The sequence below is a fragment of the Protomyctophum parallelum genome, assembly GCF_964188405.1.
Source record: "Protomyctophum parallelum genome assembly, chromosome: 20".
NCBI classification, from domain to species: Eukaryota; Metazoa; Chordata; class Actinopteri; order Myctophiformes; family Myctophidae; genus Protomyctophum; species Protomyctophum parallelum.
The window spans coordinates 14,422,179-14,492,845 of record NC_139718.1 but is presented as its reverse complement, the minus strand read 5'-3'; the positions used below and the strand labels follow the sequence as shown (position 1 = coordinate 14,492,845).

Sequence of the window (70,667 nt, the reverse complement as noted above, 5' to 3'; positions counted from 1 at the left end):
GGTGTGGTCTTTGCCAAGACGGTGGATTGTGGCCCATGCCTTCCTGCTGTTATTTGTCATTTGTCATTATGGTGTTCTCTATATCTTTTCGTCCTGGGCATGACTTTAAACTGTTCCGTTTGAGAGGACCGGCGACCCTCGAATGTAAACAGCCACGAAAGGAAACGGTGTGTGTGAGGTGTTCTCTATCATTTCATTCCAGACTTCACTGTCTATCTCCTGTGTTTTCCATTCATCTTGAGCGTTACACAGTCGTCTGATGTGCGGGGGGAGGTGCCGGCTAGCGCATAAAGGCACGGACGGGACAGGTGTTTTCTTGACCCATCCCGTGATGATGCGACAGGTGTCATTTAGGGCTGTGTCGACCAATTTGGTGTGACGTGATCGGCTCCAGCTTGAGCAGGAATACTCTGCTGTAGAGAAAGACAGGGCCATGGCAGTTGCACGGATTGTTTGTGGGTCTGCGCCCCACTTGGGAGTTCACTAGTTTTCACAGGATGTTATTGTGGGTGTTGACCGTGGCTTTTGTGTTCTCCAGGTGTTTTTTTGAAGAAGAGTGTCCTGTCCAGTGTAACTCCAAGATACATGGGGTGGGTATGGTTGGAGAGTTTGTGACCATCCCAAGTGACGCTCAGTTCTTTTCTTGCGTCTCGGTTCCTCAGGTGGAAGCTGCATAGTTGGGTTTGTGTGTGTCTTTCTTTTTCTGTCTTTCTTTCTTAGGACGGAGATCAAGGTAGACGCCATAGGAAGGCTCAACACTAGCCGATGCCCCTAGAGATCCATCCCAAAGCTTCCCTCAGGGAGCACAGCAAGCCAGCTAGCCAGCAAGCCTGCCCAGTCAGCCAACGCAGCCAGTCAGCTCCGCCAGTCAGCCAGTGTAGAAAGTCAGGCTGCCAAGCCAGAGCATATCAGCCCTTGCAGTCAGCCATTGCAGCCATACCAGCCTTGCTCAGTCAGCTCAGCCAGGCCTCTCTTGAGGCCTGGCTCTCTGTCTGCCTGGCCCGGTCTGCCCTGCCCTGCCTTGCAGCAACAGAACCAGCCTTTCTGGAAAGCCAGCCAGCTCAGAATGCGAGCTGAGCAAGCCAGTGCAGCAGCAAGCCCAGACTAGGTTACCGCAGCCTTACTGTGCAGCCACAGCCACTCAGTCTAGACCAGCAGGAGCTGGCCAGGCTCCAACCCTTGCAGCGCAGCCTTAGGCCGGACAGTCCCCCTGCCTGCACTTTGTTGCCTTCCTGGCCTGTCTGCCTGCCTAGGCGCCTCGGTCTTCCTGTCTGTCTGCCTTGGCCTGCCAGTCTGAAACTGGTTTAGACTAACTGCGTGCTTGCCAGCTGCGCTGGCTTGCTGAGCTCGTATTCTGAGCTGGCTGGCTTGCCAGCAAGGCTGGTTCTGTTGCTGCAAGGCAGGGCGGGGCAGACCGGGCCAGGCAGACAGAGAGCCAGGCCTCGAGAGAGGCCTGGCTGAGCTGACTGAGCAAGGCTGGTATGGCTACAATGGTTGACTGCAAGGGCTGATGTGCGCTGGCTTGGCAGCCTGACTTTCTACACTGGCTGACTGGCGGAGCTGGCTGGCTGCGTTGGCTGACTGGGCGGGCTTGCTGGCTAGCTGGCTTGCTGGACTCCCTGAGGGAAGCTTTGGGATGGATCTCTAGGGGCATCGGCTTGTGTTGAGCCTTCCAACGGCGTCTACCTTGATCTTCGTCCTAAGAAAGAAAGACAGAAAAAGAAACACACACACAAACTCAACTATGCAGCTTCCACATGAGGAAGGCAGGCAGGCACGCAGGCAGGCACAAGCTGCCTGCGTGCTTGCTTCGCCCTCCAGTTGCTGCTCCAGTTATTTGTTTTCCCTCAAACCCATCCTCAATGTGTTGGGTGAGGTTGAGCTCTGTCCAGCACAGGACGGGACGGAAACCAGCTTGGTCTTTAGTCAGCTTGGTGTCTATGAGTGGTATGAGGCGTTGGAGTAGCAGCCTCTCTTGTAGGTGATGCAGAGGAGGGAAATGGGTCGGTAGCTCTTTGAGGATGATGGGTCTTTGCCAGGTTTGGGGATTGCAACCACTTTGGCTTTTCTCCAGACAGAAGGGATGGTTTTCTGTGCCATGCATGTGTTCAGCATCCCCACGAGCCAGGTCTTTGCGTTAGGTTCCAGGTGCTGTATAATTTCTGCCAGTATGTCATCAATCCCTGCTGCTTTTCCGGGTTTCAACTTTCCCATTGCAGTTTTGAGTTCTTCTAGGTCGAAGGGTTTGGTTTGAGGGCTGGCTGATTGTGGTTGGTCTGATACCACTGTGCGATGGTATTCTCCTGTGGGTCGTGGCGGTGTTGGTTACGACTGTTGGCCACCAGTTGTGATGCAACAGAGTTCGCTGTGACTGTTGTGAATTATGGGTGGCTCCCTGAGGTCCTTGATCGCCATTGGGTCCAACAGTGGTCATTGAAGCGTGCACACACATGCACACATGCACCTACACACACAGGGGCACATGCGTATGCACACCTGGACCTTTAAATGAACAACAACACAAAAACTAAGGCACTGGTGTCGGACTTCTGGTTTACCGGAACGGGGTTCAACTCCCTGCAGTGCCCTGCTCAATGTGTTGTATTTCATTCATTGGTCCATGGTCTCAGGTCATTGAGCGGCGCGCTATAGTGTGCGATTCTTCATCATTGTTGAGGATTTTTTAAAGGTGAAAATCAAGGAAAAGCAAAAGGCTATAGTCCATGGTCACGGACCGCATACTGGTCAAGGTCATTTATACTGGTGAAGATCATTTACTAGTCTTCTAAAGGTCATTTATACTGGTGAAGATCATTTACTAGTCTTCTAAAGGTCATTTATACTGGTCAAGGTCAATTACTAGTCTCATGAAGGTAATTTATACTGGTCACAGTCATATACTGGTCACGGTCATTTCTACTGGTGAAGGTCATTTATACTGGTCAAGGTCATTTGTACTTGTCAAGGTCATTTATACTGGTCAAGGTCATTTACTAGTCTTATTGAAGGTAATTTATACTGCTCAAGGTCATTGATATTGGTCAAGGTCATTAAGTGGCACGCTATAGTGCGCGATTCTTCATCATTGTTGAGGATTTGAAAAAAGGTTAAATTGCAGAAAAGCGAAAGGCTAAAGTCCATGGTCACGGAGGGCATACTATAGTATCTTGTTTTTCTTTTTTTTGGTGGTGTGCGGGCTCCATCCAATAACTACACCAGTTGTGTTGCAATAGAGTTTGCTGTGACCGTTGTGAATTATGGGTGGTGTGGTCTTTGCCAAGACGGTGGATTGTGGCCCATGCCTTCCTGCTGTTATTTGTCATGTTGGTGTTCTCTATATCTTTTCGTCCTGGGCATGACGTTAAACTGTTCCGTTCGAGAGGACCGGCGACCCTCGAATGTAAACAGGTGTTGGGACAGGGTCAGGTGTTGTCTTGATGCATCCTATGATGATGCCACAGGTGTCATTTAGGGCTGTGTCGACCAATTTGGTGTGACGGGATAGGCTTGTAGGTGATGCAGAGGAGGGAAATGGGTCGGTAGCTCTTTGGGGATAATGGGTCTTTGCCAGGTTTAGGGATTGCAACCACTTTGGCCTTTTTCCAGACAGAAGGGATGGTTTTCTGTGCTATGCATGTGTTCAGCATCCCCACAAGCCAGGTCTTTCCGTTAGGTCCCAGGTGCTGTATCATTTCTGCTAGTAGGTCATCAATCCCTGCTGCTTTTCCGGGTTTCAACTTTCCCATTGCAGTTTCACGTTCTTCTAGGTCGAAGGGTTTGGTTTGAAGGCTGGCTGATTGTGGTTGGTCTGATACCACTGTGCGATGGTATTCTCCTGTGGGTTGGTGGCGGTCTTGGTCACAACTGGTGGCCAACAGTTGTAACCAACACCGCCACCGACCCACATAGAATACCATCGCACAGTGGTATCAGACCAACCATAATCAGCCATCACTCAAACCAAACCCTTCGACCTAGAAGAACTTGAAACTGCAATGGGAAAGTTGAAACCCGGAAAAGCAGCAGGGATTGATGACCTACTGGCAGAAATGATACAGCACCTGGGACCTAACTCAAGGCCCTGGCTTGTGGGGATGCTGAACACATGCACAGCACAGAAAACCACCCCTTCTGTCTGGAAAAAGGCCAAAGTGGTTGCAATCCCTAAACCTGGCAAAGACCCATTATCCCCGAAGAGCTACCGACCCATTTCCCTCCTCTGCATCACGTCTTTCTTATACCTGTGGTGTGCGGGCTCCATCCAATACCTACACTAGTTGTGATGCAACAGAATTTGCTGTGACCGTTGTGAATTATGGGTGGTGTGGTCTTTGCCAAGACGGTGGATTGTGGCCCATGCCTTCCTGCTGTTATTTGTCATTTGTCATTATGGTGTTCTCTATATCTTTTCGTCCTGGGCATGACGTTAAACTGTTCCGTTTGAGAGGACCGGCGACCCTCGAATGTAAACAGCCACGAAAGGAAACTGTGTGTGTGAGGTGTTCTCTATCATTTCATTCCAGACTTCACTGTCTATCTCCTGTGTTTTCCATTCATCTTGAGCGTTACACAGTCGTCTGATGTGCGGGGGGAGGTGCCGGCTAGCGCATAAAGGCACGGACGGGACAGGTGTTTTCTTGACCCATCCCGTGATGATGCGACAGGTGTCATTTAGGGCTGTGTCGACCAATTTGGTGTGACGTGATCGGCTCCAGCTTGAGCAGGAATACTCTGCTGTAGAGAAAGACAGGGCCATGGCAGTTGCACGGATTGTTTGTGGGTCTGCGCCCCACTTGGGAGTTCACTAGTTTTCACAGGATGTTATTGTGGGTGTTGACCGTGGCTTTTGTGTTCTCCAGGTGTTTTTTTGAAGAAGAGTGTCCTGTCCAGTGTAACTCCAAGATACATGGGGTGGGTATGGTTGGAGAGTTTGTGACCATCCCAAGTGACGCTCAGTTCTTTTCTTGCGTCTCGGTTCCTCAGGTGGAAGCTGCATAGTTGGGTTTGTGTGTGTCTTTCTTTTTCTGTCTTTCTTTCTTAGGACGGAGATCAAGGTAGACGCCATAGGAAGGCTCAACACTAGCCGATGCCCCTAGAGATCCATCCCAAAGCTTCCCTCAGGGAGCACAGCAAGCCAGCTAGCCAGCAAGCCTGCCCAGTCAGCCAACGCAGCCAGTCAGCTCCGCCAGTCAGCCAGTGTAGAAAGTCAGGCTGCCAAGCCAGAGCATATCAGCCCTTGCAGTCAGCCATTGCAGCCATACCAGCCTTGCTCAGTAAGCTCAGCCAGTCCTCTCTTGAGGCCTGGCTCTCTGTCTGCCTGGCCCGGTCTGCCCTGCCCTGCCTTGCAGCAACAGAACCAGCCTTTCTGGAAAGCCAGCCAGCTCAGAATGCGAGCTGAGCAAGCCAGTGCAGCAGCAAGCCCAGACTAGGTTACCGCAGCCTTACTGTGCAGCCACAGCCACTCAGTCTAGACCAGCAGGAGCTGGCCAGGCTCCAACCCTTGCAGCGCAGCCGTAGGCCGGATAGTCCCCCTGCCTGCACTTTGTTGCCTTCCTGGCCTGTCTGCCTGCCTAGGCGCCTCGGTCTTCCTGTCTGTCTGCCTTGGCCTGCCAGTCTGAAACTGGTTTAGACTAACTGCGTGCTTGCCAGCTGCGCTGGCTTGCTGAGCTCGTATTCTGAGCTGGCTGGCTTGCCAGCAAGGCTGGTTCTGTTGCTGCAAGGCAGGGCGGGGCAGACCGGGCCAGGCAGACAGAGAGCCAGGCCTCGAGAGAGGCCTGGCTGAGCTGACTGAGCAAGGCTGGTATGGCTACAATGGTTGACTGCAAGGGCTGATGTGCGCTGGCTTGGCAGCCTGACTTTCTACACTGGCTGACTGGCGGAGCTGGCTGGCTGCGTTGGCTGACTGGGCGGGCTTGCTGGCTAGCTGGCTTGCTGGACTCCCTGAGGGAAGCTTTGGGATGGATCTCTAGGGGCATCGGCTTGTGTTGAGCCTTCCAACGGCGTCTACCTTGATCTTCGTCCTAAGAAAGAAAGACAGAAAAAGAAAGACACACACAAACTCAACTACGCAGCTTCCACATGAGGAAGGCAGGCAGGCACGCACGCAGGCAGGCAGGCACAAGCTGCCTGCGTGCTTGCTTCGCCCTCCAGTTGCTGCTCCAGTTATTTGTTTTCCCTCAAACCCATCCTCAATGTGTTGGGTGAGGTTGAGCTCTGTCCAGCACAGGAGCGGCCGGGACGGAAACCAGCTTGGTCTTTAGTCAGTTTGGTGTCTATGAGTGGCATGAGGCGTTGGAGTAGCAGCCTCTCTTGTAGGTGATGCAGAGGAGGGAAATGGGTCGGTAGCTCTTTGGGGATGATGGGTCTTTGCCAGGTTTAGGGATTGCAACCACTTTGGCCGTTCTCCAGACAGAAGGGATGGTTTTCTGTGCCATGCATGTATTCAGCATCCCTACGAGCCAGGTCTTTGCGTTAGGTTCCAGGTGCTGTATAATTTCTGCCAGTATGTCATCAATCCCTGCTGCTTTTCCGGGTTTCAACTTTCCCATTGCAGTTTCGAGTTCTTCTAGGTCGAAGGGTTTGGTTTGAGGGCTGGCTGATTGTGGTTGGTCTGATACCACTGTGCGATGGTATTCTCCTGTGGGTCGGTGGCGGTGTTGGTTACGACTGTTGGCCACCAGTTGTGATGCAACAGAGTTCGCTGTGACCGTTGTGAATTATGGGTGGCTCCCTGAGGTCCTTGATCCCCATGGGGTCCAACAGTGGTCATTGAAGCGTGCACAGACATGCACAAATGCACCTACACACGCACAGGCGCACATGCGTATGCACACCTGGACCTGTAAATGAACAACAACACAAAAACTAAGGCACTGGTGTCGGACTTCTGGTTTACCGGAACGGGGTTCAACTCCCTGCAGTGCCCTGCTCAATGTGTTATATTTACATGGTTCATTGGTCCATGGTCTCAGGTCATTGAGCGGCGCGCTATTGTGTGCGATTCTTCATCATTGTTGCCAAAAAAAGGTGAAAATCAAGGAAAAGCGAAAGGCTATAGTCCATGGTCACGGACCGCATACTGGTCAAGGTAATTCATACTGGTGAAGATCATTTACTAGTCTTATGAAGGTCATTTATACTGGTCAAGGTCATTTACTAGTCTCATGAAGGTAATTTATACTGGTCAGTCATATACTGGTCACGGTCATTTATACTGGTCAAGGTCATTTGTACTTGTCAAGGTCATTTATACTGGTCAAAGTCATTTACTAGTCTTATTGAAGGTCATTTATACTGCTCAAGGTTATTGATCAATATCAATGACCTTGATGACCCCAAGGTCATTAAGTGGCATGCTATAGTGCGCGATTCTTCATCATTGTTCACGATTTGAAAAAAGGTTAAATCGCGGAAAAGCGAAAGGCTATAGTCCATAGTCTCGGAGGGCATACAAAAATGTGTGGTGCTATACAGGCCGTTCTGGAAAATTTGGGACAGAGGTTCATCGTTGGCATCCAGGGAGTGTGTGTGCAAAATTTGGCATCGACCGGGTTAATGGTGCTGGAGATTAGCTGTTAACAAACTGACGGACACACACACACACACACACACACACTCACTCAGAGTGCAAAACATACTCTATCCCCATGGCTTTGGCCTGGTGCCATACCGTTATTAATTATTGCCTACAATGTCAATTGTGAAATTACTTTACCGTTGCAATGCAACATTTACATTTCAACGAATGGACCTCGTAAAACAAAACAAAAACCAAGGCACTGGTTGTGGTACTTCTGGTTTACCGGAATGGGGTTCAACTCCCTGCAGTGCTCTGCTCAATTTGTTGTATTTACATGGTTCATTTTTTTTTTCTGCTCATTGTGTTGCCTTTTCATAGATGATAACCCCCAGGTTCTTTAATGTGTTTGCACTCCCTACAGTTAGGTTACCAAGTCTATTTATTTATTATTTCTGTTCACTAGAACTAGAACCAATTACCAAAGTAGGCTTTCTAATGACACAACTCGCCTTTGTTTTTATGTGTAGCAAAAACGTTCTTTTTATTTACGCCAAAGAGTAGAGGCTGGTCTGCATTCATGCGAGCGGGGAAGTTTAGAGTAACATAGCTCTAAATGAAACGCATTAGAGCTATGGACCAGAGCTAGTAGTCATAGCACTTCATGGTATATGCATAGTTTATATAGTTTCATTATAGATATATTAAACAGAGAGGACTGGAGTCAATTGGGTTATATTATGTTTAACACTAATTTGAAGCTGTCAAAATCTGACAGACTTCTGGCGGCCATGGCCACGCCCACCTTTTGGTAACGCCCACTTTCGGCCAAGCCCACAAAAAGGACCCCCCATGTAATTTGCCAGGCAGGCTCCACTCTCAGACAGATATTTGGCTCCGTCTTATGAGCTAATTTAGAATTTCCTGTCTGAGAGCTAGCTAATTTAAGACATCCGGTTGCCTTCAGAATAAAATAAGGTTATTTAATTCGTTAATTAAATAATTGTCAATGCCCCAAGGCACAGCACTTTTTTGAGCGTTGACCTCAGTAGAAGGTCTGCTGCCGTGAATTTTACACCTCTCCCACTTAGCGGAGAGTGGGGTGTGGTACAGGACATCTCCCCGAACGCGTGGGTATACTGCATCTACAAGTAGTACAAGATAAATTGAAACCATTGACACCTACTTCGATGGTTCAGTTGTCATCTATGCCGGGGAATTTAGCAGCTCTCATTCAAGCGTTTTTTCAAAATCCAGGTCACACATTTGATTGCAAAACAATCTGTGGTGTCACTCAACAACTAGTGAATAGCATCTTACTTGGCCTTAGGAATGCACAATGACCCATTAGATTTTATACACAAACTAGTAGTTTGGTTGAGTATGTGTGGTGTCCACACAGTTGTTCAAGCAAAACATACAGACATCTGTACATTCTGTGCCTGGACAGTTGAAAGCAATTAACAGAACAATAACGGAGGACAATTTGGAAGAAGATGATGATGATGTGGTTTTATGCAATGAAAGTCTAAATGACAATATGTGTGAAGCTATACCATTACCAATTCTAACATTTCTACAACAGACATCTGCTATCAAAAAATGTCACACACGGCTTGAAGAAGCAGCAGCGCAGGACTCAACATTTAGACGGAAACTTGAGAAATTCAATCTAGCCAACACATCAGTGTCATTAGTGTCTCAGAAATGTTCTAGGACAGAAGAATGCACCATATTAAACAGCTTTGTAGAATACACACTTCGGTCTCCTTTCCTTGGAGATGACCTGCTTTGCCTGAAAAGTCTTAGTCTGTATAGTTGTACTCAATGTGGTGACAAGGCCTTACCATCTACAAAGAACATGTCACAATTCATAGTGCAGCCACTTGACGTGTCACAAAAAGGCATCTTAGACACTATTGCACAAATATTACCTGCTCAATCTGAACAATGTGAAACATGTCAGCAGGAAAAGAGCTTATCAACATATGAAGTAATTAACAGCCCACAGACCTTACTTCTCCTGTTAAGAGCTGGCACAAAAATTCCAAAAACGTTCAATTTATCCTGTCTGTACCACCAAAATGAGTATGCTTTGACCAGTATGTGTGTATTTTTCGACAGGCCACCATATGCGTCATTGTACATCCTTAAAGATCATAAATGGCATATCTGGACAAATGAATCGAATGACACAGCAGGCTATACCTTTGATGCAAAGAACATCCGCTCGACAGCACACAAAGACAGTAGTCACAAGTAGTTTCTATGTCGTGTCATACGAGAAAATAAACAGTCGAGAAATAATCAAGTTTCGTCAGGACAAACAAATGCATAAATGCACAGACAGATGCAATCAACGCACACAAGTGACACCCATTCCAAAGCTAGAGGTAACTCCTTGACCTGACTTAGCTTGCGTAGAGAAAGTGATTTCATGTCAATGCCCCAAGGCACAGCACTTTTTTGAGCGTTGACCCCAGTAGAAGGTCTGCTGCTGTGAATTTTACACTCTTTACACTCTTAGCGGAGAGTGTGGTGTGGTAGAGGACATCTCCCCGAACGCGTGGGTATGTCCAGATAGTTGCCTCGCGGAGGCCTCTTTGTCCAGTGTCCATTCTGGGTCCGGAAACGGTACTTTTTTCAGCGTTGACCACAGTAGAAGGTCTGCTGCTGTGAATTTTACACCTCTCCCGCTTAGCGGAGAGTGGGGTGTGGTACAGGACATCTCCCCGAACGCGTGGGTATGTCCAGATAGTTGCCTCGCGGAGCCGTCTTTTGTCCAGTGTCCATTCTGGGTCCGGAAACGGTACTTTTTGTCAGCCTTGACCCCAGTAGAAGGTCTGCTGCTGTGAATTTTACACCTCTCCCGCTTAGCGGAGAGTGTGGTGTGGTAGAGGACATCTCCCCGAACGTGTGGGTATGTCCAGATAGTTGCCTCGCGGAGGCCTCTTTGTCCAGTGTCCATTCTGGGTCCGGAAACGGTACTTTTTGTCAGCATTGACCCCAGTAGAAGGTCTGCTGCTGTGAATTTTACACCTCTCCCGCTTAGCGGAGAGTGTGGTGTGGTAGAGGACATCTCCCCGAACGTGTGGGTATGTCCAGATAGTTGCCTCGCGGAGGCCTCTTTGTCCAGTGTCCATTCTGGGTCCGGAAACGGTACTTTTTTCAGCGTTGACCACAGTAGAAGGTCTGCTGCTGTGAATTTTACACCTCTCCCGCTTAGCGGAGAGTGGGGTGTGGTACAGGACATCTCCCCGAACGCGTGGGTATGTCCAGATAGTTGCCTCGCGGAGCCGTCTTTTGTCCAGTGTCCATTCTGGGTCCGGAAACGGTACTTTTTGTCAGCCTTGACCCCAGTAGAAGGTCTGCTGCTGCGAATTTTACACCTCTCCCGCTTAGCGGAGAGTGTGGTGTGGTAGAGGACATCTCCCCGAACGTGTGGGTATGTCCAGATAGTTGCCTCGCGGAGGCCTCTTTGTCCAGTGTCCATTCTGGGTCCGGAAACGGTACTTTTTGTCAGCATTGACCCCAGTAGAAGGTCTGCTGCTGTGAATTTTACACCTCTCCCGCTTAGCGGAGAGTGGGGTGTGGTACAGGACATCTCCCCGAACGCGTGGGTATGTCCAGATAGTTGCCTCGCGGAGCCGTCTTTTGTCCAGTGTCCATTCTGGGTCCGGAAACGGTACTTTTTGTCAGCCTTGACCCCAGTAGAAGGTCTGCTGCTGTAAATTTTACACCTCTCCCGCTTAGCGGAGAGTGTGGTGTGGTAGAGGACATCTCCCCGAACGTGTGGGTATGTCCAGATAGTTGCCTCGCGGAGGCCTCTTTGTCCAGTGTCCATTCTGGGTCCGGAAACGGTACTTTTTGTCAGCATTGACCCCAGTAGAAGGTCTGCTGCTGTGAATTTTACACCTCTCCCGCTTAGCGGAGAGTGTGGTGTGGTAGAGGACATCTCCCCGAACGTGTGGGTATGTCCAGATAGTTGCCTCGCGGAGGCCTCTTTGTCCAGTGTCCATTCTGGGTCCGGAAACGGTACTTTTTTCAGCGTTGACCACAGTAGAAGGTCTGCTGCTGTGAATTTTACACCTCTCCCGCTTAGCGGAGAGTGGGGTGTGGTACAGGACATCTCCCCGAACGCGTGGGTATGTCCAGATAGTTGCCTCGCGGAGCCGTCTTTTGTCCAGTGTCCATTCTGGGTCCGGAAACGGTACTTTTTGTCAGCCTTGACCCCAGTAGAAGGTCTGCTGCTGTGAATTTTACACCTCTCCCGCTTAGCGGAGAGTGGGGTGTGGTATAGGACATCTCCCCGAACGCGTGGGTATGTCCAGATAGTTGCCTTGCGGAGCCGTCTTTTGTCCAGTGTCCACTTTATAAAGTCCATGCACTCCAGTGAATAGCATTTATCCATTTAAATAACTTTATTATTATTATTATAAGGATTTAATTACTTATTCTTACACAGAAACATAATGTGTGTCTTATAGCATCATATAGCATCATTTAAATGCTTAATTTGTAGTTTTAATGTGCAAATTAAACTTTTTTTCAATACTCTAGAGGATACTCTTATTTTGAAGAGATCGTCCACCGGAAGTCTTAAATTAGCTCACTAGATTAGCTCACTAGACGCTGCCCTCTACGGCTAGACTGCTCACTGCTAGCTAGCTCACTGTGTTAGCTAGCAGCTATTAGCCTCCTTCCTGAGCAGTGATCTGTCCCCCGCCGGGTTTTGAGCTCATTCTCCGGCTGATGTCTTCAGCAGCGTCGCCGTAGCCTCCATTACTACTGGATGTCTACCGTGGTGTGACCGAGGAGTTGAGCGTGGAAGAGGGAGGCGGATTCACGGGCCGTGGTGGGTTGGTAATGCTGACGGCTCACGGTTGGGCCATTTTTTGTGTAAAGCGACACAGGCTAAAAAAGATTCTCTCTGTCTCAGGAAGAAGCTAACAATGGGAGAGATCTAGTTGCCTGTTCTTCCTCGTCCACATCTTTATGTGATGGTGGTGGACGGTAACCATGGCATTGGCTGCTTGCTGTAGTGCTCCTTTTTATGGGGAAATGTGGTGCCACTTTTCTTGTCTTTAGTTTGGCCCTGTCCTGTCCCGTCCCGCTGTGTTGTAATGAACCCAGCTAATGCTACCTAGCAATAACAACAAGAAAGAGCTTGCCCGAAAGAATCTGTCATTTTCTGTTTTTGCGATGGCTATTTAAAAAAAAATAGCAGTAGCCTACAGTACAAGATCTCAGCGCGTTGCGAGTGAGAATTGTACATAGATCTGCTATTTTAGAAAAATCTTGAGAATGTGCTAGTTTAGTATTTGGCATTTGTAGATTATATTGGCATCAGGTCTTAATGGGTTAAAATGGGTGTGCGTACTGTAGCTGTCGAGATTGAAGCGCACACACACAGCTCCTAGAATCTGGAGGTGAGCTTTATTATAACGCGACAACAACACTGCAGTTCATTCATTGACGCCACGTCATATCAGCCTACCTACCACCAAGCTGAACTGCTTTGCTTTGAGATTTGGTGTGTTTTGTGTGACTGACTGTGCCATGTTGATAATTATGCCAAGGTTAATGCCTTTGTCCCCCCCCCCCCATATCATTGGCATCAGGTTATGCTATACACTGTCTTTCTTTTAATTATCATTAATTTTTTAAGAGCCTGCCCAGGGACTACAGATGAAATTTAGCTTTGGCTAACTCTGGCCCATTTACATTGAGGTGAAAACTGACATGTTGATTAATGAGCTTTGTCCCTGTCAAATAAATAAATAAATATGCACCAGTTAGGTTTCAGTGTGCAGTATATCATCATAATTAGCAAGCACACATTAATTATTTGTTTTTGGCATCGAAACATAAATAACTACATTTAAACATTCTTGTGGTTTCACATGGCAGAAATGACAAATACAAAAAATAATAAAAAACATGACTGACATAACATATTTGATGACTTAAGTCTTAAAAGGTAGGCTAAGTGATATTTTTTGGTTAAAGCCAAAAGTTTTTAGTTAAAAGGTTAAAAGGTTTAAAAGTTTAAAGTACTATATATTCTTTCTGATAGTTAACATTGCCATAGAGTGTTTGTTCAGTAACAGGAGTCTCTTCCCTGTCTCCCCAGCCCTTTAATACACAGAAAAAACATTTTCAGGTGGGTGGCCATTGGCCAATCGCCAGCCAATCGGGACTCCTGATTCAGGAGAAAGTACCCATTTATCTTTTTTGGGGTGCGGAAGTTGCAGGATTTTGGCGGAAGTACTGCTCAAGGAAATTACGTTGACGCTTTAAAAATCAGTTTACATTCTCTGTGAATGAAACAAGTATAGAGGGTATGCGCATGCTTAAAGTGAATGGCACATCGAGTGGCAAAGCAACATGCAAAGTGAGTTTAACATTGTGTAATGTTGTTTAATGCAATCAGATAGTGATGACTGTTTGGATGTATGGGTTGTCAAGGTCAGAAAGTAGTTTTTTGACACTCAGTAGGCACTCCTGTATAACTTCCAGGTTTGATGATGATGTCACGCGCATACCCTCTATTGTGAATCTTGTGATTGGTCAAAAGAAATCCGGGGGAAATGCATCTGACTGTCCGTCACTACCGCCGTTACACTTTCTGCCTTAGGTTGTGACAAGGCATTTCTCTTCTCAGGCTACTTATGACTGTGTATCCTATGTCCTCTGAGTTCTCTCTCCTGATTGGATGAAATTGGTATCTTGACTTGAAAATGCATTTACAATCTACCAATGAGTACTATCAGAATATAAAGCAATAACGCTTATTTTAACAAAGAACTATCCTACCCTTTTATAATGGTGTAAATGGCTGATCTACAAGTTCAAAATGCTTGGTGGGTTGTGAGCGTTTAGCGTCTGCTATTGTCTGAAAAGACATGATGAATGTATGAAGTTATTTTTCAACATGATTGTGATGGTTATCTCAACTAATTGTGATTAGGCGATTGTGTCATGATTGTGTCAGGCCTATCCGAGTGTGGAAATTAAATGATGAACCCGCTTTGATCTTCCTCAGGTTTGCGTTGGCTCTGCTCAGGGGGGGAGTGTAAGATGTGCAATGGAATGTTAGAGTCAATATCAAATGCCTTGTGGCCCTGCTGCTCCGCCCCAACCAACACACAACCTCTCTCCCTGCTGCTGCTCCTGACCGTGCTGTCAACTGGGCAAGGCTCAGGTAAGAAGGCTGTACTAAATTGTTTTATAGCAGTGTTTGGTTTCTGAAACCTTTTCATCTCTAGGATCCCCCCAAATTGACATGTATTCAGCCACAGACTCCCATCTGAAAATATTTTGTGCCGGCCAGTCGGCCACTGCGGCCAGGATCCCTGGCATCTGGTGTCTGCTATTCTGAAAATTGCGTCTGAACCAAAGGTTTACTGCCATTGACGAGTTATCTCATAATTTCGGGGTTTTCATTGATTATGTTAGATTGCGCTCCTCGACAAAGTATGAATGGCTCTCGGTTGCTAAGAGACAGATAAAACAGTCTTGAACTGGAAGTGTAAACTCCTGTCTCCTCAATGTAGTCTCGCGTTGCCAGACTGTTGCCTCTCGCAATTTCCAAATGCTTCCGTCATACAGTCTGGAGCAACGGAAAAGCTATCATAAGTCAAATATAAAGCGGATGTGGAGCCTCCTCCCCACTTCCATTTGTCTTTACAGTTGTGCAAATTTATACTAATATAAATAAAAAATATCTAAGCATATATAACTTGTTGCTTAGTAGAAAATAAAATACCCGAGGGCAACCAACATAAAATGGCTTGTCTTTTAACTGGATCTCTTCTCTACTAGTACCTCCCTAACATGATTTTAGTCTAGTTTAAACATTTTGTTTAGTTTTTATGTTTAGTTTATATCTGTGAAGGTAAAAAGGTAGTCGACTAACATTGTTCGCCGAAATCAACGGTGATGTGCAGAAAAGGTTTTCTAATCTCTGCTTGGCTCGTGAATCAGTCCCTTGACTTCATCAGAGCCTATATATGGTACCGTCGGTTCTCTCTGAGAAATGTTCCAATAGTTCTCCGAAATGTTCCAATTGTCTTCTCCCCAGGATGCCTGAGGCCGTACATGGTCCAGAACAGCTGGGTCAACCTGACGGAGAGCAACAGGGGCTCGTTCCCCGTGGGCACCGTGCTGCAGTACAGCTGTGACTCAGGCTACCTGACAGATGGTCCCAGCATCCTCAGCTGCACCCCGCTGGGACGCTGGTCCTCTGAGCCGCCGCGATGCATACGCAGCGATGGTAAGTAGGTGCCCGGCGACCCCCATTCTGTAGTCATTAGTTGAAAAGCAATGCTTCTTTGCACACGTGCTGTAAAAAATGCAGGGACAGCTACATAGCAGAAGGTACTTCATCGGGTCATCTTGATATCACCTGATGAAGGTAATACTTCCCATTACAGTATTCTAATTTGTACATTTGGAGACAGTTTGTGGGGGGATATGTAAACAAACACCTAAAAACATTATGATCTTTCTGAACTAAGTGAAAATAGCTGGGTGATGAAATCGATCAATTGCATATTGCTGATATTAATGTACCGGGGAAAAGTCAAATAATGGCTGATATCATTTGAGAATTGGCATTCATTCTCGTAATTACGCAAGTAAAGGAGAATGTCAGTTTTTAATAATCCCCTTTACTCTATTCTGTTTCATCACGGTTGTCTTAAGACTTTTTGTTTGTTTGTTCTTTCTCGGCAGAGTGCTCGCCTCCCACGGAGCCAGAGCAGGGGGGTTACACCTGCCACCCGTCCCCCTGTCGCAGGCTTTCCCACGGCACTGTGATCGAGTTTTTCTGTGACGAAGGCTTCGTCCTGAAGGGAGACTACAAATACCTGACCTGTGAGGATGGCCAGTGGGACGGTCCCATGCAGATCCACTGTGTTAACCAAGGTTTGCTTCCTTCCTCAAGCTCTTCTCTGTCCCATTGTTAACTTAACGCTAGTGTCAGTGGGGGAATAGGGGAGCACGCTAGTGTCAGTGGGGGAAGGTCAAGGTAAACTTTATTGTCCACAAGGAAAATTTGTCTTGGGCTTTCACCCCAGCTACAGCCACACATAAAACATCAATGACAACAAAAATACATTACAGAGGAAGACACAACATTACACAATTGCACACATGATGTGGATAATCTGGCCTCACATAGTTACCGCTGTTTCAGAGCCTCGTTCAGCATCTTAGTTGATGCTGATACAAACGATTTTTTAAATCTAATGTACTTCCACTTTGGTTCTTTGTATCTTCTCCCAGAGGGCAGAAGTACAAACTCGCCATTTAAAACATGGGTAACATCACTGACAATTTTTTTAGCCTGTTTTAATGTAGCCTGCTCATAAATAGACTGAAGAGAGGGGAGTTGTCTTACCCCTATGATCTTCCCTGCAGTCTGCACCAATCTGAACAATTTGGACCTCAGTTGCACTGAGAGGTTACCGAACCAAACTGTGATGCCAAACCTGACCAGGCTTTCCAAGACTGCTCGATGGAACACTAACATAAATCTTTGGTCAACACCATGAACCCTGAGACGTCGGAGGAAGTGCAGTCTTTGCTGTAGTTTACTACAGAGACTGTCAACATGTGTATTCCAAGTTATTGAGTTGTCAATACAGATCCCCAAGTATTTATATGAGGAGACCTGTGAGATGGTCGAGTCATGGATGGCCTGTGGTCACCAATACTCTTGGGGTCAAACACCATCTCCTGTGTCTTCTTAACATTAAGAGTAAGGTGGTTGTCGTCACACCACTTAACAAAGTTCTGTACCTCTGAAAAGTAGTCAGCTAAATCCCTATCCTTATCCAGAAGGGCTAAGATGGCAGTATCATCCGAGAATTTTATGATGTAATTGTTCGGGTTGCCACTTCTACACTCATTTGTGTACAGAGTAAAAAGGACAGGTGAGCTAACGCAGCCCTGGGGTGCTCCAGTACTCATGGTTCTGCTCTCTGACATAGTGCCATTCACACTGACCATTTGTGTGCGTTTAGTTAGAAATGAATGGTACCATCTAATAATAAGCGGATGGACATTTAGGTCCCTCAACCGCTTTATTAATAGATGTGGCTGTATTGTGTTAAACACTGAGCTGAAATCTACAAGAAGAAGGCGTGCATAGGCTTTGTTATTGTCCAAGTGTTTCAAAAGAAAATGGTCCAAGGTCAAGACTGCGTCCTCTATACCCCTGTTGCTCCTGAGCAGCCTACCGCTGCCTTCAACAGACTGACAATGATTTTCTCAAAGCATTTCATGACTACTGAAGTCAAAGCGACTGGACGGTAGTCATTATTTTCTTTGCAGCCTGCCTTTTTGGGAACAGGAATTATAATAGTCTTTCCAGGTGGGCGGAACAGTAACCTGACGCTGCCAGATCCAAGAAGCTTGCTACACAAATTTGTTTCACAGCTTATTGGGATCTGGGATCGCGGAAGCAAATTCGATGACGGGGCTGTTCCTTTTTTCAAGATACTTGGTAGATGATTGGATGGGACCGTCTGTCTATCACCGTGTGGGCGTGCAAACACAACCAATCATATTGACGTGTCTATATAGTTTCACATCCGGTTTCGCACATATCCCGCCCTTAGCTCACGCTGATTGGTCCGGTACGGAACGGATTTTTGTCAGCTCAACTGCCTGAGAGATCCCAGATGATTGCTGTGTTGGGGAACATGGTTACCCAATACCGCCCTCATCTGGCTGCGTCAGGTTAGCGGAACAGTACATGAGTCCAGTAATTTCTGGTAGATGGGACACCAAGCCTCTGCTAGCTCCTGACTGCATGAATGCAGCAGCCGGCCACATATCCCGTCTGGACCTGAAGCCTTCCGGGGACATGTGTGGGAAAACATCCTCTGGACTTCACGTTCATCCACAGTAATTCCCAGATCACTGTGTGTGGGTACAGACTCTAGGGCAGCGTATTGTTCATGCAAGAAGTCAGCTGTTTCAAACCTTGCATAAAAGTTGTTTAATTCATTGGCCTTTTCCTTTTCATTCGAAACACAAAGGCCCTTCTTAGCTGGAGCCATGTTAGTCATGGCCTTCATAGATTCCCAAATTTTCTTTGATGAATTAGAAGAGGAGCAGTAGGCCTCAAACTTCTCCTTCTCCTTCCGTTTAGCCTCCCTTATTTTAAGGTTAATCTCCTTCTGAATGCTCTTCATAGTTAATAAATCCCCGCTCTTGAATGCCCTTTGTTTCTTAGCTATGCATTCTTTGATTTCCCTTGAAATGAAGGGTTTATTATTGGGGTACATCGTTATGGTCTTTTTAGTCAACACATTGTCTTTACAGAATTGAATGTACTCTGTTATGGTATCTGTAGCCTCCTCCAGGTCTAGGCTATGGAAGAGGCTCCAGTCAGTGCAACAAAAACATCCCTTCAACGTTTCGATGCCATCGTTGTCCCACATATAAATGATTTTAACCTGTGGTTTACTGCTCTTAAGCAGTGACTTATATGTGGGAATTAAATTAACAACATTGTGATCTGAATTGGCAATTGGCCAAAGGAGGTTTAGCCTTGGCTATATAGGTGTTCTTAATATTGCCATAGCATTTGTCCAAGATGTTGTTCCCTCTTGTCTTACAATCAACATACTGCTGAAATCCAGGTAGCACAGATTCAAGTTTACAATGGTTTACGTCACCCAAGACAAAACACGGTGCTTCGGGGGTGCGTTTCAATTGCCTGTGAACACAGTCAGCTACAGCGGTGGCTGCCCTAGCAGCATTCGCGCTAGGTGCAATGTAAACAACACACAACACAATATTACCGAATTCGCGCGGTAGATAAAAGGGTCGCATACTTAGACATAGTATTTCAATGTCCTGGTTACAAAACGACTCCCTCACAGTGAATTGGGAGCACCATTTATAGGGGAGCACACCCCACTTTGTGTGTGTGTGTGTGTGTGTGTGTGTGTGTGTGTGTGTGTGTGTGTGTGTGTGTGTGTGTGTGGAAGAGAGTGTTATTAAAAACATGCTCGCTAGAACAGATCTGGTCCGGTCTAGAGGCAAAACACACTAAGTGTGCTGTTCTCTACCAGAGGCGTAGTGGTGGCAACCGCTGAGTTCACCATCAACTCACAGCCCATACGTGTGTATGACCTACATGAGTCATACAACTATCTTTCTAGGGCATAGATTTAATATTGCAGGGGAATGGAAAGAACAGGTTGAGTACATAACATCTGAGTTTACAGCTAGGCTGAACCTGATTGACGCTTCACCACTACCACTGCTGATGAAGTTGGAGGCTATTAGGCAGGTTGCCCTGATTAGAGTACAACACCTTTTCTCCAACGTTCATCTGGCATGTAAAACACTTAGTGATCTAAATGATAATGTAGTTCACTTTGTGAGGAAGTGGTTCGGGAGACATTATTTTCCAGTCCAAACAGGACGGTGGGTTTGGCGTGCCGAACGTGGAGTGGATATATAACGCTACAAGGCTGGCTCACTTGATAAACATGCTAAACAGTGATGACACGACTGTCAGGGAACTTGCTAGATCTTCTCTGTTTCTAGATATGAAACGGCGTAAAGTGCCACTGGCAGCAGAGGGCGAGCCAAGTTTAGAAGAAAGCCCAACCTTAAAATGGACTCACATGCTACTGGGTTTGGGGTGTCGTCAGATTGGCCTGACCTCAATGACCTCTGTGTGAGAACTGGAGTATCTCTGTGCTGGGTTCGACCTGACTCTGAATCTGTAGAAGTTTCTGAGGACATTATTACCAACTGTTTGATCTCAGTAAGGAGTACTGTAATTGATACGGAACACCATATATCACCAGTCAATGCACGTTGCAACCTTATAATGTTACAACAGCAAAAACAACAACAACACTGGACTGGTTTAAAACTACAGGGGAAGCTAGCTTGCCTTCCTGATGCAGACCACACCGTATCTCATACAAGAACTAGATAAAGTGCCAATCGGCACAGGTCTCCACCAGGATTCTTCCTCAGCCTAGTGGGAATATGCGTGCACAGTTTCATCGCAATCGGACGCTGCGTTGAGGAGTTGTGGCCATTTGCTACTCCTGAAAACTGTAGGAGCCAATCGTGGCCAATCAGGATGGAATATGAGAAATCAAACAAACCTGTCTTGATCACATGACTATGGAGATCATGTGTACCGATTTGCGTGAAATTTGGATAAAATCTGAAGGAGTAATAATAGAAAATGTGTTTTACATATGTCGGCCTCCTGGTGGCGCTATAAAGAGCAGATGTGAAAAATTCCAGGCAAAGGTTTTTCCTTGGCCTCTAGGGAGTTGGCATACAAAGTTATCCACAGATCTGTGCAGTTAGAGGTAAAAACACTTTTCGGCCAGTTATAGCGCCACCTTGAGGCTGAGTTGAAATTGTTCATGTGGCATTTCGTCCTCGGCCTAGTGGGAATGTGGGTGCACAATTTCACGGAAATCACGCAATGTGTTCATGATTTGCAGCATTTTGTTTGAAACTGAGCACTCCTGTGAATTTTGGAAGCCAATCTTAACCAATCAGGATGGAGTCTGAGAAATCTGAAAGACCGGTTTCGTTGAATGGCTCTAGAGAGACTGTGTACCAATTTGCGTGATGTTTGGACAAAATCTGTAGGTGTACTGTGCAAAAACTTGTTTTGCACAAAGCGGCCTCCTGGTGGCGCTATAACAGGCCGTTCTGGAAAGTTTGGGGCAGAGGTTCATGGTTGGCATCCAGGGAGTGTGTGTGCAAAATTTGGCATCGACCGGGTTAACGGTGGCCGAGATTAGCTGCTCACGGACGGACGGACGGACGGACGGACGGAGTGCAAAACATACTCTCCCCCATGCCTTCGGCTGGTGGAGACAATTATGCAGTCGATGAGGATATAGTCACCTTTACAGTCAAAGCCAGATTACAGGTCCTTCCAACCAGACTCAATCTCTCTCTGTGGTACCCTAACAGAAACACTGTCACATATTCTTAATGGCTGCTATGTATATAAGGGAATGTACATTGCTAGGCACGACAGAAATGATGACCTATTAGCTAAGAACATAAGTTCATATGTTTCATCATCTGCCAAATGTGGTTTCAACTGTGTTTCAACTGCCATGTTCATGCACAATAATGAAAATGATGCTTTTTCAGTTGTCACAGCTAATACTCCAGATATTGTTGTTGTTGATGAGGACAGTAGAGAAGTGACCATTTTGGAAGTGGCATGTACATTTGACCACAGTCTGGAAGAGGCATTCCTTACCAAGGTGCTTAAGTACCAGCGTCTTAAGGATGCTATTATACAGCTTGGCTACAGATGTAAACTACTTTTGTTCATATTTGGAAGCCTCTGTAATGTCCACAAATCAGTCGTGAGGGGCCTGCAGATTGCAGGCATGCCCAAGCCGAGAGCTAAGGCATCGGCAAAATTCTGTTCAGTGTCTGCAATAATTGGCAGTCGCCATATATGGAGAAGACGATGCTTTCTGTACCCGTGATCTGTATCTGAAGCACTTGTTGTAGAGTTTTCTCAAGTTTGCGCATCCACTATTGTTTGTGTTCAAGAAATTTCTTGTAAAATGTGAATACAAATAAAGATGGTGTGTGTGTGTGTGTGTGTGTGTGTGTGTGTGTGTGTGTGTGTGTGTGTGTGTGTGTGTGTGTGTGTGTGTGTGTGTGTGTGTGTGTGTGATATGCACGATATATATATTTTCTTTTAATCTGTCAAAACATCAGTACTCGGGTGGTCTAGGACAGTGGGGTCCAAGGACCCTCAGTGTTTTTTTTGTTTTTTTTTCACTTAATTTTTATTGAAGTTAGAACAGACAAGAAAAAAACAAAAAAGACTGTACGGAAAGAAAAAGAAAAGGACAAAAGGTAAAAGAAAAAGAAAAAAAGGCTGCATTTTTCATATTACAAAAAACATTCAATGAAATCCTATTGCAATATCGCTAGGCTGAGAGAAGAGATTCCACTTTTCCCACTTTTTATAGAATGTATCCTCTTGTAGTCAACATAGCATACAGTTCCTCAATAATGTCCATCCATTGATCTTTTGTTGGTGGGTCCTGTTGGCACCAGCGTCGTGTGATTGCTTTTTTACTTGATGCTAAGAGGATCTTGATTAAATATTTATCATGTATTAGAAACTCTTCAGGGATCATCCCTCAGTGTTTTTTAAGGGAGTAATAAAGGGCCTAATTAAGTATTAAATTCAAAATGGACCCTTACGGGCCTCTAACTCTGTGTGTCAGGTTGTGTCCGGCCGTTCATGGTGCAGCACGGCTCCACCAACCTGACGGAGAGCAACAGGGGCTCGTTCCCCGTGGGCACCGTGCTGCAGTACAGCTGTGACTCAGGCTACCTGACGGACGGTCCCAGCATCCTCAGCTGCACCCCGCTGGGACGCTGGTCCTCTGAGCCGCCGCGATGCATACGCAGCGATGGTAAGTACAGAGACACCACCACCACGCGATGGTATAAGTACAGCCACCGGCACGAGGCATACTGTTGCATCGAGCTCTATGCACACACGCCATTTTGGAAAGAATTTGGGCCCCTTTCCCTACTTCCTTCACAGGTGTTAATGATGCGTGAATTCCGTTTGTGTCCGAGCATAGGCATGGCAACGCCCCGCCTGCCTGTGATTGGTCTACTGACACTGACCGATTTGACTGTCCTCCGAGACGCGAGGTTACTCCGTGGTGAGATTGAGAAATAGTTAATAGGCTACAAGAGAATGACAGCTTGGCACGCGCGACAGAATGCAGCCTTGTAACAAAGCCGTTTGCTTTGATTGAATAACACGTCAATTATTTGGATTACTTATTACTTATAATTGCGATTATGTAATAATTGTGACAGGCCCTAGCAGAGGTTTGAAATGATCGCGCTGCTGATTTGAATTTCACATCACCTGGCCCTAGTAGTTTGAGAATGAGTCGTGACAGTTTAGCCGTCCTCTCTCTCTCCCGCGCCTCACAGTGTGTCTTCCCCCGTACGAGCCGGAGAACGGGGGTTACGCCTGCCACCCGAACCCCTGCCGGAGGCTGTCCCACGGCACTGTGATCGAGTACTTCTGTGACGAAGGCTTCATCCTGAAAGGAGACTACAAATACCTGACCTGCCAGGACGGGGAGTGGGACGGCCCCATGCAGATCAGCTGTCTCCTGGACCAAGGTCAGTGGTTCATTTGTGTGGACCTGGCGTCCTATAGTTCAGTGGTTCCCAAACATACCCATTTGTGGGTCGCGGACACATCTTAATGGATCGTGAGTTAATTTTATCGCACGTTGTGAGCTTGTAGATCTTCTATTTTCACTAGTTTGTATCCCATCAAATTCCCTTTTTGGGTCTTCCCTGGAACAAAATATGTTCAGTGCGGGTCCATAGGCTACATATCAATTTGGGGTCCTTGGCATGAAAACTTCTTTTCAGAAAACTGTTAGAATTTATAAGACATTTCTTTTAGAATGTCTTAATGGCCATGCTTAGTGGGTTGAATGTCTTGGCTACCTTCCACACTGACTGACCAAGGTGAGAGTAGATTAGCTGCTGGGCGGCACATGCTCAGGACTATTATAGCAGTGTGTGCACACACTGTGCCCAGTGAGGAAGGGATTATGTTGGACGCTTGGGATTTGTAACACACCTCATCGTTTGATGTGAAATGGGGCTGGAGGGTCGATAAGGCTTCAGATCAATATCAACGATTATTTGAAATGTACAATGAAGTATAACACAGGGTTAACTGCATGGTTATTCAGGTTTGTTGATATATAAGTACATGGTACATGGTACATGATCAAGATTAAGTCGGTTATCGTGGTGCATGATGAACCTTTTACCTGGAAAGTACTTTTCAGAGAGCCATTTCAGAGACTTTGCAGTAAAGCCCTCAGTCTTTAACTCAGGGAGTCCACATTAAAGCCGTTTGGAGGTCATGACCAGAGCGCTCGCCTCGCACAGAGCATTTGACGGCCACAGCGTTCAAACCTATATTGACCGTTGCTCTGCTCAAACGTTGCGCCATCTGCGTTACTGGCACAAGTAGTAGACTAGCTGAAACGACGGCAAACATCAGGTCATGAATGACCGTGTTGTCAGACAGTAGACACAGCCTGCAGGATCAAGCGTGACATTGATGAGCAGCGCTCCTCTGCAAAGGTTTTGACTGTTATCCAGCTTGAAGCGTTGCAAGCGCACTGCCAAAAAAAACACTGGGCGCTGAGAGCGCTGAAGCACGATACCCTGCGCTGGGAAGAGGAGCGCTCCAGTGCAGTCTTTAGCATAGAAGTCAAGTGCATAGCAGACAGGTCTTTAACCATAGAAGTCAAGTGCATAGCAGACAGGTCTTTAACCATAGAAGTCAAGTGCGTAGCAGACAGGTCTTTAACCATAGAAGTCAAGTGCGTAGCAGACAGGTCTTTAACCATAGAAGTCAAGTGCATAGCAGACAGGTCTTTAACCATAGAAGTCAAGTGCGTAGCAGACAGGTCTTTAACCATAGAAGTCAAGTGCATAGCAGACAGGTCTTTAACCATAGAAGTCAAGTGCGTAGCAGACAGGTCTTTAACCATAGAAGTCAAGTGCATAGCAGACAGGTCTTTAACCATATAATTGTATTGCAGAAAGATTTTTTTCACGTTTGAGTTGAATTAACACTTGTTTGTTTAAATAATAATATAGTAATAAAATAAATAAGTAATAAAATAGTAATATGTTCTCTCATCTTAGTTTTAGTTAAAACTATGGCTGCTGCATTTTGGACAAGTTGTAATCTGTCAGTTGTTTTCTTAGGCCTCATTCACACGTACCAAACACCAATCAAGCAATGTTTGGTCGTTCTTTTGGGCCACCACCATGCTTTACCAATGGGAGTCACATGGTTTGATCAAACATTTGTGTTTGATTGCTGATTGCTGGTGGTGTTCTGCCCCTCCCCCCTCATCAAACAAAAATGTTTGGTCAAACCATGTGACTCCCATTGGAAAAGCATTGTGGTGGCCCAAAAAAAAAAACTTAAAAATAGTTCTCACTCATCCAGCATGTGATGCTAGACAGCAATTATAAAGCAATTGTTCTCAAACTTTTACATTTCAAGGTCTTCCCTTAACTTAAAGTTACAGACTTGTAAGAGTCCATTCAGAACCCAAGGAACCACGAGAATCCACTTTACACTGCAGTTGTCGAGGTAGATTTAAAAACCCTGCCATGTGCTGAACCCGTCCTTGTGGTGGTCCACCTTGCAGAGCGAGACCCCTCTCTCCCCCTGGGGATGCCCACCTTGTCCATCGTGGCATCTACAGCCAGCTCCGTGGCTCTCCTCCTGCTGCTGGTGGTTCTGTTTGTGCTGCTGCAGCCCAAACTCAAGTCCTTCCACCGGTGAGTCGGATCAGCACTTTGTTTTGTGCCAATATATATATATATAAATATATATTTTTAGGGATACACCGATATGGAAATTCTTGACCGATACTAATGTTTAAAATTATAATTTAGCTGATACTGATACCGATATTTTCTTTTTTTGTTCTGTTTTGTTCAGAATCTATACAGATTCTACAGAATCTGTAGATAAACCAAAATGTATGCTTATCGGCTACTGCCATCGGTTAATGTCAGCTTTATTTGCCGATACCGATATAGTCTAATCAAAGGCTCAGAGCACCTGGCTCATATCAATCTGCGTCGCTTGATTTTGTGCTGTATCCATTCCAACCTGGCTGCTATGTAAACAAGCACACAATGTCATTAACAGCTAAACAAGATTTATTATCTTTTTTAGAACTTTTAAATCAAGACAATACAGTAAGCTATGAAATACTTTGGGTCAATTCAATACATAAGTAGCAGTGTAATAAGTGGGATAATCAACGGGGAGTGGTTCATTGATGAGGGGGGGGGGGGGTCACGGGCAAATGCATATAATTTTGGGGTTCCTTGGCCAAAAGATTGAGACCTCCTGATTTTAGAAGGCATTTTGTAGAATCGGTACTTGTGCCACCACTGGGAGCACCCTGGTGGTCTGTTGTTGTGACGGAGTGCTGTTTCCGCCCCCCCAGGAGGGAGCAGGGGGTGAGCGGCCACCCTGTGTCCATCATGGTGGAGGGGGTCCAGGTGACCCTGCCCACCTACGAGGAGGCCGTGAGCGGCGGTACTGGCACTGCCCTCGGCTCTGACTCGCGGGTGCAGATCGTGCTGTCGGAGGGCCAACATGCCCCGGGAGGAGGAGGAGGGGCCCAGGCGGGCCGCCAGCACTCAGAGATGGCCGTGGTCCACCCTGTACCGTCGTCCTCCTCCTCGCCTTCCTCCTCCACGCCGCCCTCGCCGGCGTCCTCCCGCTGGGGCGTGGAGCATGCAGCGGGCGCGGGCGCCACGCCCCTGGCAGCTCCCTCGCAGCGGCGGCTGTCCACGGGCAGCGACCAGCACAGCCTGCCTCTGCTGCTGGACTCTGAGATGGACTACTCTGACGGTAAGACCAGAGAACAGATGACTGTTTCCTTTCTTTAGTTCCAGACTCTATCATTATTGTGGAATAGTATGTGAGACTAGGTACGGCCTAACTAGGTTTTCAGTCATTTGAATATAGAAGCATGTCTTCTTTGAAAGCAATAGCAGACCTAAGAGCTTGTAGATTGGCTATTTTCGGTCAAACTAGCAAAATGGCAATTTATCTTCCATAAAACATGAATGGTCTTAGAAATGTCATGAAAGCAAAAGCCTCAATCAGTGATTTGATTTCTTCAACTGGTTGGCTGTATGTGTAATGGCAACATGAGGTTTAGAATGATATTGCATAAAATCTTTCAGGCATGATATGTTATTTAGCTTTATTATATGGGTGCTGTGTAATAATGCTGGTGGGTTTTGTTTATCTCTTTGCAGATATGCCTTTGTTGAAGGAGGTCTGAAGCACGCCACAGCCCCTCTGTAGGATATCCTGTACCAGACACCCCAACCGCCCCACCGTGTCTGTGAGTGAACCTGCCACGGTCTCTCTCTCCCCAAAAAGGCTTCTCACTACAGCAGCCGTCAACACAGACCGGACATCACTTCAAACAGAAGGAACCGACCGCTCTTTTCCACTACAAGAAGTGAACAGTGCTGTGGAAACGTATTTCTTGGGTTCTGGGTTTGTTTGCGTACATACGCTGCCTGCGGCTCGGTTCTCTGAACCTAATTTTGGGCCCCTACTCAGGAAGGAGTTCTGAGGCAAGCGGTGCTGTTGCTTTGGATCGGTCCAATTATTATTTTTTTATAGAGAAAATTGCCGATCTACAAGCTCACCTGAGCTTGTGTATCTTAGCTATTATTTTAGCTATTTTTGAACATTTTGAAAACAAACAACCTACCCTAATTTAATAATAATAACGATAATGATATGACAGGACTTCATGGTTCTGTAAAGTTTCAGGTTCTGAAAGGTTCTGGGTTAACCCTTCTTAGCCGAAAAGAGCCTTTAATGACGCTGTGGGCGGGCTCTGAACGAGCCCGCCATCGCAAAGATGTAAATACATGCTTAAAACTTTTATAGGAATTGTTACATTATGTACGTCTAATGTCTGACACACACACACACACACACACACACACTGACACACAAGCTTCTTTTAAACAACCATTGGTTTAGCTTGAAAATGTGGAAAAACACAGAAACAGAATAGTTCTGACGGCTATTGGGGGATGAACAATGTTTTTGTGTAAATGAATGGATAAATCTACAAACGTATCGCATCATGTAAGCCAGTGGTTGTCAAACTGGGGTCCAGGCACCCTCAGTGTTGGCTCCTTGAACGGGGGGTTCCAAATGGATCCTTACAGGTCCATTTGGTTCCATTTGTACAATCTCAGAGTTACGGGGGTCCTTGTTTGAGAACCACTGTAAGTAGCCATAAGGAGCGATGCATGAATGTTAGGAAACCTACTAGACTGTCATTGAGGTAATTCTCACTCTCGCAACACTTTCTTCTACTTTTGTGATGAGTATGTGTGCAACAGTTAATCGAACTATTCGATTATAAAATAAATAAAAATAAAGCATTTATTGATAATTTAATACAATAATAGGTTAATAACATTCCCTATTTTGGGTATGTCATTATGGGCTTAGCTTTTAGAGAACGACAAGAAAAGAAAATGCTCACCTTATTAAAATAATGCTCATACTTCCAGTTTGTAAGAGTTTGTAAAAAAAAAAGAACTAAATATTGAATATTATATTTTGAAATCATTTCACACGAAAAGGTTATGAAAATATAGAAATATCTAGATATGGAAACAAATGACAATTAAAAAAAGAAAATTCCTTAAATGGTTAAAAACAAGCTTACAACATGCACTGTGATTGTAGATCTGGCATTTTCAGTGTTTTCTCACTGCGACAATAAAATAAGTTAAGTGGTTCAACGATTTGTTGATATACTAGAAAACATTCAATTAAAATATAAGCAAAAGCTGTGCTTTTCCGATTATTCGATAAGTCATTGAGTAATCGCTAAGAAGATAATCGATAGTTGCTCCCCTTGTGATGAAAGAAAGGTAGAATTTCGCTTTTTGTAAATCAATTAAATTAACTAGTAGTTCATTTGCATCATGCCCAAGGAGTTTGCTTTTTAGATTAGATGATTGCTCTACTACATTGTCCAAGTCAGTTTGTCCGCTGTTATTTTGATATGATTTCATTCCTCAAAACCATTTTATTTTTATATTGTCTCTGTCGGGTGGAAACCTTGTATGTCCAAAACCTACTTTACAGGATTCAAATTCCAAAAAAACAAAAGTAGCTGATCAACAAGATCGAAATGCGAGTTCCCAGTTTTCACTTAAGACCCAAAAGATACATTTGGTATCTCTCCCCGGGACCCAAAAATACATAAATGAACCACTTATACGGATTGTTCACCCAAAAACATGACTTATTTTTTGTTTCCGATTTACTCACCCCATTACATCCCCATGGAGACTCATGGTTATTGTTTTAGTTTTTTGTCACATTCCTAAACCTCACTGTTTCAGTCTGGCTTATCATGTCCTCTCCTAACCTCATCACTTCTCTACATGTTCTCACTGTTTCAGTCTGGCTTATCATGTCCTCTCCGAGTCCTAATCTCTTCTCCCTGTATGGCTGGAGTTCTCAAATGTTTTAGTGCCAAGGAGGACCCCAAAATTGATATATTTGGCAACTGACTCCTGCTGGAACCCTCTGGAACCCCACTTTGAGAACTGTGTACTTAACTTTCAATTTCTATGCACAAACATTTGTAAAGCCACGGTTATGCTTGGGTTTGCCGTGACGGACATCATGCACAGTAAATAGTATATCTGCTATTTATGGCATGCAACACCAGCCAGCTTAAGCAGTTTTAATTTTCATGTCATTTTCAAACAAAATTAATGTGTTCACAACTTGGTGAGGTTAATACCGGAGCAGTGGTTCTCAACTGTTTGGCCAATTATTATTTGGGGGCCTATACCGGCTCACCAGTGGTTGAGAACCGCTGTACTACTAGAGCTTTTGTCGGACACATCAATGGGCACCTGAAAATACTATAATAATAATACACTTAATTTATTCGGGTGTGTATTGAAATTACTGTTTTTAGTTTTTAAAACTAAATTGAGTATTTGATATATTCACCTCTAGGACGCTGTTGATCAGCCATTTTGGTTCAGTTTTGACACTTCCGCCGTTCTTTGAAAAGGTTTGTTAAAAATAGTTATTTGTTTCCACGTTGCTGCTTCGGCTGGACTCGACTGCGTTGCACTGTGGTGTTGCTTTGCTCACAGCCAGTGGTGGAAGAAGTACTGAAATGTTTTACTTAATAATAAAGTAGCAATACAACAATGCACAAAATATTCCGTTACAAAGTGAAAGTATTACATTCAAAATGTTACTTGAGTGAAAGTACAAAATCGACATCGCAATATACTTAAAAAAGAAAAAAGTGAAAGCAGTCTCAAACATTTCACATTTGTCGAGCTTTTTTTTTATCCCAAAAAATACCAGATCTACAAGCTCACATCACATTGTGAGCTTGTAGATGTATCTGCAGTATAAGGCTTAAATAAGTAGTTCACCCAAAACATTACTTACCGTAATTTCTATTTCCCATGAAGCCTTAATTGGATACATCTTTTTGTTTTTTATCGCATTCCTAAAGCAATAATTTGCCTGGGTCTGTGATGACCGGCGGAGTCTCCAGTAGCCTACTGACCGTGGCTGGCCTGGGTCTGACAATTTGACTTTGTGTTTTAAGATGGATTTATCTTGTTCCCGCAGCATGTCACATTCTTCAGTGCCGAGTGCCAGCTACTGTAAATGTGCAACATGAGCAGAGAAGAAGAGCTCTTGTTGTTACTAAACTGAGTAGGTCTACTGAGGCTACTAGCGTAGCGAGCCGATCATACAGTAGTTTTGTTTAGCGGGAGCTTGAATTAATGTTTTATTAGGCTCCGATCATGGTACCTCATATTGTTTATGAGCCATAATGTCACTAAAGCCGGTGTGCGTGCGTGCACTCGGGGATTTTGGTTTCTTACATGGACGCTAGCGGCTAGCGACGGAGCAAGGTAAAACATATTTTTAAAAACTATAGATTAAGCCTAATTTAACATACCTCGTCTTAACGTCTTTGCTAACCTGTGCATTATTAAATAAAACTGGGCGCCCAACCTTAACTAGAACTGGCATCACCCGGTCATCAAATTATTGGCTCGACAAGCTCGTGACTTATTGATCGGCTATTTTCAGCGGAAGCTTTCCCCACAATAACGGGAAACTGCAAATACACAGGTATAGAGCCCTGAGGGACTCCGGTCAACCATATGCGTTTGGAGTGGTTATTGTTGTAGTTCTTGCGGGGCATGCAGCACCGTTGTACTGCAGAGTTTAAATTAGGCTTTAACCGTCGGCATGTGTGAGATGATGTAAAACAATGTAGGTGAATCCAATACGGAAAAAAAAAATTACATTATTATTGTACAGCTTATTGTAAATGTCAAGATTCAGTTTGACTTTCCTTTGAATTTACTTTTGGACCATTTTATTTCCTTTGTGGAAAGATTGTTTTAATATTTGTAAAAATGTTTTAAGTTAAAATTGACTTTGTATATATCATGTGATAATTTTGATTAAATATGAATTGAGGTGTACATAATTACACATTGAATTTGTTTGGATTAATATCAACCATGGCACTTTACAATGTCCATTGCATTTATCCATTGACACACACACACACACACACACAGCGGAGGGAACCATGCAAGGCACAAACCTGTTTTTCAGAAGCAGTTACGGGTTTGTGCCTTACTCGAGGACAATGACCCTAATTCAGGGGGTGGGGGGGCAACTTTTTACCATCCGTTTCCCAAGCGGCCGATCGACCTCCTGAACCGCTCTACCTCAGAGTTGTGTCTATGTCCAATGTCTGACACACACACATCAATTAGCTTCTTTTAAAATATCAATTTTTTAGCTTGGAAAATGAAAACAAGGAAATGGGGAAACAAAACAAAGTAATAAGAAATATAATATTTTGTGTGAATGTATGGATACATCTACAAACTGAATATTTTAGCAGTTTACAAAAGAAAGTAGTACAGTTCAGTATTATGTTATTGTTTCCGACCTCCCTTTAGTCAGGGTCTGCTAAGAGGATTTGAAACTCAAGGAGAAAGCCTATGGCTGACTAAATGACCTGGTAACCTAAGATGTCTGAGGTCAAGACACTGCAAAGGGAGTTAGAATCTCAAGAAGGGTGTCATAAGGAAAATGTAATGGCATGTGTCTGCTCACTCCTAAATGTTACAAATCAGTATGATATCGGTTAACATGAATATATATGGAAGTTTGTAAATTAAGAATAGATTATAGTGGTTGATTCTAAGCCATTTTTTAAATTCTGGACCACTAGCATATTTCAACAACAAGGTTTATGCCTGACAGCAACGACATTACATCGTCTCTGTTGCGTGGAAACCATACTGTATGTCCAAAACTGTTACTTCGGGTTTGTTTGCTGTAGTGCGATGCTGTAGTATGATCAAGTAGGGCATTGATTTACGGAAAAAACCCAAAAGGTTAAAATATGGAGATAAGATGTTTCTGCCTGATAAGTTTTATCAGGCAGTGTGTGCGTGTGTGTGTGTCAATGGATATGAGTTTGGTATCCTAATGACGTACACCCAACTCTCCTGTAGCCTAATGATGTACGTGCTCTCTCCACCCAACTCTCCTATGAAACCCAGTTTCTCCTCAAAAGTGTTTCAGGAAACGAAAAAGCTGAGAAAATGTTTCCCCAAAACACAAAAAAACCACTGTTCCTGTCGTATAGTCTCAAACCTCTTCCATTGTGGAGGCTCATTCAGAAGAATGCATATTTTGCAGACTGCCTGTGGATACATGTCTCGTGAAGCGCTTGGCTCAATCAGCTGACATGCAGTCAGCTACACAGGCTGGAAACCCAGCTCCATAATTACCACAAGCAGAGGATTATGTCCCAGAAATGTACTATGAACTATAATGAGAGCTTCCTGGGCAGACACAAACTTCCAACAAGGGTGAAAGCGTGATGATATTGTTGCACAATTATAACTGATAATTAAGTGAAACTAAAAGGTAGAAGTAAAACAATTAAAGCAGGGGAAAAAGCTACATAAAATAGTAAACAATGCAAAATTAGCTTCCAAATAGAACTGCATGTAAAATCCACTTAGTTTTAGTTTTCACCCCTCAATTGACTGGCTTCGTTCAAAACTCAAACTAACACTAAAAACTAACTTTAAAACTACTTATGCACTAGTTAAACTAAAACTGAACTGAAATCAAACCCCAAACTGCTGAAGTCGGTCTCGACCTGAGGCTTTTCGGAGTCAGTATTATGTTGACCTTTTCCAGAGCTAGTAGGCTATAGAATCTATCTTAAGGTATGGTATGTCCAGCTGGTTTGGCAACCTAACTGTTGAATACAAATTTCAAATTGCTAGGCTAGCGAATATGACTGGGAAGATCATTGGGATGTCCACCCCCCAATCACTCCCCAGGCCATTTTTGAACAAGGAGTAATAAGACAATCTCGGAATATCGTATCCGACCCTTTGCATGTACTGTATTGAACCGAGAGTACGAGCTACTGCCATCAGGCAGGAGATATAGGACTCTACAGTGTGTGTATAATATATTTAAGAACTAATTTGTTCCTCTGTCAATCAAAATGCTTAATCAGAGATTAACTGACTAGAATTGCACTTTATTTAACTAGTTGCACTTTATCAATGTGTGCACTTCATCAAGGGAATGTGTGCAATATCTCTGTTTTGTATGTTGGTGTGTTTCATGGTGTTTTCTCCAAGACAAATTTCTCCTAATATAAGGGAGACAAATAAAGACAACCTTGACCTATGCCGTTATAGTGTGAAGTGAAGACAAAGGCCTAAGGGCCAAGAGTTGGTCTGTGTCCTGTGACTGATGTTAGATACGTTCCACTCGTGAGTGAGATTGTTCTTTTGATGTTCTGCTACAGCATTGGTTCCCAAACCTGTTAGCTCGAGAACCAAAATAGAAAATCACTAGTTTGGGTCTCCCCCAGGACCCAAACTAGTGAAAATAGCAGATCTACAAGCTCACAACAAGATTGTTGAAAGGCTATTTTCACTATTTATTTTTATATTTTTGAGGGAATTTGGAAAAGGATTAAAAACAAACAAAAAAGAAACGTTGACAACACAATAAAAATGACAAAATTATATTATTAGTCACGTGGACTTCAGTAACATAAAAACTTGATCAATTCACTAATTTGAAACCTTTATATGTACATTGGCTATTTGAAATAAAAAGCCGATCTGCAGGCTCACAATGTGTGAATATGAGCTTGTACACTGTGTAGAGCAACTGAGCAACTATTTCCCCCAAATCTTGAACATTTTTGCTGAATATGGAATATTTTTGAGACATTTACACACAACACAAATCTTGTATGGGGGGTCCCTGACACAAGAGGTTTTCAGATGGGGGTTTGTGGCAGAAAGCAGTAACCAAACCCTAAACTGTGGTAGAAAACCAGCCCCATTCTGTCAGTCAATGTGACTCACACTCCTCCCCAAACCTATGGGAAATGTATTTATAGTTTATACTATATACATCAAAGAAATGTTGGCTTGTTAGATTTGCCAAAGAAGCCACTGCGTCTTTAAATAACACCCAAAAACCACAGACTTGGCAACACTGGGTATATCCCATAATATCCCTGCCTCTGGGGGTGGGTTTACCTTTAGAAAGGACCAATAGTGTTGCCAGGAAGCCTCTGGGGGTGGGTTTACCTTTAGAAAGGACCAATAGCGTTGCCAGGCAGGCCAACGGAACCCTCTGTCTTGTTGCAAAATGTTCACACTCACAGTGGTGGAAAGTAACTAAGTATGTAGTACACTCAAGTACTACAAGAATCTTGACCTGATGGTCAAGATTCAATTCATCCCCTGAGCAAGCAGGCAGGCTCTATATTAGCTCATTGGTAAAAATGTCAGCACTTTTGCAGGAATGGGAAACCGGGTTCAAATGAAATCCGTGTTAGAAGACGAAAGTTACGTACAGGCCTTTTACTTGTAACAGCTCTGGCATTTGTACGTATAATTGCGGCACTGCTACTTTTTACTCAAAGTTACAAACGTGAGTACTTCCTCTTCCACCACTGAATATTCATCAATGGTGTGTTTACACACGTGAGTGAAGCCAAGTTGAATAAAAGGGCCTCTTCAGTGCCACCGCAACAATGTCATTCTGTTTAGAAGGCCTCTGCTTAACAGGGCTTTCCCACGCCAGGGAGGGAGAGGGGGGCACATAGGGGGCACAGAATGGCATTTTAGGTAGGTGTTTACAGGAGATGCCCTCCATTTCCAATTCCCTCAAAGCCAAAGTGAAAATGAAAGACGGAGCCTTTATCCTTCAGACATCTGGTTCTTTCTCCCCCCTCCCCCCCCCCCCCTCTTCTTCTTTTCTTAGTAGTTTCTTTATTCAAAGAATTGTACAGAGTTTCTGTCAGTGACACTATTTGGGGAACACATCTCCCTCCCATTTGGCTAGGTTGAATGACCAAAAGCAATCAGTTTCACCATTATTAGTGGACCCTAATGCATTCACACTGGCAGAAATTATACAAAGCTACACAGGATATTTGTATTTTTTAGCTTTATTTTGTATCTGAAGTTGAAATCAGCTCAACTTTTTGTAGCTTTCTAGTAGTGTTGTAGTACTCGAGTCCTTTCGTCTCGAGTCCGGTCTTGAGTCCACATTTTCATTTACTTTGTCTCGTCTCGGTCTCGCCCTATAATTTGACTTGGACTTGACTTGGTCTCGGGCCAAGGGACTCGGGACTCTTCCACTCGTCCACTCGAGTCATGAGTCACTACAATGAAATGGAATAATTTTAATATATCCATATTATATCCACTCATAAGAGAGCTAGCTTGTTCAGTAACGGATCTGACAGTCCTGCCTCTTCTCTTGGTTAAATTCTGGATATGAAGGCAGCAAAGAGCACTTGCATTATAAGCCAAAGCCAGAAAAATAAATCTTGTCTTGGCCTTGACTCGGTCTCGCCTCCCGTCGTTCTCGTCTCAGACCTGACCCCCTCCCACACTCGGTCTTGACTTGGACTCGCCCCCCCTAGGACTTAACTTGACTTGGACTCAACGAGGTCAGTCAAAGTTGACCTCGTTGAATGCATTAAGTACATTTTTCCACCATATAGCACTTGGATGACCCAGCAAATCTTCCCAGGACTGGAGTGGGGTATAATGCACATTGTACAATATACTCGGAATTAACAAAAGTAACATTATAGCATCTTGTTGTTTATATATCGTCTCTTCAGGTGGACACCTCATATGTCCAAAACTGTTACTTTTCAGCATTTAAATTCTGCTCTGTAGCATCCCGGCCTATTGGGTGGCTTGGATCCCAAGGTTACTTGAGGGGTCACAAATGGACCCTTACATGTCTGTAACTCTGAGAGTGTACAAATGGAACCAAATGGAATGGGGGTCTTTGAAATAAAACAGTTTGCGATCTAATGGCATGTCGTTGTTGGTTATGGGGAATGTGTGGGGGGATTGTGTTGGACTTTTGTAACATGAAAAAGGAAGTGATGTCCGCACACTGAATTGTAGCTCCCAGGAAAATTATTTATTTGTTACGTTTCGACCACTGTGGGTCTTCGTCAGGTATGAGTACACAACATACCTGACATACCACAACAACAGGCGTATTAATACAAGGAACAAGCTCGCCTCTTGATGTTGTGTACTCATACCTGATGAAGACCCACAGTGGTCGAAACGTTGTAACAAATAAATAATTACCAGTCGAAGCTCCACAAATCACTTTCAACCCAGATTTCGCTCAAACAAGGGGTTAAATTAGTTCTACTGCAACAAAAATGTGGACTGCCAGTCATAAGAAAGTGTGAATCCTTACTCTCTCGAAGAGCACTTACAGGTGACTGCAATTCGGAACTGGCCCCAGTAAAAAACCAAAGCCTAAAAATGAAAACGTTTATTTAGAACGCATTTGTAGAATCAGCCTCGGGTCTTGATGGGTTAATGTGGGGACTTGACATGAAAAACAAAGTCTGAGAACCACTGCTTTTATTGAACTCCACTGTTCACTAGTGTTTTTGGGTTAAATTTTGCTCATTACAGAATGTGTGTGTGTGTGTGTGTGTGTGTGTGAGGGCGGGGGTTCAGTTATCCTCATAATGCATCAGAGGATAACTGTTGCACACACGGTTGTCCTGTACCATGTGATCATGATTCCATGTGACATGGGGGGGGGGGGGGGGGGGAGTGGGGGGGTCAGAGAGAAATGGGGCAAGACAGAAGAATGCGAGGAGGGATGGGGAGAGAGTATGTGTGTGTGTGTGTGTGTGTGTGTGTGTGTGTGTGTGTGTGTGTGTGTGTGTGTGTGTGTGTGTGTGTGTGTGTGTGTGCGCGCGCATGTGTGCATGTGTGCGTGCGTGTGTGTGTGTGTGGGGGTGTGCGTGTGTGCGTGCGTGCGTGCGTGTGTGTTTTAGGAGAGAGAATAATACAATCGGGGAGGGAGAACCGCTCAGACAGGACCTAAGATTTAAGCGAGCGGGACATGGACAACTATGAAGGTAGGGGAAAAAACACTTCACTTTATTATACATTAGTATCATTATAGTTCTGTTTAGTTTTAGGTTTGTTTTAAAGTGATTTAAACTCTGTCAGGGAACATTTGATATTGACAACTGTTATTGAAGTTAAACATTATTTTTTATTCTGCATTTATTAGACAGTGCAATCCGACATTCCTGACCTTACTTAACCAATATCCACTGTTGGAACTTGAGCACCCAGCAGCTATATTAACCACTTAAACCCCATGTGGTTGACTGGAGTCCTTCAGGGCTCAATACTAGTGTATTGTGTTTTCTGTTGTTGTGTGAAATCGACAAGCTCACAACGCGATGCTGGGGTTTAAGTGGTTCAGGCATGTAATTAACCCAGTGGTGGAAAAGTAACTGAGTACATTTACTCAAGTACCTGTAGTTTAAGATGCTTAAAAGATCAGAATGTATACATTCATTTAAGTTAATTTAAGGCATGGTACCTCGGGGGGGAAGTAGACTGGATTTGGTGGATTTGTTGACAAAGGCTGTCAAGTTCCTTTTGTTAAATTACACCATGAAGTGAGAAATGTAATTCTTATCGTATGGGACCTAAATGTGATATAAATTACATTTGATATCAGTGCTTTCCTGACTTGGATATCTAATTTTAACTTGTGTATTTAACCCATTCTCCCTTTTTGTGTTAGCATTATGTTATGCTTTAGCTGTTGAAAAATAGCAGATCTACAAGCTTGTAAGTCTGCTATCTTTGAAAAATCAAAGAACCACAGTTCAGAAAACTGTCAGGATGTAGAAGACATTTTTTGAATCTGATCTCAGGAGTTGTGTACGATATTTTAAAGCTTATATATATTGTCTAAAACTGAGAAGAAGCAAATATCTATAACTATCCTCTGCAGTCTTGTCATGGAGAAGACACCTGACAGTATCTCTGAGACGTGCATAAGGAAAGTACTTTTTCCCCCCATCGGCGGGCCTCTGGTTTAATGTGTGATTGGGTTGCTTCCCCACTGTGTCTGGGCCTGTGTGACTGTGTGTGTCACTGCCTGAATGCCATCGCAGAGGCAGTGGTGTCAGTAGAGCTACCAAGGGAACGAGGCGAGAACTAAAGACACAAAGAGAGCTTTTAACAGAGAGCCCTTTTTTCTCTTCTCTACCTTCATGAACTGTTTGTGTCGTCCAGATGGGCTGTTGTGCAAAATCTGCAAATGTTACTTTCCAGTAATTCACTGTGATTCACTGCCATGGGTGTTTCAAAAACGTTACTGGCGGTAATGTGCATGGTGATTCACTGTGTAGGTCAGTGCTGTTAGCAACTGGTAGTATTTCATAATCACTTTTTTAAGATATTTTTGGGGCTTTTCTGCCTTTATTGATAGTATAACACAGTAGAAAACGATGGGACACAGGGAGAGAGAGACAGGGAGTGGCACGCAACAAAGGTCGTCAGGCTCGGCATCGAACCTGCCCCTCGCTGTCGGGCTAAATTAGAGCCTGGATCCTTATGACGACATTTGCTTTTTTCCCCTCGCTGCACACATCAGGTCTGAGTTCTTGTCCCCCCCCCTGGGGCTGAGACCGAGGCATACATACAGTACATACACAAACACCAGGCCTTACCGGACTTGTTGATGATGGCACATCATCAACAAGCAGTTGTTCTCCAGAGCAGGGGTGACAAACATGTGTTTTAAGATCCACCGGTCCATCCCGAGGGGCTTTTTTTGGTCGATATCGTGAAAACCCATGCAGACAAAAACCTCCATTCATATCATGCACTGTCCAAAAACACTCATGTTTTCTTGTTTGAATGTGAAACCTGAATCCCATTTAATCAGATCAGGCGACATTATTAACCCTTTAAGACCTGGAAAGTCTATGTTGTTCTACCTTTCATGTAATTTTAGATATTGTTGCTGTCGGGCGAAACCTCTTAATTATCTCCATATTCTAACTGTGTTTTTTTAATTGACACTGTACTTGATCGTACTACAGCATCACACAAACGCATCAAAAGTAGCACATCAAAGAAACCAAAAAAGAAAGACGATATATAACAATGAAAACTAAAGAACAATAAGTTACTGTAGGCCAGAATCTCTTTGTCTATGTCTAATGTCTACTGACGTAACTGACATAATACCATTATTCAGTAGTTCTCAAAGTGGGGTCCAGGGAGGAACCCCTAGGCCAGGTGTCCTTAATTAATATATAACCCTTGTAACTCCAAGAGTGTACAAACGGAACGCTCTCTGAAGCCTAATACATGGCCTCGGTTGGGTGGAAACCTCATATGTTTAAAACTCATACTTTTCAGTATTCAAATTAGCAAAAGTAGCAGATCTACAAGCTCAAAACGCACTGCCGCGTTTCGAGCTTATGGATCTACTACTTTTGACGCTTTTGTGTGATGCTGTAGTAAATTTACGGGGAGAAAGAAACACACAAAAACACGGATATAGAAGGTTTCTGTTCCGACAAATATACCAAACTGTGGGTCCTTAACATGAAAACATTCGACAGCCACTGCACATATTTAACACAGTTAAACACTTTGCTGTCCCTGCATGGCAGGTTAAAAGCCCAGCCCAGTAAGAAGCAGCAGACTGCATCGGGCTCACCACCATGAACCCGACCGAGGGCTTCGTGTCCACCGTCAGCTATGTCTTTGGCCACGGAGGTGACGATGACAACAACAACAACAACAGCATCAGCGCGATCAACGGGAGCCGCGACGACGGCGATGGCGAGGCTTTCCAGATCCACATCTCCCCCGCCATGGACAAGGCCATCAACGGCTTCACCATCATCATCCTCTTCATCACCATGGTGTCCCTTGGCTGCACCATGGAGATATCCAAGATCCGGGGACACATCGTCAGGCCCAAAGGGGTGGCCATCGCGGTGGTGGCCCAGTTTGGCATCATGCCGCTGACGGCGTTCACCCTGGCTAAGGTCTTCCGGCTGGGGCCCATGGAGGCTGTGACGGTGCTGATCTGTGGCTGCTGTCCAGGGGGAAACCTCTCCAACATATTCGCCCTGGCCCTGAGGGGGGACATGAACCTCAGGTCAGTTTGGTGTGAAAAGCGATTAAGTACATTTACTCTCAAGTTTACTGTACTTAAAAATGTTATTTTCCTCTTCTACCCCGGTATATAGTAGCCAGGCTACCTCGCTAATAGAGCTTGCCTGCTTGCTCAGGGGATGAATTTAATCTTGACCTTCAGTTTCAAAATTTGTGTCAAACCAGAAACAGGATCGTGTCAAAGGTAATGTCTCACCTAATAGACACAAGAGCAGGGAGACAAAATATTGTATTAACATATTACAGATTGGACAAATTTCATTCATAAAAAGAAAAGTTACATAATGCCACTTTAAGTTACAATATCAAGCCACGTTAACTTGAATTGAGCATTTAAATGTAGCCTATTGATACTTAATGCTTCTATGCCACTACATCTCAGAGGCAAGTTTACTCTAGAACATTATGTCCCTCAGAACTCTACCCCGTTGACACTGTTGTATAGTCATGCACTGGTTCTCAACGTTGGGTCTGGGGACCAACGTTGCACCCATAAGGGTCTGTATTGAGGCTCTGATTTTGTCCCAGAGACAAAACATTATATCAAAATGGGCTCCGGGGCCGTGGCCTGCCGCCTAATGCATCTCAAAGTGGCCTGGGGGGCGCGCACACACGCGCGCGCGCGTGTGTGCATTCGTTCGTGCATGCGTAAATGTCCAACTCTAATACTCTAATCTGGCACCATGGCATGGCATGTATGAATAGATATATATACAGACCATTACTAGTACATTTGAGACTAATATATGTACAGTACAATCTACAAGCTCACAACGCATTACGAATGCAAAGTCAGTGATGCGTTGTGAGCTTGTAGATCGGCAATTCATGCCGTACAATGGGCATTGGTGCATAAATAAATACATATTAAGGTAGGCTACCGTAGTTCTATTGGTTGACCATCACAAAATATTGACCTCCCAGGTAGTTTCCACTGACTTGACCTTTAAAATGAATTGTAATAACATTTCTTAGTTGTGGCCCTGGGTAATTATAAACAAAAGAAAGGCTGTTAAAAAGTTATGTCTGTCTTTAATTGCTGGAAAGAAAATAGAAAGAAAGAAATCTCTCCATATAACAAAGCTCCAAGCATGCAATACCCTTTTTACGCCAGGTTTCAAAGTTTCTATTATTGTAAGATAGGAACACGTCGATTTTCTGACGAGACAGAAGAGCATCTCGCCAAAACATCCTGTGTATTTTGAGCCCAGTTTGGACTCTGACTCTGAAAACAAACAAACTTGAGAACAAACCTTAGTGTTTTTATCTTTCCCTGACTTTTAGAACACCACAGGCCTTCCTCTTTAGCTTTTTCTTCGATAAGATTATATCTTTTTATCTCCATATTCTAACTTTTTGTGTATTTTTTGTAAATGAATACGCCCTATTTGATCATACTAGCGTCACACAAAGGTATCAAAAGTCTGCAAGCTCAAAATGTACGTGGCATGAAACTTGCAGACCTGCTGAGAGTATGTTTTGCACTCCGTCCGTCCGTCCGTGTGTCCGTGAGCAGCTAATCTCCGGCACCGTTAACCCGGTCGATGCCAAATTTTGCACACACACTCCCTGGATGCCAACGATGAACCTCTGCCCCAAAATTTCCAGAACGGCCTGTTATAGCGCCACCAGGAGGCCGCTTTGTGCAAAACAAGTTTTTGCACAGTACACCTACAGATTTTGTCCAAACATCGCGCAAATTGGTACACAGTCTCTCTCGTTCACATCTGGCTTTTAGAGGCCGACTTTTGTAAAACACATTTTTGGATATTACTCCTCCGGATTTTGTCCAAAAATCCCGCAAATCGTTACACAGTATCTCCATAGTCATGTGCTCAAGACGGATGTGTCTGATATTTCATATTCCATCCTAATTGGCTAACATTGGCTTTAAAATTTTGCAGGATTGGCCTGTTTTGAACAAAAAGCCTCAAATCATGAACGCAGCGTGCAATTTGACGTGAAATCTTTCACGCACTTTCCTACTAGGCTGAGGAATATAGCCCACCCATTTCACATTGGCCTGTTATAGCGCCACCAACAGGTGGATTGTGCATGCGTGCGATCAACACGGATCTGCAACATTTCCCATATTCCATCCTGATTGGCAAAGATTGGAACAAACAAACAAAAAACATGTTTATATTACTCCTAAACATTCCTATCCTCCTGGTGGAGGAGACCTGTGCCCAGAAGGGCACTTTTTCTAGTTGGTTTTGAATTTGAATCCTGAAAGGTTACAGTTTTGGACATACAGGATGAGGTTTTTTCCACCCAGAGACAATATAGCCTACTGTTGGACAGTGATTCTCTACTTTTTCTGCATCAGGGCTAATTTGAAAACTTTGAAAGAGTTCGGCCCACCCATCTGACCACTTAACACGCCAGCCTAATAGAGCCTATGTATATATTGTGCAAAACATTTCCTTTGTTTGAAACAGTGTTTGTTTGCTTTTATTTTTTAAGGGCTGTTGCCAGTGGTGTAAAGTAACATAGTACATTTACTTGAGTCAAGTACTGTACTTTTTACTTTACTGGAGTATTTCCAATTTTCTATAATTTTACCCCACTACATATCAGAGGCAAATATTGTACTTTTTACTCCACTGTAATTATTTGAAAACATTAGTTATTAGTAACTTTGTAGACTTTGATTAAGACAAAACAATACATTAACCAACTACCTGTAAGACGCCTGAGGGCGAGAAGCAACCTCGTCCTTTGCACGCATCCGCCTTGTTGACGGCAGACTGCTGGGCAAGCGCTGGCATTTGGCATGGGGGGGGGGTCAGATCAACATCAACATGGAATGAATTCTGTACTTCCCATATAAAGAGCATATCTTGAGTGTACAGGGTTTGATGAGGTCAGATCAACATATGGAATGTCAGAACCGGTCAGCTCCATACAGTACATGGGGATCTAAAGGTGGTAGCGGGGACATTCTCTTGAGTGTACAGGGTTTGATGAGGGCCCAGGTAGGGTTGGGGCCTTAATTTTCGGCCTGTTGAGAACTCTAGTTTTCGGCGGCTGTCGGGTGTGGCTGAACTAATAAATTTGGGGCAGGCCCGTCTAGAGTTTTAATGGACAGGTATATAAGTCAAAAGGGAGACATCGAAGAGATGGGGAAGGATCAACATATGGAATGGCAAAACAGGTTCTGACATATATCCATATAGAAGGGTTTGAAGTAAAATGTGAATACAGAACTTTGTGACATACAGAGTATTTCTATATTGTGGTGATTGGCATACGTTTTACTTAAGTAAAAAATGTGAGTACATCCGCCATGACCACTGTCTCGTCTCTCCTCCCTCTCATTATGTGTGCGTGTAGCATTGTGATGACAACATGCTCCACTGTGCTGGCCCTGGGCCTCATGCCTCTGCTGCTGTTTGTCTACTGCCAGAGCTTCGGCGACCTGGAGCACGCCGTGCCCTACAAAGGCATCACCCTCGCTCTCATCATGACCCTGGTGCCGTGCGCCGTCGGCGTCGCCATCAACCACCACAAGCCCAAATATTCACCCATCATCATCAAAGTGAGTCTATACTATCGTGATCTTAAAGCAGCACTATATATTATGTACCCACATATAGGCCCAGTGCTGGGCCAAAACAGTGTTCCCACGAATACCAAACGAGTCGCCCATTTACCAACTCGCCCCAGGCGTACATCCGGCGGAACTGCTCAGCCTGGTATTCTTAAAGTAATCTAAGTAAATTAAACCTAATCTTATTCCTAACCTTAACCTCAGTAAAACTGCCTAAACATAACCCTATTCCTAAACTTAACCCCAGTAAAACTATGCTTAACCCTAAACTTATTTCTAACCTTATTCTCAGTAAAACACAATAACGAATACAAGAACCGCCGCACCGAGCGGTCGGCGTGAGGTCAGCGGAAGAAGCGAGGGCCAGATGGATCATGGGCGACGGTACCTGATACCGTTTTCACAGCTCTGGCAAACCAGATCTGGGCCATAAAAGGGTCGTAATTCATTGCTCCAAGTAAGCCGACTGTAAGTGGATTATGTGGGCCATAACTGGGCCTGACCAATTTGGCTATTTGTGGTATAAGTAAGTGGGCACAAATAAATTTCCCAAGAGTCTCTGCAAGCATGGATGCGCTGTGTGTGGCCATACTGGAAGTTCTGCTTTGGTGCCATAATTGGCAAATGCCCGGTTGAAACTCATTGTCTCGCCTATAAATAGTAATAGGCCTACAGTCAAGCCCCTAGCAGGGACCCTGGGCCTTTTATGGAAGAATGATTGTTATTGCTTAAACGTAACTTTATCATTTTGTGGGACATAATAATAATGCTATATAGTTGCTAAAAGTTGCGTAGTGCTGCTTTAACCAGTTAAAGCCTATACCAGAGTCCCCCAGGGGTCTGTACTTGGCCCCCTTCTTTTTACCCCTTCTACATCAAATCTCGTCCTCAGAAACAGCACCATCTGCAGCCGATCTGATCTCACAACGTGTCACCATGTCAGAGCTTGGAGATCTGATATTTTTGCCCCAGAATAGAGACACTATAGGTTTAACGGTTTCTAGCCCTGGGTTTATGGTGTTCCAACTTGTTTAGACCAGAGGTCTTCAATGTTTTTCAGGCCAAAAAAGGCCAAGGACCCCCTAGCTGAGAGAAAGAAGAGTCAGGGATTCTCCCCCCACAATAGGGATGTTGGGGGTTGTTATGTTATTAATGTAAAAAACAAATTGCTTTAATATCAGTGTATCACACAATGATTTGGCGGCCCCCCTTTCATAACTCCGAGGACCCCCTAGGGGTCACGTGGACCCCCTGTTGAAGACCCCGGTTTAGATGGATACTTTGACCAAATTCCGTTATTTTATGCATATTATGCATTTCATCCGCAATTCTGGATGGTTTTTGCAAATTAATCTGATTTCATCGCAATCTTTCATCCGCAATTCTGGATGGTTTTTGCAAATTAATCTGATTTCATCGCAATCGATGCCCATCCATCATGTGTATTGTATATGCAACCATAAATGTATTAAGCATTTGCAATGTGTCATCCCTATTTTGGAAATGTCATTATAGCCAAACATTTTCAACCATTTTCTCTCTCCGCCAACAAACAAATAGCGAAAATAGTTCATCTACAAGTAGATCCACTACTTTGGCTGTTTTAGAAGTGAGGTTTATGTTGTCCTCCTACAGCATATCTTTCTGAAATGATGCGTCTGTTCTTCTCAACAGGTGGGCCTCAGCATCCTGTTCGTATCCGCCGTGGCGATCGGTGTCATGTCTGGCATCACGGTCGGGGGGGCCGTGTGGGTGGTCCTCTCACCCCAGCTCATGGCAGTGGGCGCATTAATGCCACTGATCGGCTACATGCTCGGATATGTCATGTCCACCCTGTTCAAACTCAACCATCGGTAAGCCGCATATAGCCTGTCGGACACCTGCACGCAATATTTTGGACAGAACAGAATGTGCTCGGTTGGTGGACAGTAACTAAGCACATGAACTTTAGTTACTGAACTAAAGTACATCTTTGGAGAACATTCACTCATAAATATTTGACATTTACTTGGACATTTTTTTAATTTCAATACGGCAATGCAATGGTGTTAAAAAATAATTTGTACTTTTATATACGTCGTTATTTAATTCAGTGTATCGTCTCTCTCATACAACTTTTGTAGGATTCAAATTCAAAAGTAGCAGATCTACAAACTCAAAATGCATTGGCTTTTCGCCACGTTCCGAGCTTGTGGGTCTGCTACTTTTGATACTTGCGTCGCATTGTGCACTTGAAGATCGTCTATTTTCAAATTGCCGAAATGTATATAGGGCTGAAGTGGTTAATGTATGTTTTGTAATAATAATCAAAATCTTCAAAGTAACTACATGTAGTAACTAAAGTTTTCAAATAATTGTAGTGGAGTAAAAGTACAATATTTGCCTCTGAAATGTAGTGGAGTAGAAGTGAAACTACTGAAAATTGGAAATAACTCCAGTAAAGTTAAAAAAATACCTCAAAGTTATACTTGGTTACTTACTTTATACCACTGCACTTTGCGTTCCAGGTGTAGAAGGACCATCTCCATGGAGACGGGCTGTCAGAACATCCAGCTGTGCGGCACCATCTTGAAGGTGGCCTTTCCCCCCCAGGTCATCGGACCCCTCTATCTGTTCCCCCTCATTTACATCATCTTCCAGGGAGGCGAGGCGCTGCTCTTCATCCTGCTGTTCAGATGTTACCAGACGTTCTGGCCGCCCACCGAGTCCGAGGGTAAGAAAAAAGCTCACAGCTGCCTGAGCTACGCACGCCGTAGAGCAGTGGTTCCCAAACCTTTCAGGTCAAGAACCAAAGGAGAGATTCAACGTTTGCCCCGGGACCCAAACTAGTGAAAATAGCAGATCTACAAGCAACGTTTTAATTATGAATATTTATTTATTTATGGAATTTGTTGTAAAATCTATACTTTTATTTGTGACCCATAAAAATTGGTCCATGACCCACACACTGTTTGGGACCCAGAGAACTACACCAGTGGTTCTCAGACTTTTTCATGTCAAGGACCCCCAAAATTGATTTGTATTTGGCCGTGGACCCCCAACTGAAAAGGTTTTGTGCGAGGGATCTTATTGTTATCTTTTGTTTATCGTTGCCACTTCGGTATTGCTTTTGATCCAACCCATGTCCCAAAGACTGACTATTGTTTTTGCACATTTATGCGATTGTGTGACCTGCTTGCTTATACGTTTTCATTTTCTTTCACACAGAAAAGATATACTGTGCTGTTGACGTTAAAGAAGAGGAAGGGAAGGTGTCACCACTGGAAGAGAGTCAAACCAAAACAAGATGTCACCATGTGAAAGACCAGCAGCACTAGTGGAGAGGAGGACAAAGGCTTCTTTTATATACTGTACTTAGTCGTACAACAATGTTGCGGGCCTAAAATAGCCAACGTTTTGTGAGCTTATAGATCTGCTATTTACTATTTTCAGTCCGCAATGCGGTCGTACGGCTGAGCGTTTAAATTATGCAAAAGGGAGAACAGAATCTCGCACTGATATAGTGAGATTGAACCAAATAAGAGACATTTTTATATTCTTGTGTCCATTCCCCAGTCACTGTAGCCTACAGCTTGTGAAAGCTTCCAGGGGCTGCATTCATCGAAGCAAAGCAGGGGTTATTCAGCAGCCTCGCTGTGGCTTTCTAAATACATTATTTATATTGAGCCACTGTATACATTATGGAGAAGATTATCATGTTGCTACGACTGAACGTGAATGATTCATTAAAGGTGCTGTTAATGAATGATATTTTTTTGTTAAAACAAAACTTTTGTTGTTGTTAAAAAGCTCTATATTTTCTGCTCTAGAGAGTATGTTCACTAACAGGGGTCTCCAGCTTCCATTAAACAGTGGTGAGACACCAATTTCATCCAATCAGGAGAGAGAACCCATTTATCATCTTCAATTTTTATAGTGTTCCAGTGATTTTAGTTGTCATTTGTTTATCCTGTTTATCCTTCTCTTTCCGGATTGGATGAAGTTGGTATCCCAACCTGGAAATGTGAAAAGATAGAGGAGGGCCCTATTATTGAACAAACACTAATAGTAATGATTACTATGGTGTTAAAGGTAGGGTAAGTGATATTTGTTCATGAAATAAGTGAATAGCTCTATATTCTGATAATAATCATTGCTAGAGTTTTTCCAATAACAGGGGCCTTTGTTTTAACCCAAAAATATCACTTATTCTACCTTTAACTTATAAATAAAACAGATACTATGCATGATTACAAATGATATTGACATAGGCTACTGTGCATTTCATGACATCACACCAAATGGCAGAAGCTCGCTGATGCACACAACTCTTCTCTGTGAATCAATGATAGTTTTTCTATTCAGTATTTGTACTAGTTTTTAATAAAAACAAATTTACATCCATGTCTCTCTCGTGTTGTAAAAAGTAATTGACAAAACACGGCCTCCTCTCATATTAAAAGGAAAGTATCAGTCACCAGAACCAAGGACGGGTGAGTATGAAGTATGAAGTTACAATGGGTTTGTATGGGAACAGGGCGGGGCAGCTAAAAAGACTATCAAATATCTAAATACTGAATCAAGCAACTTAAAAAAGCTGTTCACAAAAGCCTGACTAGACAAATCTCTCAATTTCTCCTAAGGAAGACAAAGACAACCTTGAACATTAAATCATGAACACATTGGAGTCCTAGTCTAAATAGAGCACACCTCCAAAACCACCTTCACTTATGCCCATAGAACACGTGAACAGTTGCACCATTTATTCTCTCTGCAGCGTCTTCGTGTCCTAGACTCCTAGCCTAACCCTGTTCCTATTCCTAAACTTAAACAAACTATGCCGAACCCTAAAAAAATGTCTAACCTTATTCACAGTAAAACAAATACAAGAACCAGCCCACTGAGGGGTCGACGGAAATAAATGATGCGAGCGTAATTTAAGGCGAGCAAATAGTAGATCTACAAGTTTCTTCGTGACACGTTGCAAGCTTGTTGCAACGTTTTTTTTCTATTAGAAATTATATGATTTTTTGAAAAATGTTGAAATTGTTTTTAATTGACGAAAGGTTGTGACTTTTTTAATTTACATTTTCTTTTTAATATTTTTAAATATGTATATATGTTGTTTAATTTATCCTAGGAAACTAAACTAAACAATGACAAAGCAAACAATGACCTATTCGTCCTCTCTGATGACTCCTCCTTTGTAGGAGGAGTACAGAGCTTCCTAACTAACAGATTGTCAACCTGCAGGTCCTCCCAAAATCTCATCAACACATCACCTCCCACCAGGAGAGACTACTAGAGCAACACCCTGGATAATTGTTTCAGTCTATTCAGAGAGAGACTTCTATAAAACCAAACCCCTCACCCGCCCTGCTTTTGGAAAGGCTGACCACTGCTCCACTCTACTGCTGCCTGCAGAACTGAAACAGGGAAAACCAGTTTCCAGAGTCATTCAGCATTGGAACAAAGAGGCTGATGAGTGAGGAGGACTGCCAGTGGCATTGCCAGACTGATCACCTGGGATTCACTCACAAGTTCCTCCACTGTGGAGGAACTTGTGAGTGAATCCCACGTGAACAGTGTGGAGGAACTTGTGAGTGAATCCCACGTGATCAGTCTGGCAATGCCAGGCAATTACTTTGTGACAACTGTCTATTCTACACAGATGTTTAGAGGGAGCAGCTGATGGCAACACCAATCATCAATCCACACCCTGCCACAGGCAATGGTGTAATGGTGATTTTTTCCCCCCAGGGGGAATGGTATTTTAATAACGTTGCATGCATGCGTGCGGCTACATAATGTATGTGATCAATATAAAATGTACTTAGGTTTACGAGTGTATAAATAGTAGTAGGAAACATGTTTGTATTGGAAATTACTAGTTTTTAGCTTAGTTTTAGTCTTTGCAGATCTTCTCAAGGAATTTGTTGCATTTTTGGAGCTGAAACTAAACGTTTGCTTTGAACAAATATTACCCTCTTCTGCTTCGATGGTGGTTGAGGCACTGTTGCGTGCGGATTAGCTATAATAGCTATATGGTCCATAGCTTCATTAAAGTTATGCTACTCTCATCTTACTGCGCTCGCATGAAATGCAGTCCAGTCTCTCGACTGTAGTGAAAATAAAAAGAATGTTTTCGCCACCCACCAATACAAAAATAGGCCTACACCTTTTGGCCAAAAAGGGATTTCTTTTCCACCGGAAGGAAAAATATATGGGGTTTTCTCTTAGCAATATTGGTAGAGGGTGCAGTGGAGTAACAAAGTATTTTTCTTCAGATGAAAAACAAATCCCTTTCTGGCCAAAAAGTGCATTTTTTACGTGTGGTGGGGGCTCAGAGTGCGTCCACCAAGGAAAGTAGGCTTTCTAATAACACAAGCCGCCTTTGTATTGGTGAGTAGCGAAAACATTATTTTTTCCCCCGCTCCAGTCGAGAGACTGGTCTGCATTTCATGCGAGTAGCATAGCTCTAATGATGGCATTAGAGGGAGCTATGGACCAGAGCTATACGTGCAGATGGATACTGGCAGTGACACCAGTCCTACTGAAGCCAAAATTTGTGCTGCTTACCGTGTATGCAAGGTGTGAGGATGCATTTGCACACTCACTTGTAAACCTAGTATGATCAAAATAAGAACATGGTGTGTAAAACAGAAGAAAGGCCAAGGCCAAGTCTTTACCACTGACACATTTGTCTGTGTATACATGTTGGACATATCATATATTGATGAACCCTGCTCATGAAGCATGCTAGTGTATGTTGCAGCAGTGATTTTGTAGGCCTATAGGCTACACTCAGGAACGGGCAAAGTGCTTGATTCTTGACACTGGGGTAGTCTATCTATACCCTATATAGAATGGAGAGTGGAGCATGCATTGATGTGGGGGGAGGGATGCTGAAACTGAGCCACCATCTGGCCTCATAATCATAGATAGCTGCAAAGAGGTTATTGTTGCTGCTGACACTATACCGTGATGTCTGGCTGAACACCACAGCAAACAGCATGCAGGCAGCCCCATGATCTGCAGGCTTAACCACGTGATAGGCCAACATTCGGCATAAATAAGGCGAACATTTGACCAAAATAGAAATTAACTTGAAAGTGAACTACTTGAACCCCTGCGTCCCAAGAGATTATGTGTAGATGGGACAAAAACAGCCCATGAACGAGTACGGTTATAAGTCAGGTCATGAGAATAGAGTAGAGGCTTTATTAAAGTGATTCAAAGGGATGAAGTTCTGAACCACTGCTCCTGCAGATCATCATCATAACTGTTGCCAGGTTTTGTTAGAGGAATATTAGCAGCTAGTTCTATGGAAACAAGCCCAAAAGAAGCGACGGCTACATCATGAGCACTTTCTTTTAACAATTTATTTAAAACTATATACATTGGCTATTCGAAAATAGCCAATCTACAAGATCACAACACATTACCAACACAAAAGCTTGTAGCCTAGATCTGCTATTTTCAAAATGATCTTGAAAAGAAAAAGAAAAAAGTGTTTGAGAAGTGGTTTAAAGTAAACAATTGAATATATATATTTTTTGTTTTGCATGCCCAAATAACTTATAAACAAGCCCCCAATTACACATCTATAAATAACTTTACAGGAAAAACAAGCGCTTATAATAAGCAGACATGGCAACACTGCAGACATCCATAATTATTATACCGTATTTGTCTTATTTTTTTTCAAGATTTCTTTTCGGGGATAGGGGGGGAATAGCCGATGTGGTGGTAACGTGCTCATGTTAGTCATATAACCTAGTCGCTTCTTTTGGACCTACTCTAGTGAGGCCTTTAACCTTGAACTGGAGAGTCTGGATTGGTCTGATGTGCTCAGGAGCTCACTAGTCGAAGAAGCATGGCTTGGCTTTAAAACCAAATTTACATCAGTACTAAACATCATGGCTCCTTTGAGAACCGTCAGGGTCAAAACCCGCTCGGAGCCATGGATGAATTCGGACATACTGACTGCAATGAAAGCCAGAGACAACAAATGCTCTGAACTTCTTAAATGCAAGTCCAAGCTAGCCAAGTGCAAGCGCTTCGACAGTGATCTCCAAACCAAACTGTGCAACCTAAAAACCCAGTGTAACAAGCTAAGAAACGGTGTAATTGCCATGACCAAATCAGCCAAATGTAACTATATCAATGATAAAGCCGAGGAAATCAAAAACAATCCTCGGGAGCTCTGGAAGTTACTAAACAACCAACTAGGCTGTGGTCAGAAACTAAAAACCAGGTTTACTAACATAAACATCAAATAGAATAACACCCTCATCACTGACAAGCTTGATGTAGCCAACCACTTGAACATCTTCTTTACAAACATTGCAACAAAGCTGGTTAACAAACTGCCCTCCCATTCTGGGCGTTTTGGTGTAGAGCACATCAAAGCCTTCTATACAAAAACCTTGGTGTTTGTAAAGATGATTTTAAAATGGCAATGGTAACAACCGAGGAGGTACTTAAAAAACTGAGTGCCCTCCAACCCCACAAGGCCACTGGCCATGACAATATTCCCTCCAAATTTCTCAGAGACTCAGCCATTTCCATAGCTCCAGTCATCACCCACATAGTTAACCTCTCCATCAAACAGGGACAGGTTCCCCAAGATTTTAAACTGGCCAAAGTAAACCCCTTTTACAAAAAAGGGAGTAAATTAGAACCCGGCAACTACCGCCCTATTTATATTCTAAGCTCTATCTCGAAAGTGATGGAAAAAATAGTCTATGAACAGGTTGAAAAGTATCTTGCCACTAATAAATTGCTGTACGAGTTCCAATCTGGTTTCAGAACATCCCACTCCACTGACACATGCCTCCTCTATTTGAGCGACCACATCAAACACGAGGTGGATGCTGGAAAATACTGCGGCATGGTCATGCTGGACTTCCAAAAGGCTTTTGACACAGTGAACCACTCCATACTGGTTAACAAGCTTAAAGCTATTGGTTTTGATAGCACATCAACGAGCTGGATCCAATCCTACCTGGAGGGGAGAGAACAGATGGTGGAGGTGAACGGAACACTGTCCCCCCCCCCCCCCCTCCCAGTGAGCTGTGGCGTCCCACAAGGAAGCATACTAGGGCCTTTACTGTTCCTAATATATGTTAACGACATGACTTCAGCTTGTGACTGCAACTTGTTCCTGTTCGCAGATGACTCAGCACTGCTGGTCTCGGACAGAAACAAACTGCAGGTTGAAAAGACCCTCAGCTCTGAACTCGGTAGAATCTGCACCTGGCTCGCTGATAACAAACTATCCTTACACCTGGGAAAAACTGAATCCATTCTCTTCGGATCAAATAGTAATCTCAGCAAGGCAGATGGCTTCTTGGTTAGAGTGGGTGACAATATTATCACACGAAAAGATGAAATTACCTACCTAGGTTCCATCCTGGAGGCCAATCTTTCCGGTGATAAAATGGCCACCAACGTAATCAAAAAAGTCAATCAAAGAACAAGATTCCTTTACAGGATCTCCTCACTGGTCAACAAAAACACCTTGAAGACCTTAACAGGAGCCCTCGTACAAGGTTTCTTTGACTATGCATCCACCTCTTGGTACCACAGCACCTCAAAGGCCCTTAAAACAAGGCTCCAGACCTCCCAAAACAAACTGGTCAGGCTCCTACTTGGCCTCACCCCCCAAACCCACCGAACCCCTGCCCACTTTGACAGGCTGGGATGGCTTAGGGTCGACGACAGAGTACAGCATCTTGCAATGGGTCTGGTCCACAAGATTCGATACACCACCAAGATACCCATGTACCTGTCTAAATACTTCCTTAATGTAAACGAAGTCCACACCCACAACACCAGAGGGAGTACAACAAACCATGTACAACCCAGATTCGGCACAAACAAGGGACTAAATTATTTTCGCTCCTATGGCACCAAAATGTGGAACGCCCTACCAACAGTCATTAAGACATGTGAATCCCTTGACTCCTTCAAAACCGCTCTCAAAGGGCACCTACGGATGGCTGCAATTCGAAACTGGCCTCTGTAGAATCTGAATCCCCCCCACCGCCCCCCCCTTTTTCCCCTCACTGTATATGTATCCTTTCCCTTTTTGCTTCCTATATGATGAATTCTTTGTTCTTTAACTACATAGAAGTGTCTATTTGTATGTCTCTAAATGTTTTGATGAATTGAACAATGTGGACCCTGTTGTAAACAAGTGTAATGCTTAATTGGGTCGTCCACTCACAGTTAACAGTCTTTGTATTGAGTTTGTGCTTAAAATGTACTGTCAATTCTACAAACTGTTAATAAATATTTAAATCAATCAAAAAACACGGCTGCTTATTTCTCTCACGCAATCTGGCAACACTGCAATGAAGGACTCCACTACCCAGGGAGCCACGCGGTCGCCGCGCCTGCGCCATTTGTGTTTTCCCGTCCATGTGTGTAGGCGAATCACGTGTAGAGGATCCTTGGCTCGTCGTCATAATGATGATGTCTCTGCTGTAGTAGCAGCCAGATTCATGCTCCCATAGCTTTTTATTATTGGCGTGTTAGTTGCTGCTGCATTCCCCTTTTTATTTTCGAGACAGCCGTTTGTTTTTTTTTGTTTTTCTTTTCCTCGTCCTCCTCCACCGAAGAATGAGCGACAACGATGACATCGAAGTCGACAGTGATGTAAGTGTTTGGTTGGTGTTTGTGTGTGAGTGTTTGTGTGTGTGTTTAAGCTCCTAGAAAAAGGCTCGTCCGTCTCAGCTAGTGGGAGAAGCTAAAACCCTCCTAACGTGTTTTTCACATTTCTGCTCCTAACGTTACCCTAGCTGACCCTCTCTGCTAGCTCGGACGAAGGTAGCAAGGGTTGGTCGATGACGCCACAGGCGAGTGGGAAGTGTTAGCGTTGTCTCCCAATCAGTATCCCAATTACTGTATGTAATGTTTTTCCCTGTGTACGGGACTCTAAAATGAGATGCTGCATCTCAAGGGGCTATCCTTTCAATACAATTCTGAGCAGTAGCCTCGGAAACACAGACATTTTTATTTCCAGGAGTTCCAATCAGTGTCCCCCTTTTTAATTAACTTGATTTGAAAACTCTTGTCTTCTTTACATTATGCCTTTTAATTCCACAATGGCGGCGCTCCCAGGCGTTATTGTCTTTAATGTATTTATGAAGAACATCATAGTCTACAATACATGCAGACTAAATAATTGCAATATTAAATGCACTAAATAATAGCAATCCAAGTTAATATATAAAATGACAATTTGACAAAATAGAGCTTAAAATAAACAAAATACAAAGTATGTCTATTTGACAGATCGCCAAATTGTAAATGTTGTATAACTTGTTTAAAAATAAAATAGTACAAATATGTATGCAGGCACTAGCATAACAATAACAAAAACGTGGCGGTCCAGAGGAGGCCCCGTTTATTTCCTGCTAGTCGATGTTGGCCCGTGACGTCACGTGTGAATCCTTGGTGTTTTTTGTATTCTGGCCCGTTAGCCAAGATAGGCTAAAGGTTGGCTAACGTTGCGACGGAATCGAGAAGAGCAGATGGGGGGTGGGAGAAAAATAAACCCTTTTTTTTCTTTTACGGCCCAGCCCAGTATGTTTGTCAGTAAACGGTCATGTTAAGCCTACTGGTCTTGATTCGGTAAAAATAGAGGGAAAAAAAACAGGCCATACATTTGTAGATCTGATGTGATCACGTCAGAGCAAAGGCACAGCTCAGTCCAGTGGATCAGTAATCGTGTTGTTGTAAAATAATGATGATAACAGATCTACAAGCTAACAACGCGTGGCATCGCCACTTGTTGTTGTTCTTGGGGCCATGCAGCCTCGAAGCAGAAGACCCAGCGTTGCCCCCATAACATTACATAAGCAAGCCCTTGATCATTTTAGAGTTGAAACGGCCTTTAGTTGAATGTCATCCCCCACCAACCAACACCAAACCCCTGGCCTGAGTAGATCCTTATTTCAATCTGCTTGACATTTTGTTCAGGCCGCTAGAAAATGACATTCTAGACGTGACGTGGATTGTTGTTGTTGATTGTGTTGCCACGACCATAAACACACTGCATTGAAAATAAGGTCAGCTGAGCTCGTGTGATGATGATGGTGGTGGGTGTAACGTACAGCAGCAGCAAAGCCTGTATGTCATGCAGGATATAGTGTTGTATAGCTAATGAGTAGCTACACACACAGTACACACCGATTATGTTTTGCTTTTACTTTGGAAGTTCTGCTTTTTTAAACACATGCATATGGGCAGGTGTGGTAAATACTATCCACGAAAGAGTACCGTAATCCCATCCCATAAACCCAAGCAAGCGTGTCCCTGGCTATATTTAGCTGACAACTAGCAGTGTAAAGCAAATATGTCCCATTTTGTTTCAATATGATCTCTTTAGATGACATACTAGCTTGTGTGCTATAACTACATGTAGCCATGTTGCTGCCAGCAGCCAGCTTGCATTCTCTTATGTAACCGTACGAGAACAGATTATGGGTAGTGGAACAGAACTGTTGTTGTCGTGCTTCCATGTTTTGTCAATTAGCCAACGCAAACAGTGAGACTTTAGGGTTTTAGGCTAACAAGTTCCCCTGTAGAGTGTGTGTTTGTACCTGTAAGAAATCTTAACTGCTTGTATGCACTTGATATACAAGGGGGATTTGCTACGTATTCATAGGACAATCGCAGATTAGTTAGAAAAAAGATTTAGCCTAATCTACAATGTGTTTTTCAATGACTAAGTTTATACATTATTTATATAACATTAATTTGAAGCCATGTCTGATTGTTGATGCAGTACTGTAGCCTATGCATGGTTCTTGCCATAGCAATGGGAAGGGCTTCCCCTCCCCCATTAGGCTAAGCTGGTTCCCCAGCTTTAGATCAGCTGTGATACGTTACTCTGCTGGCACATATTGGCCTACTAGTCTGTCATCATAACATGTTTCCTACATGGGTAAAGATATCGTCACTGTCAGCCAGAAACATATTTTCTCCATATTATCACCCCACCCCACCCCTGCAAATGAATGCCCTACTTGATCATACTACACACAGCGGCACACGGAAGTAGCAGATCTGCAAGCTGGAAACGTGGTGCGTAACGTTTTGAGCTTGTAGATCTGCTACTTTTTAATTTGAATCCTGAAAAGTAACACACTTTTCCACCCGACGGACAATATGACATTTAGATGTGTGTATGGCCAGTTTGGCCACGGCCTGAAAAGTACTTGTGCCAGGGACCCCCTTTTAAGATTTGTGGTGTTCAAAATAATCTATCACAAATATTAAAAATATATACAATCATCATGAATCCAACGTTTCGGTGGTTAAGCCTTCACCATTAACCACCGAAAAGTTGGATTCATGATGTCTTAATCTGCTGCGTCCTAATAAAATATTGGCACTTTGGCTATTAGCGTGTGCGGCCACGTTGTTTTTTCAAGATTCCCTCTTCAGTTTTCTCCCGTGGGCCGGCACCGCGACAAGGACTTTGGTGTGTGTAAGCATCTTTGTGCACAATATTAAGCTAAAGTAACACATTTTGCTGGGGACCACCTCTAACCCCTTCAAGGACCTGTGGTGACCCAAAGAGACCAACCCTCTCTAAGAACCACTTACTGGTATTTAGATTATTATTGTATTAGGCTGAATCTGATTATTTTAGGATTTGACCATGAACATGACGTTTAGTTGTAAATTGTTATTTTTGTGTAAAATGTTTTTTGCACCAAAGGCTCCAAAATGTCCATTATGTGCTTCTGGAGTTATTGTGAGTTGAGTAAAGGGTGGTGTCCTTCATATGCCGTTACACTAGAATGAATGGTGCCATTTACAATGTGTAAAACCCCAAGGAAGTTGTTTATTTCACAGAATCATTTGCGTATTGAGAAGAAACGTCAACAGCTAATTATATGGCAAAAGTAATTCTTGTGGTCCCAATACTGACTTTGATCAGGGTTTTATTGACTGCAATTTGCATCATGAAATTTGATGGTTTTGTCTTAAATGCAAGAAAAGGAGATGTGTTTTAAAAATAACCATTTGATTTGTGTTTGCAGGCGGACAAAAGAGCACATCACAATGCGTTGGAGCGCAAACGCAGGGACCACATTAAAGACAGCTTTCACAGTTTACGAGACTCCGTGCCTGCCTTACAGGGGGAGAAAGTGAGAGAGGTGAGGTACCCATTTTCATCTGTTTTTTTTTGTGTTCAATCTTTTATTTATTTAATTTAAACGAGATGAATTAAGTCCCCACTCAATCCCCACACACTGTCCATAGACAGACAGACAGACTTAATGTTCTCGTCCATATTTCGGTGAGGGCTTTGGTCTCCTCATTCGACCACGTCTATCCACGGTAACGGGACATCTTTGTGCTGCGTAAAATATGCCCTCCGTCTCCAACTGTGTTTAGGCCTACTCCTCATACTCCTCACGTACAACGAGGTGTTTACAACGAGGCATTCGTGGAATGAGCAACACAGCTAAACATGTGGGTAGCGCCTCCAAAAAAATGGCAAGTTGTTGGTACCCTTGCTTTGAGTTGCTTAGTGGATTGGATGATTGCTCTCTCCCACAGTAATACGGAGAATAAGTTAAAAACAACACATATTGGCCATTTTTTCACTTTATTAATTTTACACTCGCTGTAGCGGGTGGAAGATCCAAAAGCAGCTGCAACAGCTTGGCACCATGCTGGTCAACCAACCTAGCCAACATTTTGCTGTGGGATGGCATCCCATTCCTCAAACAGGTTTTGTTGCATGTCAGGCTGACATTTGTCAGCCAACGTGGTTCTGTTGGTCACTCTAGCTGCACGTATAGCCCAAGCTGATCCCACAATTTTCAGGTTGGGTCTCACGGCAGGCCATTCCATCCTCTCCAATCCCAAATTCTGGAGGTACTCTGTGATGATCCTGGCTCTGTGGAGTGTTGTCATCCTGGAGGAGATGGCGTTAGATCCCAGATTCTGAAGATATGGCATCGCCACTGTCTCCAGATAATTTATCTCATCCCGATATCTCACTGCATTGAGATTGCCTTCATGACAAATTCAAGTTCTCTCTTGCCTGTGAGACAGATACTGTCCCATACCATACCAAGTGTTGTGGCTGCGTATGGATCTTCCAGACGCTAAAATTATTGTAGTGTAAAGTGTAAAAATTGCCAATATGTGTGTATTTATGTTATGTTTTTTTCCTTATTACTGTTGGAGAGAGCAATCATCCAATCCACTAAGCAACTCCAAGCAAGGGTGAATACCAACCACTTTTGTTGGAGGTGCTACCCACATGTTTAGCTGTGTTGCTCATTTCCTAAAAGCCCAATCCTTACAATCTATACCTCGTTGTAAAGATTAAAATGATAGAAAATACAATACCAATTGGTATTAATAAAGTAGGGAAATAATGGATAAAAGTTAAGTTTCCAAACTTTTGTTGCTGAGTTTATATAACTATGTATGTGTGATTAGCACTTGCCACATGTCTTATCCTTGTACTCTGTGCTGACAGAGCGCTATCAAACAGGCGTCCCGAGCACAGATTCTAGACAAAGCCACAGAATACATCCAGTACATGAGGCGAAAAAACCACACCCACCAGCAGGACATTGATGACCTGAAGAAGCAGAACTCACTGCTGGAGCAGCAGGGTAAGTCATCATGGGGGAATACCAATACTTAACCGCTTAAACCCTCAAGTCTAGAGCTTTTCAGGCCCGTACCGCAAATCGCAAAATCGCAAAAAAAATTGCAGATCTACAAACTCGAAACGTGCTTGTGGATCTGTTACTTTTGATGCCTTTGTGTGACACTGTGATGTGATCAAGGAGGGACGTTAATTTACGAAAAAAACAAAAAAAGAAACAAACGTAGAATATAGAGATAGGAGGTTTCTGACTGACGGCAAGTAACTTTACGTTTCTTTTCCTTTCCTGTCTGTGGTGGAAGCAGTCCGTGCACTGGAGAAGGCCAAGGGAAACACTCAGCTCCAGGCCAACTACGCATCCTCGGACAGCAGCCTGTACACCAACCGCAAGGGCAGCGCCGTGTCCGCCTTTGACGGCGGCTCCGACTCCAGCTCCGAGTCGGAGCCCGAGGAGCCGCCCACCAGGAAGAAGCTGCGCGTGGAGCCCAGCTAGACTCTAGAACTAAAAGACACCCAAGGATCGGTGGCGTCACAACAACCAAATCAGAAAGGAAGTGTGCGTGTTTAGCCTGTAGCTGTTTTGCGGGGCCCAGACATCATTAATATAGTTTGTCACGCTTTTTTCACAAGCGATGTAGACCCAAAAAAAAGGCATTTTATGTCCATCGAAAAGGATCGTCCAACTGAGCCTGTCCGTACACACCGGAGGCATGCAATTTATTTATTTTCCTCGTCCGTTTACTTTGACTACATTTTTTTTGTCATAGTTCTCACATTAGGTGGTGATAAGGTGATGATTTTTTATTCAGAACAAGGTTGATTTATTCTGAGCTTATAAAGGCATCCGCCTGTATGAATGAGGGGGAGCGTCAACTATATGAATAGTTTTTGATGCGAAATGCTTGCATTTTCGTATCGTTTATTTTGCCACCCCCCTCCCCGGTGTGTGATTTAACGTGACAATGGTGCATTTTTTTGCATTCGAACGGGCCCCCATCGAGTCTGAAGCACTTCCTGTCTTGGTGATGCTTAGTTGTGACTTCACTGACCGGATCCTTGGTGTCTTTCTTCTATAGGCTAGACCCCCGGCATTCTCACTAGAGACTCTTTTGTTGTTTTCCCCCTGCCCCCTTCCCCCGCCGCTCCTACCTTTCCTCACTCCAATCCAGCCTTCTGATGCCAGTCCAGGAGCTACCGGTGGAGATATGGCGTGAGAGAGGGCTGCTACTACAGTATGTCTAAACTTTAAAAAAAGCGCGTCTACCTTTTTCTGTGTTCCGCTCAGCCAAACAGTCCTGTCACTTCTCTCGTGTCACAGCAGCAACAACTCCCGAGACACACGCACACACACAACCCCCTCAAGTGAGGCAGCTCTGCAGTTTTGAAGGACTTGATGCTTTTAAGAAACCCTCTCAATGTTACCATTCATATATAACACATGGAGATGACATGGTGTGTAAAGCTTTAAGCCTGATTCATGCTTCGTTGCGCGCCTGGGTGTCGCGCACCGAAAACAAGCCGATCCATGTTGGCAATGCGTCTCAGAGCCGAGGCCGATTCTTCAAATGCCTTCTAAAATCAGTAGTTCTCACACTTTCAAGATTTTTCCAAAGAATAGCAGATGTACAAGCTCGCGGCACGAGATGACACGCTGTGAGCTTGTACATCTGCTATGTTTTTAAATAAAGATCGTCTGTGATTACGGCGTGCGGCCCTGGCACGCAGCGGAGTATAAATCAAGCCTGAGTACAGCGACAACAAAACCCCCCCGTTTGTTTAAACATTTTTGGGCAACCTCTGCAAACTTTGTTGGAAAGTTTTTGAGACTTGAGATCTTTGGAAAAATTGTCCTTAGACATAGTTTACCTTTTTAATATTTGTACTTTTCCAGAAAAGAATGTGAAGTTGCTTTGGAGAAAAAAAAATTATGTCATGCAAGATGCAACCGTTCTGAATCAGTGTAGATGGCTGAAGTTTTCTTTTTTTTTTCCTCTCGTCTTTGAAATGTTTGTGAAATCAAAAGAATCCCTATATATTTAAAATGAAACAATTGAATTGATTTCTTATCTCATGTACATTGTTGTCTGGCTTGGATATTCTTTTTTTCTTCAGTGGACGCACATACATGGACGAACAATGTTGACCTCTTTGTTTTAATATATTTCTCACTTCACCAGTCCAACTATTAATTTTTGTTTTTTATTTTTGTTATCTTGAAACAAAAGGTGGGTATAAAAAGCAAAAACAAATCCCCAAACGGATACTGAATGTTACACAATGCAGTTAAAAAGATAGTAAACCTTTTATTTTTGTTATTGGAACAAAAAAACAACTCCATATCAGTGTGTTAGTAGTAATAAACACTGTATACTCATACTGTATACTGTAAATGTTGTCAGTTCTGCAAAGGAAAAAACCTTCCCTGGAGTTATTTGCCTGTCCTGGGAATGTTTGTTTGATATCTTATGTTTTTTCTTCTTGCAGAGGTAAATTTAGTGTGTACGAAATAGATATTTGTTTATTCCATTCCATGGAAATTACAGGTATGTTGTACATACTGCCAACAATTGTCTTGCAAGTTGAGGCGTACCTTTACTATGAGACTATAAATAAAACTATTTTATCCTTTTGTGATGTTTACATTTTTTCCCCCAAGGTTGGAAAGCTGGTTCAGTCAGGATAATCATGTCACTGTAAGGTGAACAGTTAAAACAAGTGAGCTTGTAGATAAGCTATGATCAGCAATGTGTGTCAAAATTAAAAGTAGTGACCACGTTCAACTCGGACAGTTTTTTGGGAAAACAGTGGTTCTCAAAGGGGTTTCCAGGTGTCCTCAGTGAAATTAGTTAACAGCATCACAATCCTTTTAATCACTAGCCATTTATATGTTGGCTATTCAAATCTACAAGCTCACAGCGCATCATTTTGTGTTGCTCTGTGAGCTTGTGCATTGATATTTGAGAATGTTAAACATTTATTTGGAATACTAGATTTATTTTTAAAGATGGGTTCTCTTCTGGTGGTCTGTGGCACAATACCTTTTCAGACGGAGTCCGTGGCTGAATGCATATCAATTTGTGGGTCCTTGAGTTGACATGAAAAGGTTTGGGAACCACTTACGGACACATTTGACTTCCATAAGTCCACAAGGAATGCCAAGAGCAGTGGTGGAAGAAGTACTAAGTAAAATTAGCAATACTACCATATAGAAATACTCTGTTCAAGTAAGGCCTGTATTTTAAACATTATACTTGAATAAAAGTACAACACCTTTGGTATCCAATAATCTTAAAGGACCTATAACATAAAATATATAGGTGCTTTAATGGAAATTGCTCTCAGGAACAGCTTGACTGATTTTGTCCTCGTCGTGATGTCATCAATGTCACCCTACTTTGTATAATTCCTCTTCTTCAGTCTTCAGTTCCAAATTTGCATTTCCACTTTGTTTACAATGTCCACCATTGTTGATTTTCCAAGCTGGCATGGAATGGAAACAAGCCTGGTTTTATCTAGCATCAGTATTATAATTACTCAAATATTAAATAATATGCATATCAGCCATCTGTCCATCTCAGGACATTGTGGTACTGCAACTAAAACGGCTTTCAAAGTCCATAAAGAAGTGACGAGGACTGGTTTATATCAGAGTGGTGATTGAGGCTCAGACCATTAGAAATATCTTTGAGGGACAATATGATATTTAATATTAAAAGCAGTTTTAAAATGCATGTTATTTGCGCTTTAAAGTGAAAGTGAAATTGGAAGTGATGATGACACTGACACAATGAAACAAGCAGACAAAATGTTAAACTAGAACACTATAAACTACTCGAGGTTACTACCATGGTGATCCACATTGGTCTAGTGCAGGGTTTTCAAAGTGTGGTCCGGGGACCCCCAGGGCCTTCTTTTTTTAAATCCTGAAATTATCTGATTTGACCTTTTCAACACCATAAATCTAGTGTGGCACGAAATATTTCGGCCCAAATGCACATTAATTTAGGGATCCAGGGTCCTTGACCTTGACATGAAAAAGTTTGAGAACGTGCTAACTTTGTACCTGACCCCTCCCACTGTGTCTGGCTGTCGGTCTGCGCCCCGCCCCTTCCTTCACTTCACAGTGATGGGGAGAACAGAACACCTCTCTCTCTCCACCGTCTTGTTTGTGTGAGTGAGAGTCAGAGCAGCAACAAAACACTTGGCTAAGTTGGCTTTGAATCTAAATAAATAAATACACACATCGTTATTATGGTTTCTTCCAAGCAGTACGACGTCTTGCTTAGGTTGCTGATCCTCGGAGATTCTGGTGTTGGAAAAACCTGTTTGCTGAGCAGGTTTTCGGACAACGATTTTCATCCATCGCATATATCCACGATTGGTAAGCAAGCAGCCACTGACGCAGTGACGTTTTTGTCCCAAAACTTACTATGGATGTTTGTCTAGATTAGAATAGACAATGTTCGGTTACAATATAAACGAGTAGAAAAGCTGTTGTTTCAACATTGAATTGTCCACAGTCAATTGTACTTGTGACTAATCTTATAGTTCCTGGTCTCCCAAGCATTAGCTGGGATTGTGCAAACTGCTTGAGCAGCAAAGAAACATATTGGCACTGGCAGCACTGTTATTTGAAGTTTGGCTTAAGGCTCCTATAAATCCCCATTACATAAATACTTGGACACCGTTTGAAGTGTGTTGAATAGACCAAATGATGATTTATTTTCCAAAGACGACTTGTTTAATGTAGGCCTACTGATCATATCAGATCATATTTGCTATTTCTTTTCCTTTTCACAATAAAATGTGTAGAGACTGCCAAATTAAACTTTAGTGTTCTGCATCACTAATGTCTCTCTTCCTGTCTTTGAGATAAGCTAATGACTGGTCTGTTTTACACATTATCTTTTCTTTGTTTTACATGACCAGAGGGTTGTTATGGCAAACAAAAGAGCTTGTCTAATGGTGATCCTTTCCCTGGCCTGACATTCACATCATTGAAATGCTACAATGACAAGGAGTTGGAAGATGTCAAAGCCTTTTTTTTGTTTGTTGGAAGTGGGCAACCCTATCATATAAACTTCTGACTATTTGACAGTTGATTTTATGAATGATGTCTTTCTTTCTCGGGTGTCCATGGCTAATGTATTCAAAACTGGAGGTACTTGAAATTAGCTCATATCCCTTTTAGTGATATGAGTGTCTCTGAATCATGTTTCATTGTGATGCGTTTGAGCTTGTAGTGGGCGCCCGCTGACCTTGTGGTCCAGTCGTATGCCACATATTAGACATATAGGCTCTGGCATGACGGTGCATCACGTGTTCGAGTCCCGTTCATGACGACCTTTACTGCATGTCTCCCCTTGTCTCTCTCTCCCTCTTTCCTGTCAATCTTCACTTCACTAAGTATAAAGTAAAAAGTATATCAGTTATTTGTCAAATTATGCCCTGTTCATATTTTTGTTTACAAAGCCTAAAAGCCAAATATTAAGTTTTATTCACAATGTTCAACAACAGATTATTATTTGGGAAACAATAAATCGTCACGTAAAATGTCATAATCGTGACAGCCCATTGAAAATAACTAAAAGTTTCATTTGATCGTGATGATTCTGATGTCTGTCCGTCCGTCCGTCCGTCCCCCCAGACAATAAACATGTTTTCTTCCATTTCACAGGTGTCGACTTCAAAATGAAAACGCTAGAAATAGATGGCGTCAAGGTACGAGTACAGATTTGGTAAGTGAAATGGCGTAGAGAGAGATTGGGATATAATGCTGTTTTGTTGGTATGTTGATGCAGATGTTGAGTTTGTTTGGTGTGGTTGCATTTGGTCTTCTTTGCAGGGACACGGCTGGACAGGAACGGTACCAGACCATTACCAAACAGTACTATAGACGGGCCCAGGTGAGTATTCTACACATTTATAATTATTATGATCAATATCCCTTTTTATTCCTAGGTTTTAACTTTTAACCTGTTAACACTATTTTTGCCAAAGACGTGCCCATAGTCTTTATAATTATACCCGTAGGAGGTCCAGGACGTCTGGAGAAGTTTTTAGGTATTTTTTAATGGTAATAATCACCGAATCGCTAATATCTATTTTTTGACAGCTCCCGTTGCTAGGCAACGCGTTACACAGAGCTCCCGGACATTTTTTGCATTCACTTTCTTGTTTACGGCCCGACAAACCTTGCTATTATCTCTGAATATACGTTGCTGTTGATGATGTTCTCCTAATTTCTGACTTAACCAAGCATCTAATTTTGAATATTAACGCTTCTAAAGAGAGATCAGGCTTGACAGTGCGAGGTAGTAATGGAAGATTATGCCTCCCGGTTTTGGTGGAAATGGAAGGCAGGGCTTTTCAGAGTAATTTCTTCAAGTACTTCTTGGAACAGTTTGTTTGGTATATCCATATTTTATTCCAATTCGTAGTGACTGGCGAGACTAAAAACTAACAGTGGGGGGGGGGGGGGGGGGGGGGGGGGCAATGGGCAATATAGGAACACAGAACGGGTTTTCCTCCGAGATGGAAAGTCTGGTGGTGCGAGGTTAACCCTCATGCTTCCCCTTTTCTGTCATCCTAACCAGGGCATCGTCCTGGTGTACGACATCACCAGCGAGCCTTCCTTTCAGCACATAGTGAAGTGGGCAAGTGATGTGGATGAGGTGAGCTGAGGGGGCCGGTGTGGCCAAAACGTATAATTTTGGGGGTCCTTGATATGAAAAAGTTTGACAGCCACTGATATAATTAAATCTGCATCAGGTCTTAATGAGCCAACTGCAGCACCTCTAGTGAATTTGAAGCAGCAGGTTGCAGAGTGTGTGAGTCAGTGATAAGCTGGGTCCTGACTCTTGACTGTGTCCTGTTGCTGTTATTTGCAGTACGGGCCTGGTGAGCTCCAGAGGATTCTTGTGGGAAACAAGTCTGACGAGGACCCGAGGAGGCAGGTCACCCAGGAACAAGGAAGAAAGGTACACATTTCGGACGTCATTCCAATCCAGTCTGCGACACAATGATCTGTTTGTCATCACTTAGGCCTCTGTCACACGTATTACATACTAGCCCATTGAAGCCCAATGACCGCAGTCATTTCCATTAATCTGTTGAAAATGTTCAGACTTTTTCACAAACATGTACAAATATGGTGGAAATATTTACAGTTGCGGCAGTGGCTCGGGTAGAGCGGTCGCTTTGGAACCGGAAGGTTCCCAGTTCATGTCGAAGTGTCCTTGAGCAAGGCACTGAACCCCTAATTGCTCCCGATGAGCAGATTGGTGCCTTGCATGGTTTCCTCTGCCATTGCTGTATTAATGTGTGTGTAAACGGGTGAATATAATGCACCTATGTAAAGCGCCTTAGTGCTGTATAAATGCACCATTTACCATTTTTAATTTATTTTTAGTTCATGAAGTTGAAAAAAAAACATTTATTTTTTAAATGATTTAATATCGTCACTGTCGGGCAGTTTTTTTGTGTCACATATTTCTTTTGTATTATGTTTGTAAATTAACTCCCTGCCTGATCATACTACAGTGTTACACAAAAGCATCAAAGGCAGATCCACAAGCTCAAAACGTGGTGCAAAGCAACACATGTTGAGTTTGTAGATCTTCTACTTTTGAATTTTAATCCTGAAAAGTAACAGTTTTGGACATAATGAGGTTTCCACCTGACAGAAGTTCTAACTTATCTTCTTCCATATAACTCATTTTGTAGCTGGCACAGTCAAATGGCATGGACTTCTTTGAGACCAGTGCCTCTAAAAACACTAACATCAATGAGGTAGGCCACTCGAAATATAGATCAGCACATGAGCCGAGTATTATGTTAGTTTAGTTTTTGCAGAGCAACATCTTGAGGGCTAAACTTATTAAATTATATTGTCAAATATCACAATGTCACAAATGTTATGTTTCTCATAATAGCAGATATACAAGATCACAACAAAGCACAAATAGAGCAAATAGAGCTGGAACAGTTAATATAACTAATTCAAGGTACTGTAAGTGATTTTCTTTGGTTAAAACATGTTAAACATTCTGATAGTACTCATTGCTATATTGTTTCAACCAAAAAATATCACTTACCCTATCTTAAATTTAAATGTTCAATTAATTTCATAAAATAATTGAATTTAAAAATCAATTAAAAGGTCATTAAAAGTTAGCAGTTTCAAAGAATTTCGAAAATGGGCTTCAGTTATCCGATTAATGAAATACGTAATTGATAGAATGATGTCTAAGTTAGCTAAGCGTGTAGTCATTCATGTTTGTGGAAATTCCCCCCATGAAGACGGAGCGTTGCTATACTTAAAAACGTATTTCCTCCTCCTCCTTCCACACAGTCATTCACTCGTCTGACCGAACTGGTGCTGCAGGCTCACAACAGAGAGGCGGCCAACCTGCTAGGATCACTAGATAAGTATCTAGACCGCGTTTCTCTGGAGGAAACACAGGACATTCAAGAGCCCCACGATGCCAACAAGACCTCCTCCTGCTGTTAGCCACAAAACCAACCCTCATGGTGCCAAATAGCTACTTTTCACCACTGTGTCTTCATGCAGAGCAGTGGTTCCCAACCCCTTGGGGGGGGGGGTCGCCAAAGATCTTGTCTGATTGAAGGTAGTCTCAACGTTTTAACTTTAACATAGCATTGCTGTCGGGCAGAAATCTCTTATCTCCATATTTTAACTTTTTGTGTTTTTTTTGTAAATTAGCGAGTAACAGTAGCAGATCTGCAAGCTTGTATTTTGAGCTCATCTACTGTTGATGCTTTTGAATTTGAATCCTATAAAGTAACAGTTTTGGACATATGAGGCTTCCACACCGACAGTAAAAACACTTATAACCAAGTTCCATCCCTATTTTGTGTATGACATACCCAATAGGCCAATACAGTATGTCACTCAAAAATAGCCTAAATGTCTGAAAACTGCATATCCGTGCGTGGAGTCTCTCCGCTTTTGTCACATATATAGAAGCTCCAAGGAAAAAGGTTGGGAACCACTGAATTGCACAGTATGTGGGGCATTTCATTCTAAATGGTATGAATGTGTAGCGAAGACCATCGATGGTGCCCCGATGCTGCACCCCTTATTTTAATATTTAATTTTATAACCTGGAGTTCATTTCACTTCTTTCCCTTCCATCATACTACTTCCACTTGTTGTACAGTACACCTATGGATGGACTGAAAGCAGGTTGTTGTACCTGACTATACCAGCAGAGGGAGTGCAAAACCATCTGAACCACACTTAAGCCCATTACATATTTTGTATATTTATATGGTTTATATGTTTTTTCTTTATCATTGATTCACTCCCGCTATGATGCTGTGATAGCCTTGCTTCTGAGAAATGTCTTTGCACAAAATATTTCTATAACTTTTTAACTATAACTGTGAATATGTCAAGCTTTACTTTGTACAATTCGACACATTTGCCGGTAAGCGGTGTGTTTGTGTGACTGTTGTATAACATAAGTAGCCTACTATTTAAGGTGACTAAAGGTGTGGTTTGGGTTATTTAGGGTCAACGTCAAGGAAGCCAGAGGACAAACTATAAATTATTTACACCGTGAAACCCACACCTGGGTGAGGAGGGATTAATTTACCTTGCCACTCTTATTTGCATGAGGAAAAGACGTGACATTCTCCAACATGATGACCGTAAATCTGAATCATGTTTATTGTCTACCATGCTGAAACTAGTCACAGTTTAGACAAAGATGTACCAGCAAAGTAAAGGAGTCCTTCACCCATTTTCAAACACAATCAGTAAATCGACAGATTTTCCAGCTGTTTCGGTGGCTGATTTCTTGGTCCTGGGGAAGGAAAAGGCTAAAGATCTTCACGAGAACCTCTGTTCAAAGTCCTACTGTGTTGTTGTGTGTTGAGTTTTAATAATTTTGTATTTTCAATTTATGGTTTGCTCATTATAAAATGGCACCATTTCCGTCTACTCTGTCTGTCTCACTGGTCTGTGGAAAGCTACAGCCTTTTTCTTCCTGGGAAAAGTTAATGCTGAAATTGAAGCCACTGGCCTTGCATAATTATGAAGAAGTTGAATTTTGATATCTTGTTTGACATGACCAAACCTACCTGGTTGGTACTGGTAGGCATGTTCTCTGACCGAGTAGACAGAAATATTTTCTTCTAATAATGAGCATGAGTGAGGATAGCTTGAACATGGGTGAAGTGGTGTCCTCGAGGGCAACAAATGGTTATGTTGAATTGACATAGAAACGAAGTGTCACTGAAATTCTATTTTCTATTTTATTTTAAATTTGATATTTTTGAAGGAAAATAAACTTTGTGAAGAAACTTTAATTTTGAGTGTCAAAAGCAGATTGATTGGAGATGTGAGAATTGCAGAGTCATGGTGCTTCTCCAGAATAGGACTGGGGGGGGTAGTTTGGCCCATTGAGGGAGACAGACACTGCACAGTGTTCATTCATTTTTCATCACATGCTGTAAAAAGAAAGGTAATGACTTGTTAAATGTTTTATGACCCAGAAGTCAAGATGGGTCGCAACATTGTCATGAAATGAATATCATAACATAACAAGTGTAGCCCTTTTCTACCTGTAACCAATCATGTATCATCGCTAGTGTTTTTTTTAAGTATTAATACAGCAATGTAGAAATATGCTGTTAAAAGTAAAAGTCTGGAATTCAAAATTGACTTGAGTAAAAGTACAAAGGTTTTGGTA

At 43.3% G+C, this 70,667-nt stretch overlaps 4 protein-coding genes across 9 annotated transcripts; all 4 read left to right on the top strand.

Moving 5' to 3' along the window:
* The first annotated feature begins 12,222 nt into the window (after positions 1 to 12,222).
* Positions 12,223 to 31,698, top strand: LOC310878176 (sushi domain-containing protein 6-like). 2 transcript variants are annotated; one of them, XM_083792328.1, is made up of 9 exons: positions 12,223 to 12,371; positions 14,562 to 14,720; positions 15,600 to 15,791; positions 16,253 to 16,444; positions 22,783 to 22,974; positions 23,513 to 23,707; positions 25,780 to 25,912; positions 26,593 to 27,002; positions 27,416 to 31,698. In XM_083792328.1, exons 2-9 carry the CDS (start codon positions 14,597 to 14,599, stop codon positions 27,439 to 27,441), a joined length of 1,464 nt encoding a protein of 487 aa, XP_083648454.1. In that variant the 5' UTR covers positions 12,223 to 12,371; positions 14,562 to 14,596; the 3' UTR covers positions 27,442 to 31,698. The 2 variants fall into 2 exon arrangements, with proteins under 2 accessions (XP_083648454.1, XP_083648453.1); XM_083792327.1 differs by lacking the exon at positions 12,223 to 12,371 and adding an exon at positions 13,706 to 13,910.
* A 5,934-nt stretch (positions 31,699 to 37,632) lies between these two features.
* On the top strand, positions 37,633 to 48,247 carry LOC310877927 (hepatic sodium/bile acid cotransporter-like). Its single transcript, XM_083791933.1, has 6 exons — positions 37,633 to 37,683; positions 40,255 to 40,748; positions 44,102 to 44,306; positions 45,993 to 46,171; positions 46,826 to 47,031; positions 47,526 to 48,247. Exons 2-6 carry the CDS (start codon positions 40,306 to 40,308, stop codon positions 47,633 to 47,635), a joined length of 1,143 nt encoding a protein of 380 aa, XP_083648059.1. The 5' UTR covers positions 37,633 to 37,683; positions 40,255 to 40,305; the 3' UTR covers positions 47,636 to 48,247.
* A 6,490-nt stretch (positions 48,248 to 54,737) lies between these two features.
* Positions 54,738 to 62,578, top strand: LOC310877882 (protein max-like). 4 transcript variants are annotated; one of them, XM_083791873.1, is made up of 4 exons: positions 54,738 to 54,959; positions 58,358 to 58,474; positions 59,815 to 59,953; positions 60,252 to 62,578. In XM_083791873.1, exons 1-4 carry the CDS (start codon positions 54,924 to 54,926, stop codon positions 60,440 to 60,442), a joined length of 483 nt encoding a protein of 160 aa, XP_083647999.1. In that variant the 5' UTR covers positions 54,738 to 54,923; the 3' UTR covers positions 60,443 to 62,578. The 4 variants fall into 4 exon arrangements, with proteins under 4 accessions (XP_083647999.1, XP_083647997.1, XP_083647996.1 ...); XM_083791871.1 differs by having other exon boundaries at positions 54,739 to 54,959; positions 59,830 to 59,953; XM_083791870.1 differs by having other exon boundaries at positions 54,744 to 54,959; positions 60,255 to 62,578.
* Positions 62,579 to 64,129: 1,551 nt separating this feature from the next.
* Positions 64,130 to 70,087, top strand: LOC310877465 (ras-related protein Rab-15-like). 2 transcript variants are annotated; one of them, XM_083791338.1, is made up of 7 exons: positions 64,130 to 64,330; positions 65,627 to 65,687; positions 65,795 to 65,855; positions 66,546 to 66,623; positions 66,840 to 66,929; positions 67,675 to 67,740; positions 68,303 to 70,087. In XM_083791338.1, the coding sequence occupies exons 1-7, from the start codon at positions 64,201 to 64,203 to the stop codon at positions 68,459 to 68,461; spliced, it is 645 nt and encodes a 214-aa protein (XP_083647464.1). In that variant the 5' UTR covers positions 64,130 to 64,200; the 3' UTR covers positions 68,462 to 70,087. The 2 variants fall into 2 exon arrangements, with proteins under 2 accessions (XP_083647464.1, XP_083647465.1); XM_083791339.1 differs by having other exon boundaries at positions 64,283 to 64,330; positions 65,627 to 65,670.
* The last annotated feature ends 580 nt before the right edge of the window (positions 70,088 to 70,667 follow it).

Bases quoted from the DNA above. Each gene is read 5' to 3' on its own strand.
- LOC310878176 (XM_083792327.1), top strand. The intron at 14,721-15,599 runs GTAAGAAGGCTG...TCTTCTCCCCAG, and splicing joins GTCAACTGGGCAAGGCTCAG to GATGCCTGAGGCCGTACATG. The intron at 27,003-27,415 runs GTAAGACCAGAG...ATCTCTTTGCAG, and splicing joins TGAGATGGACTACTCTGACG to ATATGCCTTTGTTGAAGGAG.
- LOC310877927 (XM_083791933.1), top strand. From the start codon at position 40,306: ATGAACCCGACCGAGGGCTTCGTGTCCACCGTCAGCTATGTCTTTGGC. The intron at 44,307-45,992 runs GTGAGTCTATAC...TCTTCTCAACAG, and splicing joins ATTCACCCATCATCATCAAA to GTGGGCCTCAGCATCCTGTT. The intron at 46,172-46,825 runs GTAAGCCGCATA...TTTGCGTTCCAG, and splicing joins CTGTTCAAACTCAACCATCG to GTGTAGAAGGACCATCTCCA.
- LOC310877882 (XM_083791873.1), top strand. From the start codon at position 54,924: ATGAGCGACAACGATGACATCGAAGTCGACAGTGAT. The intron at 58,475-59,814 runs GTGAGGTACCCA...CTGTGCTGACAG, and splicing joins AGGGGGAGAAAGTGAGAGAG to AGCGCTATCAAACAGGCGTC. The intron at 59,954-60,251 runs GTAAGTCATCAT...CTGTGGTGGAAG, and splicing joins CTCACTGCTGGAGCAGCAGG to CAGTCCGTGCACTGGAGAAG.
- LOC310877465 (XM_083791338.1), top strand. From the start codon at position 64,201: ATGGTTTCTTCCAAGCAGTACGACGTCTTGCTTAGGTTGCTGATCCTC. The intron at 66,624-66,839 runs GTGAGCTGAGGG...TGTTATTTGCAG, and splicing joins GGGCAAGTGATGTGGATGAG to TACGGGCCTGGTGAGCTCCA. The intron at 66,930-67,674 runs GTACACATTTCG...CTCATTTTGTAG, and splicing joins CCCAGGAACAAGGAAGAAAG to CTGGCACAGTCAAATGGCAT.